This window comes from Rhipicephalus microplus, unplaced genomic scaffold, assembly GCF_043290135.1.
Source record: "Rhipicephalus microplus isolate Deutch F79 unplaced genomic scaffold, USDA_Rmic scaffold_42, whole genome shotgun sequence".
In the NCBI taxonomy this organism is placed as follows: Eukaryota; Metazoa; Arthropoda; class Arachnida; order Ixodida; family Ixodidae; genus Rhipicephalus; species Rhipicephalus microplus.
The window spans coordinates 114,349-184,274 of NW_027464615.1; the positions used below are offsets into that span (position 1 = coordinate 114,349).

The window sequence follows — 69,926 nt, forward strand, 5'->3', positions numbered from 1 at the left end:
TGGGGTCGCGTCCGACCGGGATCACTAGAACACGATACGTCCGTATGGAAATGAACACCTCGTCACCGGTGCCCAACTACCTCAAAGTCACAGGCCACCGTGTTACCTGGGACTACAGAGGAATAAACGGGTGTGCCGTCGATGTGGTGATAGTGGGCACTTCCGTTTGAACTGCACAGCCCCTTCTTGTGGACGGTTCAGGGCTGGTTGTTCAATTTGGGATGCCCACGTTGATTTAGAGAGTCGGCTTCAATTAGCTCGGCTACATAAAAAATATGCAGCTTTAGTTACTTTAGACATCGCTAAAGCATATGATACCGTGGAGCACTGTATTTTGATAGATCGATTAGAATACCTTGCTTTTCCATCATACATAGTAGCGTGGGTTCACAATTTTCTTGCAGACAGGAAATTTTATTGTTTTAAAGATGAGTTTTCATCATCTACTCATACCCAAATGAGGGGAGAACCGCAAGGCTCGGTGCTTTCCCCGGTGCTATTTAATTTACTAATGAGCACCATTCCACGTATACAGGATATAACAACTTATGTTTATGCAGATAATATCGCATTTTTTGCAATGGCAGATAACATTCAGACCTTATATGAACAGCTGCAGACTTACCTTAATATATTGGAGAGCTGGCTCGATGGCAACAGCTTTTTACTTAATCCGAGTAAATGGGCCCTCCTTGTTTTCCCGCTGCAATACCCTGTGAACATCTCTCTGTCTTATCATCATGAGGATATATCACAGGTGGAATCTGTTAAATACCTTAGAGTAATTTATCACACATCGCTTAACTTACGACCTCATATCGAAGATATTGCCGGAAAATGTGTGCAGGCCATTGGCATATTACGTAGGCTAAGCAATTACCGCATAGGTATGAGAAGAGACACATTGGTAATGATATATCGCATGTACGTTCGTCCCATTTTGGAATTTGGTTGTGCACTTTTCTCTGGAGTTCCAGCATACAAGTTGCGGCCTCTAATTCTTCTGGAAAGAGAAGCTTTGCGCCTAAGCCTTGGCCTTCCCAAAACAGTTGCCAACAATGTGTTGTATCTCGAATCGAGGGTCCCTCCGCTTTCTTGTAGAATTAGCCTTCTGACTGTTCAGACATTCTTAAGAATTTATGAATCACCATTACGACATTCAGAAACAGCCTTTATTTCCACCCCGGAATCATTTTTTTCTGCTAGATGGCCGCGATTTCACGCGCCAAAAATTATATTTGTGCAAAATTTACTGGAGCCTCTGAACGTACGTATATGCGACATCATGCCGAGTCGTGATAATTTAGCCCCGGTGGAAATTCAATACGATGACATTTTTCCTAATGATGCCAAATTACTTCCCCATAACACTTTGGATGGTTTACTACAAGGTCACCTGCGCCATATTACAACGAACGTTAATATTGCTACAGACGCATCGCAATACGACGAAAAGTCAGGGGTTGGTATTTTCAGCCCAATTTCAAATTGGATTTGTTCCCTTCGACTACCCGACTTCATGCCCATTTTTGTGGCTGAGTTTCTGGCAGTAGTGCTCGCCTTACGCAAGTTAGATACAGCAATTACATCAGCTGTCATAATAACAGATTCCCTATTTCTCTGTGCGGCACTTTCTGTTGGTGCTGATAATCACGTAAAAAAGGCGTTCCGTGCACTAGTACCTGCCAATTTGAGAAAAGTACGATTAGTTTGGGTGCCTGGATATAAACGATTGTTTCTAAATGAAATAGCCGATTCCTTAGCCAAGTCGTCAATCAGCCAACCAATTCTACCGCGCTGTCCATCATCCGCTAATGTGAGTGCTGCACGGTTCCGCAGATGTACGCTTATGCAAGTCTTTATAGGTTCAGCACTAATAAACTCTACAGAATATCGCCATTTATTATATCCCTGGCGAAGAGACTTTTGCCGCACTCGAAAACAACGGGTAGCTATCACAAGGCTGCGTTGCTGAGTACCAAATCTAAATTTCTATAAACACAGGTCTGCTCAGACACCTTCGCCACTGTGTGCATTCTGTGATGAACTGGAAACAATAGACCACTTCTTTTTGACCTGCAGGCAGTTTAACACATTACGAAAAACCCTATTAGAAATACCTTTACGTGGTATTGGTATGGACTTATCTCTGCCTGTCATTTTGTCTCTTGGAGCGTCCATTTCTGGTTTCTCTAATGCGACAGTATGCGCGGCCGTCCGGGACTATATTGATGAAACAAATAGGTTGACTAATTAACCAGTTTCATTATCCTAACAGGTCCACATAATTATACACGTATAAAATCAGATTATTGCACTATACTAAGAATAAATTTGTTTATGTAAATATTTGTATGCATTACATTAGGCACCACACTTTCCTAGGCTATCGGTAATCTTTCTGTTAAACCTCCATCATTCCAAATCTGAACAGTAAATTTCGAAACCACTCGATTCTTGGCCAATGCCCCACAGTGGGTATGCGCCACTAACAATAGGAGAACAACAACAACAACAACAACAACAACAACAACAACAACAACAACAACAACAACAACAACAACTATGGTCTATGGTAATGACCGGAAGGGATGTTCGCTGCCATGCCACCACTGCGGTGACCCACATGCAACCGTCGCCTGCACCATCCGACAGTCGTACTCTAAGGTGGCATCCAAGGACTTCCCACCACTTCAGCCAGGAACGCTGTCCAAGAACAAGGGCGGGGGTTCGTCATTACTAGCTCCTGTCAACGGCCAAAAAGACCAAGAGGCGGAAATCACAACGCTGCACCAGATGGCTACTGTGTCCTCAGCCAGCCCGGACCCGGTAGTTTCTACAGGCTTGGTGGAGTCCTCCAGTGCCCCGCGTCCAGTGATCATGACCGCTGAACAGGCCGAGCCTTCGCCAGACAAGGCACCTTTTGGGGAATTCACCGCAGAAGGTGATTCGACATCTTTCGCTCATCCTACAGCTGCGGAATCAAGCCGATGTCAACACGTCATCAAGGAGACTTCATCCCATGGTGACGAAGTCTCCATAATCGAGGAGTCGAGCACCATCACGAGTGTGACGCCACTACAGATCAATGAAGACGCCAGCCTCAGAGACGTAAGTCAGGACAGTTCAGATTCCTTTGCTCCGTCCTCACTAAACAGCCCTGGCACGATACGCCACAGAGTATCTAGCAGTGATTCGAAAGGCCCCTGCAGAGACAGAAGTCCCCTGCGGACTTCATCGTAGCCCCGGAAGTTTCATGCCTCTGGTGGGTTGCCTGGTCATAGAAAATTACTGAGCTGCTCGTGGGGCACCCACTCCCGCGTCTGCTAAAGGTACCTCGGTTTTTCAGTGTATTCATATTAGATATAACTTCTCGCCATGGCTCTAACTTTCAGAGTTCTAGCCTTTAACATTTAGGGTTTCCGCAACCCACAGAAACAGGCTGAAGTATTGCATTTCGCGGGTTCAGTGTCGTGTGACTTACTGTTCAAGCAAGAAAATAATTTTTTAAGCTCTCTGATGTACTCGCTTTCAAACGCGCATTTGGTGTGGATTCTTTCTTTTCGTACGCCAGCACGCATTCTACTGTTTTTATATTTAACCGAATTCTTTTGCGGGATCATCATGTTTCTTTCGATGCAGTCGGACGCGTGCTGGCGTTCGACTGCACCTCTTGATTTGTCGGTGTGTACGCCCCAGCGGTGTCTGTGAATTCTCGAACTTTCTAAAAGCCAAGCCTTTCTTAGCGAATTTCGGCGACTTTGAGCGTATCTATCTATCTATCTATCTATCTATCTATCTATCTATCTATCTATCTATCTAGCCGCCTATGACATTTAGCGCTCCTGGCCGTTTAGACAATGGTATCGATACCAAACTTGCATGACTGTAGCATGACTGTACGAAGAACACATTCGACTATTCATAACATCAAAATCATGACATGTATGTCATGAATGTCATGATTTACATTTCGTGGTCCTGCAGCTCTTGCGGTGGGTTCATTCCCATGGCATGTTGGAAAACTGGTATGGTAGGACATGATTGCATGGCGAGCACAAGTGACAGACACTAAGACAAAAATCATGACATGCGTGTCATGTAACAACATGACTACATGCTACGCTCATGATGCGCTCCAGCCATTTCGCCAGCCTCACATATACCAAATTTGGTATTACGGTACCTGAATTGATGACGAAGGTATGTGACTGGTGCAAACATGGTAATCAGGAGATTCCATGTCATGTAACAACATGACTACATGCGACGTTCATGATGCGCTGGCGGCCATTTCGCTAGCTTCACTTATACCGAATTTGGCATTTCGGGACAAGAATCGATGACGAAGGTACGATATTGGTGCAAACATGAGAAACAAGAGTTGCGTGTCACGTAACCACATGACTACATGCTACGCTCATGATGCGCTTGCGGCCGCTTTATAGCTTCACATGTACCAAACTGATTACGTGACGCGATCGGACGACATAGGTAAATGACACATTCAAACATAATAATCACTACATGCGTGTCAAGTAACAACATGACTACATGCCACACTCATGATGCGCTCATCGCTGTTTTGCTAGAGTCACATGTACCAAATTTGGTATTACGTGACGTCAATAGATGACAAAGGTATGTGACTGGTGCAGACATGATAATCATGAGATGCGTGTCATGTGAGAACGTGACTACATGCCACAGTCAAGGCGCATACATTTAGACGTGACGCAGTGTGCGTGCTCAGCGGCATTCATTTTGTTGTGTCACGCCGGCGTTGCCACGCCAGGTGCCTGTATTACCATATACTCGCAGGCGCTTTCCGCGCTGCTTTGCTTTGATGCGTGCGCGTTTCAGCGCGTCCGCCCCCCCCCCCCCCCCCCCGTCACGAAAGAGGGAGACGCAGTGTTGTCTGGGTAACGCATCGGCACGAAATGCAGCATGTCGGATTTCATGCCGGTTGCCGTCGGCCCGCGCCGACAGACGCTTGTCGCACCGGTCGCGCCTGGCGTCAGACTAGAGAGTGCTCGCGTTTTGCTAACGTGTAACGTCGCTGTGCCCAGCTTGCGTGCGCGTCAACGCTACATTAGAGTATAATGGGCCCTTCATGACGCGCTTGCGGAAGTTTTGCTAGCTCCGCATATACCAAATTTGGTGTTACGTGACGTCAATGGATGACGAAATATGTGACTGGTGCAAATATGATAATCCTGACAAGCGTGTCAAGCAAGAACATGACAACATACGACGCTCATAGCGTGCTCGCGGGCGTGTCGCTACCTTCACATAAACTAAATTGGGTATCACGCGATGTGAATGGATGGCGAAGGTAAACGACACATCCAAACATAATAATTATGGCACGGAAGTCATGTACGGCATCATTTACGTTCACCTCGTAACGTTGGGTTGATTTTAAAGTGACATATTGTTACGGGGAAGTTTTTTCACTGAGAGGTGGTCTTGCTAACGGCTTGAAGAGTGCACAGTCATGCAGGCCAACGGGAGAAACTCGAAAGTCCAACCCACAACAATTACGTTGTCGTCTTCTTCATTTGGGCGCCAATTCAGCTGTGTCGGGGCGACAGTTCGATACACGTATCATCACCCCGGTCTGTATGGCACCGTCTCTGTGCCTGTTAAATGAGCGAGTCGGCGTTGTGTGAAGACTCCGCACCTCCACCAAAAGATATTACATGGAAGCTTTATTCACTGAGAGCTGGTCTTGCTAACGGCTTGAAGAGCGCACAGTCATGCAGGCCAACGGGAGAAACTCGAAAGTCCAACCCAGAACAACCACGTTGTCGTCTTCTTCATTTGGGTGCCAATTCAGCTGTGTCGGGGCGACAGTTCGATACACGTATCATCACCCCGGTCTGTATGGCACCGTCTCTGTGCCTGTTAAATGAGCGAGTCGGCGTTGTGTGAAGACTCCGCGCCTCCACCAAAAGATATTACGTGGCAGCTTTATTCACTGAGAGCTGGTCTTGCTAACGGCTTGAAGAGCGCACAGTCATGCAGGCCAACGGGAGAAACTCGAAAGTCCAACCCAGAACAACCACGTTGTCGTCTTCTTCATTTGGGTGCCAATTCAGCTGTGTCGGGGCGACAGTTCGATACACGTATCATCACCCCGGTCTGTATGGCACCGTCTCTGTGCCTGTTAAATGAGCGAGTCGGCGTTGTGTGAAGACTCCGCGCCTCCACCAAAAGATATTACGTGGAAGCTTTATTCACTGAGAGCTGGTCTTGCTAACGGCTTGAAGAGCGCACAGTCATGCAGGCCAACGGGAGAAACTCGAAAGTCCAACCCAGAACAACCACGTTGTCGTCTTCTTCATTTGGGTGCCAATTCAGCTGTGTCGGGGCGACAGTTCGATACACGTATCATCACCCCGGTCTGTATGGCACCGTCTCTGTGCCTGTTAAATGAGCGAGTCGGCGTTGTGTGAAGACTCCGCGCCTCCACCAAAAGATATTACGTGGAAGCTTTATTCACTGAGAGCTGGTCTTGCTAACGGCTTGAAGAGCGCACAGTCATGCAGGCCAACGGGAGAAACTCGAAAGTCCAACCCAGAACAACCACGTTGTCGTCTTCTTCATTTGGGTGCCAATTCAGCTGTGTCGGGGCGACAGTTCGATACACGTATCATCACCCCGGTCTGTATGGCACCGTCTCTGTGCCTGTTAAATGAGCGAGTCGGCGTTGTGTGAAGACTCCGCGCCTCCACCAAAAGATATTACGTGGAAGCTTTATTCACTGAGAGCTGGTCTTGCTAACGGCTTGAAGAGCGCACAGTCATGCAGGCCAACGGGAGAAACTCGAAAGTCCAACCCAGAACAACCACGTTGTCGTCTTCTTCATTTGGGTGCCAATTCAGCTGTGTCGGGGCGACAGTTCGATACACGTATCATCACCCCGGTCTCTATGGCACCGTCTCTGTGCCTGTTAAATGAGCGAGTCGGCGTTGTGTGAAGACTCCGCACCTCCACCAAAAGATATTACGTGGAAGCTTTATTCACTGAGAGCTGGTCTTGCTAACGGCTTGAAGAGCGCACAGTCATGCAGGCCAACGGGAGAAACTCGAAAGTCCAACCCAGAACAACCACGTTGTCGTCTTCTTCATTTGGGTGCCAATTCAGCTGTGTCGGGGCGACAGTTCGATACACGTATCATCACCCCGGTCTGTATGGCACCGTCTCTGTGCCTGTTAAATGAGCGAGTCAGCGTTGTGTGAAGACTCCGCACCTCCACCAAAAGATATTACGTGGAAGCTTTATTCACTGAGAGCTGGTCTTGCTAACGGCTTGAAGAGCGCACAGTCATGCAGGCCAACGGGAGAAACTCGAAAGTCCAACCCAGAACAACCACGTTGTCGTCTTCTTCATTTGGGTGCCAATTCAGCTGTGTCGGGGCGACAGTTCGATACACGTATCATCACCCCGGTCTGTATGGCACCGTCTCTGTGCCTGTTAAATGAGCGAGTCAGCGTTGTGTGAAGACTCCGCACCTCCACCAAAAGATATTACGTGGAAGCTTTATTCACTGAGAGCTGGTCTTGCTAACGGCTTGAAGAGCGCACAGTCATGCAGGCCAACGGGAGAAACTCGAAAGTCCAACCCAGAACAACCACGTTGTCGTCTTCTTCATTTGGGTGCCAATTCAGCTGTGTCGGGGCGACAGTTCGATACACGTATCATCACCCCGGTCTCTATGGCACCGTCTCTGTGCCTGTTAAATGAGCGAGTCGGCGTTGTGTGAAGACTCCGCACCTCCACCAAAAGATATTACGTGGCAGCTTTATTCACTGAGAGCTGGTCTTGCTAACGGCTTGAAGAGCGCACAGTCATGCAGGCCAACGGGAGAAACTCGAAAGTCCAACCCAGAACAACCACGTTGTCGTCTTCTTCATTCGGGTGCCAATTCAGCTGTGTCGGGGCGACAGTTCGATACACGTATCATCACCCCGGTCTGTATGGCACCATCTCTGTGCCTGTTAAATGAGCGAGTCGGCGTTGTGTGAAGACTACGCACCTCCACCAAAAGATATTACGTGGAAGCTTTATTCACTGAGAGCTGGTCTTGCTAACGGCTTGAAGAGCGCACAGTCATGCAGGCCAACGGGAGAAACTCGAAAGTCCAACCCACAACAACCACGTTGTCATCTTCTTCATTTGGGTGCCAATTCAGCTGTGTCGGGGCGACAGTTCGATACACGTATCATCACCCCGGTCTGTATGGCACCGTCTCTGTGCCTGTTAAATGAGCGAGTCGGCGTTGTGTGAAGACTCCGCACCTCCACCAAAAGATATTAGGTGGAAGCTTTATTCACTGAGAGCTGGTCTTGCTAACGGCTTGAAGAGCGCACAGTCATGCAGGCCAACGGGAGAAACTCGAAAGTCCAACCCACAACAACCACGTTGTCCTCTTCTTCATTTGGGTGCAATTCAGCTGTGTCGGGGCGACAGTTCGATACACGTATCATCACCCCGGTCTGTATGGCACCGTCTCTGTGCCTGTTAAAGGAGCGAGTCGGCGTTGTGTGAAGACTCCGCACCTCCACCAAAAGATATTACGTGGAAGCTTTATTCATTGACAGCTGGTCTTGCTAACGGCTTGAAGAGCGCACAGTCATGCAGGCCAACGGGAGAAACTCGAAAGTCCAACCCAGAACAACCACGTTGTCGTCTTCTTCATTTGGGTGCCAATTCAGCTGTGTCGGGGCGACAGCTCGATACACGTATCAATATTAACATTTCTTATTCGTGCTTCACATATCATGGATTCCCACTCTACGTTCGATCTGCCATTTTTTCGCTCTCTTGATGCATTCCTTTTAAATTCACGACGTATGGTACTTATAGGGGACTTCAAGTGCGTCTTAGACTCGTACACAGACATTAGAGGTCCGGGTCGCGGCCGGCCAAACTGGAAAGCCAGAGAACTTGAGCATCTATTGCAGCAATTGGCATTGACAGACATACATGAAAGTGCACATGTTAGCAATAACGCCTACACTTGGCGGCGAGCAGCGTAGAGCAGCAGAGTTGATCGCATACACGCATCCCCTGGTCTCACTGCCTACGTTCATGACACTGGGGTAGTGTAATTGCTACTGACACCAGGGTACATCAGTGACCACAGCCGTGTTACGCTTTCTGTCCGCCTGCCAGTGTGGACGCCGACGATTCACACACCATGGCGTCTCAATTGCGGCATCCTCCAGGACTCTCCGTTTACGGAAAAATTTCCAGAACGTTACGCGCGTCACTGATTGGTGCGGATATAGCTGATTTAGATCGCTTCAAAGAACAATGGCGTCACCATCGCAGTGCGTCGGGCAGGGGACCTCGCGCTGTATGTCCAAAGAGGCTTCATTGTTATTAAAAAAAACGCATAGCCTACCGTGATGCCAATCTTTCCCCCGTCATGCGGGCATGTCAAACGGAGCTCGTTGAACGATACCAACGTACTATGCGCGCTTCTTCGCTCTCCGCTGCAGCTTGGCGCTGTACAAGTGCACCGTGTGCGCACCCTGAGGTGCTGAGGTATGCACGCAGAGCTCTGCTTCGTACACCAGGCTCGCCTGCCCACTCGCTAAACTCAACCGCGCCAGCTACTGCGGGTACGTGTGACTTTCAGGCGTTCACTCAACACTTTCAGACAATGGCTCAGTCTGTTGCTGGTGTCAGTTACGCAAGATCTCTTTCTTCACATCCCGTGTTGAAAAATTTACCACATGATACGAATATGTCATACGGCGTGCTGCTGTCACCACCATCCAATGACAAAATAAAGCGTGCATTGGACGCAATGAAGAAGGGTTCGGCCCCGGGCCTGACGGACTCCCTGCAGAGTTTTATGTACACTTCTGGCTTATCATCGGCCCATTTAAGTCACGGGTCATTCGCAAGTGTTCCGAAATATTACCCTTCAAACCTTTTTCCACAGAGGCAGTATAACTCTAGTCCCCAAGAAAGACCAAATGTCCATGCGACGAGAAGATTGGTTCCCTGTTACCCGGCTTAATGTAAATTACAAGCTCTAGGTCAACATTCTGATGCGCCGAATCAGACCATCTCTTGCACCATTAATCAATCCCCACCAAGTATGTTCCGTTCCACGATGAGAAATACACACACATACGTGGTTAACGCGAGACATCATTCAGTACACCACTAGCCGATGTGCACAAGGACAGTTGCTTTCCTTAGATCAGGAGAAGGCTTTCGATTTCATAGAACATGGCTACTCACTAATTGTTTTACATGCATTCGGATACCCAGATAAGTTCATTGGCCTAATTCACGTGATCTACACTCATTCAGAAAGTACCATTTACATAGATTCCAGGGAGAGTCACCCTTTTCAAGTAGCGCGCGGGGTTCGTCAAGGGTGTCCTCTTTCCCCAGTTCTATTCATCCCGGTATCAGAACCCTTCTTAAGGGCCGTTGAACGTGACCCGCAGATTCAAAGCTTGCCCCTACCTGGTAACACTGAAGTGAAGTCACTCACTACATATGCAGATGATATTACTGTATATGTTCATAATAAACAGTCGCTGCAGCATGATCTTGATACTTTCCATCATTTCGGCATTATTTCCGGTGCAATGTTAAACTTTTCTAAAAGCCAGTATTTCTTTATTAGTAACCCCAACGGTCGTATCAACATCACTTCGCTTTTACAGTGGTCTCCTGGCCCTACAATATTAGGTGTTACTTTGCCTGCATTTTGTGTACAGGACAGCATGTGGTCATCTGATGTGCGAACTCTTCAAAGTGACATAAGAGAACCCAGACACTCGACTTCCCTCCCTCTCATGGAACGCCAATACTTAGCTCAAGCCGTTTACCTCGGAAAATTTTGGTACCTTTTCCATTCTGTAAAACCACTGCTCCACGTGTCCAAGAAAGTGCAAAACTTCATCAGTTCATTTTGTCGGTCTGGTGGCACAGAATTTTTGTCTCGTCCGGCGTTAGCTCAACCACGAGATCGAGGTGGTTTTGCATTCCCCGACGTTTTCGTCATGCCTTCTACCTTGTGTCTCCACACTTTACTGCGAATACTAAGCAACAATGGTACGCCCGCTCAGACACTGGCTCGCTACAACCTTGGGCCATCACTACGCGTCTTCCTGCTGGTTTGCCAAATAAACCAAGGTGTCCAATTAACTGAACTGCCATCTTTGTATCGAGTACGTCCTTCTGGCATTTACGTCCTTCTGGCATTTCACTGATATTTAGAGGCTACGTGCTCAGAGATAGGGGTGGCCAAATCTAAAGTGGTGGACACAATGGCCGCCCTGATGTGGCCCTTGGTGCCCCAGCATCGCCAATCTATAATGAACCACCTCCGGAGACCAATAAATGCAGCAATGTTGCCAGGACATCTCCGGGGCATTATCTGGTTGGGCTGGGGCTTGCTTCCCACTTAAGATCGGTTGCAGCGATGGCAGGTGGTTCGCACTTCCACTTGCCCCAATGGCGTCAAGATCGAGACCAATCGACATGTGACAATTGAATGTGCAGTCTCGAGCCTTTTTTGGCGTGCGGGCCATGCTGCTTTTCGGTTTCAGGGTGTTCGAACATTCGTGTCCAACAGCCGATTCCCTTGCGGGCGCTTTTCGGCACTTTTAATTGTTGCGGGGCTGTTCAGCCTTTGGCGAAACCGATGCGAGGACGTGGCTGCAAGCTGCCACCGGCGTGCTTTGTGGCCGATACTGGGCCAAATCAGACGAGAGATCCTCACGTTTTGCTCTGAGAAGCTTTTCTTCTTCGGGGAGCATGAGTTTCGGTGACATTGGTCGTGCGATTTTGTCAATGTTGAACACGAAAGGGTAAAACTCATTTTTAGACCGACGTGGTGCTAAGTAGCGCCCGTTGGGTCATTATTCATGATTTCGTCTGTAACCAATTGTGTTTGATTGGATCTATTGTATCGTTGTACCATTCATTGTGTCATGATATCCCATGAATTCTTGTGTACACGTATGCATAGATTCTCATGTATATTAGAGCAACGTAGTGATATTTGTCGTGGTACATAGATGTGCCAAAGTGTATGTGCCTTATTACTGGAATGTTATGAAACCTTTGTTTTTGTACATGATGTAAATAATTGTTTTCTAAACACGTAATCTATGTGCTCACCATGAGGTTCTGCGCTTTGCGAAAAGCTCCCTTCTCAACCCGTCGAGTCCACTGGGAACTCAGGCCGCCAGATCCTCTCGTGCGTTGCCACCGGCACGTGATCAATCAGTTTTCATAACTCACTTTGCCGACACTGCTCATACGACCATAACATCGCATCGCGGTACCGCCGAGGCAGCCACATTGCTAAGTAGGCTCCTCCAACTTTCATCACAAGTAGCTGAACAAATTTGCACAAGTCCGTCAGCTGAGGAAGGGAAAGAGGCACTGTCTTCCATGAAGCGTGGCTCGGCCCCCGGGCCGGACTGGTGGGCTGTTAAGTTTTATGTAACGTTTTTGAACGACATTGGCGCTCTTTTTACCTCTATTATTTGCCGCTGTTTTGAGACCTTTGATTTTCTCGACAGCTTTCGCGATGATCGAATTGTTTTAGTACCTAAACATGACCCATCGTCAGTTCGCCCAGAGGAGTGGAGACCAATTACGCCCCTCAACGTTGATTATAAAACTTTCGCAGCAGTTATCACTCGGCGTTTGAGAAGCCTGATGCCTTTCTTAATAGGTCGTCATCAGGTGTGCTCTATTCCTTGAAAAAATCCACAGTGTTTCCTTTGTTACGCGTGATATAATTGCGTACACGTTCGCAACATCAGCTCGGGGACTCTTGGTTTCACTTGTCCAAGAAAAGGCATTCGATCGTCTCGAACATAGACTTATATTCACCTTAATGGCAGCGTCTGGCTTCTCCCAAAACTTCATTGAGTTTTTCAGAAACGCATACCGAAATATACACAGCATGTTGTTTCTTGATGGTTTCGATAGTGCTTCATTTCCTGTTGCCCATGGTGTTCGCCAGGGTTGTCCTCTATTTCCCTGTACTTTTTGTACTCAGCCTTTAACCATTTCTTCGCTCGCTAATTGTTGATTCATACATTTGAGGCCTTCCACTACCAGGTAGTGGTACCGTGAAGGTGACTGCATTTGCTGATTACATCAAATTGTCTTTGAAGAATGAGGACAGTTTATCCCGTAGCCCATATATACAACTTTTTGCTCAATATGGCAGTATTACAGGTGCTACGCTAAATTTTTCAAAATGTTGATATATATTCATTGGTTCGCCAGACGCCTGCCTAAGTCCCTTTTTCGGTCTTCAAAAAAGCTACTCCATTCGCATTCTGGGGCTTGGCTATATTTGCTACGGCATGTCAGCCTCCTTGTAGGTTCCAGTAATCAGAGACGTAAAACGACACATCCGGAAGGCACATGAGTATGATTTACCGACAGTCGGAAGAAGGTATTTAGCACTGACTGTGTTTTGCGGTCGTGCATGGTGCATATCTCATGTCATACAGCCCCCATTACGAATAACTAGGTCGTTGCAATCCCTGATTGCTTCATTTTTCTGGTCAGATGGAACAGAGCTGGTTTGCCGAGCAGCACTTGGGCAATCGCACAACTGCGGTGGATTCACATCACAATCCGTGTCTGTTCGCTGCCGGCTGCTTGCCCAGCGATTCTTACTTCGCTTGTTGCACGGTGATCAGTGTCCCGCTCGTGATCTTGCCTACTATTTCTTAGGCACCAAGATACGCTATTTGCTGCCAGGTGCACGACTTGACTCTGCATCGCAAGCACTTCACGTGCCTGCATTTTACACCACGGCCATACCATTTTATCGACACGCGCGGAAAGTTTGTTCCGATGTTGACATTCTAGAAAGTCGTATTGTAGATACGACGGCGGCTCTTCTGCTTCCTCTGGAGCCTTCAGCTTGTCTAGCACTCTGAGGCATGTCTCGTGGAGCGCGATAACGGCATCGTTTTTGCCTGGTGATCTCCATGACTTCATGTGGCGTCTTGGATGGAGAGTACTCCCAACACCGGACAGACTGAAGATGTGGAGCATGGTTCCTTCTTCCACTTGCCCTAACTGCCCGTTACAGGATTCTGACCATCATTGCTGCAGCAATGTGTCATTGCGAAAGTCTTTTGGAAGGCTGTTAACACTGGTTTCCGTGGCCTAAATGTTAGTCGCTTCGTCACACCTGGTCACTGCTCGCGTTGTCGCTTTGTGCACCTTCCAATAGCTGCGGGAGCTTTTTGTTTGTGGCGTAATAGGTGCGAAGCTGTAGCGGTAGCTCATCGTCGTCGTGCTCCCTTTTCAATTCTGAGACGCTTTAACTCTGAATTTCTATGTTTTTGTCGGAGGAATTGTTCTTCCTCGGAGAGAAAGAATTTCTACGACAATGGTAGTGCCATTTTCTGTCCGTTGTTGATGGACGTGTTTGGTTAGTTTTTCACCTGACCTGGTTCCTATAGCCAAATCGCCTGTCAGTCTGATTAGTGCATGTAATCTGTATGTGTTCACTATTTCTATGTATTTGTGTACGCCCCGTATGCGTGTGGGTTCGTGTATATATGCACTCCATTCTAGCGCTGTAAATTATAAATTACACGCATCTTGATACCTTTTGTAAATAGTTGCCCACATCTTCTGTAAATTCTGTATATAGATAATGACTAAACCATGCACATTGTGATTACCGTGTATATGTAGTGTATGTAGCGATTATTAACATGTGTTAGGTATACCCTACGGACTGGAACACTTTTGTTTTTTTTGTTTGTTTGTTTGTTTGTTTGTTATGAGGCTTTTTGATAAAGACACTGGTTGCAATAGTTAGTAACGTCCCACGATAGAATAATTTTTTTCTAAATACTCGACCTCATGAAGTGTCAGGCCCACGGAATGGATTCTTGCTCTGCCAAAGTACAGTACCAATACTCTAAATATTACCAACTTTTTCAATAAAGCTTAGTCTAATCAGACTAAGCTCCATTTATTGGATAAAAAAGTAAAGCAAAAAGCACCGTTTATGTTATTTCGTCGCCTAGCACATAAGTCTAATACAAGTGTTAGACGGGAGCTTGGAAGTCCATTGAACCAATTCTCAATTGACGCAACTGTCAGGCACGGGCGATACACTGTACAAGCTTCATAGCTTGTAAATCACCGAGTCTTCACTCGTTCTCATGAAGATGGTTGGTAACGTGGTGGCACTCTCTACTCAGCTTTGTTTTTTTTTTGTTTCTCCCCTTTGTTTTATTTTTCGAATTTAACATTTCACACGGGCAATTTCGAAGGCCATTCAGTCAATTTCCTGTCGAGTCAAAGGAGCACCCCACACCTCCGTCGAAACTACGAAAGCGGAAACAGCGGGAACGTGCCAGTGTTGACAAGTGGTGACAACGTGGCCAGTTTGGCGGCTGTACATCTTAAAACCCAAACATTAATTCGTAATTACGAATAAATAATTTCTTGAAATATTTTAACACAAATAATGACGCATGTGTATTGTTAAATCTCTCTACATTATCTTGATTGCGATAACGTCAGAACGAAAATAGATATTTTTAGCACCACACATGTTTTTGCGAGAAATACCTGAATCACTCAACGACCGTTAAAGACTGCCGTGTTGCAGTGTGACCACTATATCCAGAAGATGGTGCTGCAGGCGACCTTTCGACAGCCGTCGACTCGATGGCCTTTGAAGACGGCCCGTGTGACACAGGTGTATAAGACGTCCAAAAATAAAGACGGTAACATAATAAAGAAAAAAAATATCATGCGTGCCTGTGTGTACCTGCGTGTGCTGTGTGCGTGTTCAATACAGGGAATCATCATCATCATCACCATCAGGCTGACTACGGCCACTGCAGGATAAAGGCCTCTCCCATGTTCCGCCACTTTGCTTGCTGCTGCCACTTTATACCCGCAAACTTCCTGGTCTCATCAGCCCACCTAACTTTCTGTCTCCCCCTAGCCCGCTTGCTTTCTCTAGGAATTTAGTCAGTTACCCTTAATCACCAGCGGTTATCCTGCCTACGCGCTACATGCCCGGCCCATGTCCATTTCATCTGCCTGGTTTCAACTATGATATGCTTAATCTCAGTTTGTTCCTGATCCACTCTACTCTTTTCTTATATCTTAAGGTTTCACCTGTCATTTTCCTTTCCATCGCTCGCTGCGTCGTCCTCAATTCAAGCTGAACCCTCTTTGTAAGTCTCCAGGTTTCTGTTCCATAGCTAAGTACCGGCAAGATAAAGCTGTTATATACCTTCCTCTTGAGGGATAGTGGCAATCTACCTGTCATGATTTTAGACTGCTTGCCAAATGAGCTCAATCCCATTCTTATTCTTCTAGTTACTTCAGTATTGTGGTCCGGCTACGCGGTCATTACCTGTCCCAAGTAGACATAGTCTTTCACAACTTCAAGTACACTACTGCCTACCTCGAAGCGCTGTTCTCTTTGAGGTTGTGGTACATTACTTTCGTTTTCTGCAGAATTGTTTTAAAACCTACCTTTTTGCTCTTCTTGATTGATTGATATGTGTGGTTTAACGTCCCAAAACCACGATATGATTATGAGAGACGCCGTAGTGGAGGGCTCCGGAAATTTCGACCACCTGGGGTTCTTTAACGTGCACCCAAATCTGAGCACACGGGCCTACAACATTTCCGCCTCCATCGGAAATGCAGCCGCCGCAGCCGGGATTTGAACCCGCGACCTTCGGGTCAGCAGCCGAGTACCTTAGCCACTAGACCACCGCGGCGGGGCCTTTTTGCTCTTCTTGTCCAACTCTGAAATCATGAGGTGAAATTCGTCCCCTGAGTTAATCTGCAATGCAATGTCATCAGCAAAGCGCAGGTTTAACTAGGTGCTCACCATTAACTCTCATTCCTAACTCTTCCCACTCAAGGCCTCTGAAAACCTCATTCAAGCATGGGATAAATAGCGTTGGCGAGACTGTATCCTCTTGCCTTACACCCTTTTTGATTGCTATTTTCTTGCTTTCTTTGTGGAGAACTATGGTGGCAGTTGAACTCCATACTTGGATAAAAAATTGCGATTGCACCTCTATTGCACGCGTCCTGTGCAAGATGGAAATGACTTGATGTGTCTGCAGCTTTAATGTCAAGTTAGGCAACAATCATCACGAAACTGAATCTAAGAAGAGAAACGGCATACGAGCGGTGTATACATAACGCTTCACACGCAGGGCAACTACACCACTATCAAAGAATGGGTTGTGTTAAAAACAACAGGAGCAAATGTGCGCCAACTCGTTGAAATTCACTTCCGTGTAGTGAATGTGTACGTTGGCGTGAAAGAAGTTGATGTATGTATTTTGTTCGTAAGAGCGCACTTTGCCCCAAGCAAAAACTTCCGTGCAACTGATAGAACATATTTCTTGCGAAATTTCGTACTGCGATTTGTGAGTCTGTGATGACAAATGGGGCATTAGTGTGAGCTATATGCAGAGAGCAATAGCTACCTCCTCCGCTGCTTCGACGTGTCTAGTATTGATAGAAGCATTGGTTATTCATTCGTTCATACTGTCTACAACCGCAAAAGCAAAATGTCGGTGGTCCCGATGGCGCACTGCATAAATAAGGAGCACTTCGTCATTGCGTCCAAATCTCTATACACTATTCTCCACTCATCGATTACCTACTTCGTCGGTGTAAGCATGCATAACCAAACTATGTGGCCCACAACCCAAGCAGCCAAGATGCTCTATTTTGCGGTTCAGCACTGTGTAGGGAACTCTAATCTGGGGTCCTGAGGCCTTTAAAATGCAGAGTTTGGGCGAAACTTTAGGAATGAAGGCCTTTTTCAGGCCCTTTCGGCCAAAGCCAAGCATGTAACTACATTTGAATCACATCGCTAAAATATAAATGTCTGAACATGAAGGGCACACTGATCATTTTTCCGCGGTCCCCGCTTCTAAAATACTCACCGTTAGAACAACTATAGCTGCTCCGGTGGTGAGCATTTAGAGTGGCTTTCAAAACTACCTCGTACTAGAGTGGCTTTAACATCTGCGGATGCTGGATGCAAGTGCACCTATTCGAAGAACCAACGAAAAGAGATACCACTTTAATGTATTTACGCTGTTCGCCCAACAATCGCTTCCCACACTTTTCCCTAACTACGACCGAGAACCATCGCCTTTCATGAAACAAAGACTCAATTCATTCCTTCGTTCATTTCTAAAGAAATTACAAAATTTCTAAAGTTAATGCAGCTGAACTTCAGGTTCATATGGTCACCAGTAAGTGCGCTGCAACCCACCCGTGTGGCTGGGCCTTCGCGACGACACAATGCAGATGTGAGACGCGAACAGTTATAGATACTGCTGAGCAAACATCTTGCGGAGCTTCCACGGCGTTGACTCTTGCGTATGAAACATAGCATGGACACACACAATCAGATGCTACTTCTAAAGTTAACTAAGCACATAATGAATATGATGACAATGAATAGACATTTAGCATTAGTTAGCAACCTTTTGAGTTTACGTTTGAAAAACGCCTGTGAGTTGGCTTTTCCGCAGCAATGTTTTCCAAGTAGAAGCCTTTTTCCCAGACAACTTTTGCTGTTCTGACGACGTAGACTGCTCCACATTCCAGCGAAGGTGGGGAGCAAGGAACCTCAAAGGCTTTTCAACGCACACTGCCGGAATGACATGCCTCTTTGTACGCTACGTGCATACGTGGATGAAGAGAATAGTAGAAACGAAATAAACGAAAGGCAGGAGTCAATGACGAATAGTAGAAACAATTTTCCGTCTTGTCTATGATATAGGTTATTTGGTTGAAAACAAAACTTGCTCGCATGTTTTGCAAACTCTTTGCAAACTATTTTGCAAACTGTTCATTCTGTGATTCTGAAGCTCGCGATGTCGTCAATATCATTAGTTCGATTTATTGGCATCTAATTGCCCCAAACGTTGACAGTCGCAACGTGCTGTCAGGCGTCTATAGCCTCTAGCACTTTGATTAGCGGCGCGATCACGGAGCGTAGGCTCGCGTCCCCCGGTTTGTCGTCGTACTTGATCGCCTCGCACTTCGCCTTGTCCCAGTGGTTCACGCACAAGATGCCCAGCATATTGCCCTCGTAGTGCTTCAGGAGTCTCTTGACGAAGTCGTGCGCCCCCTTATCACAGGTGCCGCGGATGGCGTCGCTCATGCAGACCTCCAGTTTCTTGTACTTACTGCGCAAGAAAAGGCAGACAAGAGGTGTCAACTCTGTCAACGCGAATGAAACTATACCAATGCAGAACCATTGTATCCTTGTAGCCGCACTAATTGTTGAAACAAGAACAAGTGATTGAGCTATCGTTGATTTCATGGTTACCACTACTTCTTTTCACTTAGCTGCTGGGCCATAAGAAGCAAAAAAAGTATTTTGCTCAATGAGCTAAGAAGTTTCATTTTTCACCGAACACACTAGTCTTAGCCCACAGAAGAAATATGCATTCGTGCACACGAGGTTTGTTCCGGTGAGTACTGATCACAAATAGCAGGTTCCTCAGAGAAGCGGTCAAGGACATTTATTGATACGCTACTCTTTTGGGACTTTTGTCTGTCACCATTTGAGGCATGCATATATATATATATATATATATATATATATATATATAGGCAGGCATGGTGGTTGAGTGGCCGTAGCGTTGCATATAGTCTAGTAGATCCTCCGTGAGCGGTCACAACGTGGTTTATTTCGACGTTTCGGCCTAGAGTCTGGCCTTCATCAGGAATAAAGATACAGTTGATGAAGGCCAGACTCTAGGCCGAAACGTCGAAATAAACCACGTTGTGACCGCTCACGGAGGATCTACTAGACTACATATATATATATATATATATATATACAGAACATGACGGCAATGGCCAAAACTCTCCGAATCGATTGTTCTACAACGAAGAGCAAGCTTTTGAGGCAGTGAGTTGCATGAAACCGACGAAGACATTTCGGGGGAAGGGGGGCAGCACGGCAAAGCGACGCGTGCTTGGCAGTCAGAGGGTAAAAAATTGGGCTAAACTCTAACCAAACTATAAAACTGGGACAAAAATATAGAAACTGCCTACAGGTTATGTCCGCACGTATGGCCGAAAGTCATAACCTTATTTGAAGTGAAAACTGACATGTGGGCCTCCATATAAGAGGTCACCATGGAAGGGGCAATGCTTTCACGCCGTGCTGAGGGAGTAACAATACCGCCCCATGGCCGCAATGTTCCGAACCCTGCTCTAAAAACAATGAAGCTGCTTTGTCCTAGTGATGCAAAGCTGGGCTACAGCAGAGCTGGTCAACACGTTCTGGTCCTGGCTTGGCGAGGTGGTGTTCGGTTTTTCCAAGTTTCGCAAGGTAATTTACGTATTGCCTATCAACTTTTTGACTATAAATTGATCTTCAGGACGTATCAGGGATACATTTTCTTTAGTCAGGCCAAGCTCATCCAAGCATCTTGCAGAATTTAGTCATTGATCAGTATTTTTTTATCTTTTGATAGGTTCCCAATTGGCTATGCCTGGGCCTTGTATTGTATAAAAGGCTGTAGTTGAAATATTAGGCATTTACTATCGTATGGCCTTCTATTTGGGCCATCGTCAAGACTTCCAAGCATTGTAATAGGTTTATTGGTTACAATTAAGTTAGAGATTTAGTATTTATTGGCATTGGCGGACTATTATTAGGCTTTAGCCATGTATTTGGACTTAGCGTAACACATACGAACATTTTATGCGCTTTAGCGAAAATTGAAGGATTATATATTAGCTGTTGATTTGTTATCGATGGACTACCACTATACTCGGCGAGAACTTATCTTGACATTACAGCGAAAGGACAACGGCAGCAGGGCTTCTGCACATTCGCCTTCCTCCGCAAGTATAGTCCACACCGTCATGTACGTCATGATTCATTTCAAAAACGGGCCCGCGGAAAGGGTGGCGCTAAAACTGGAAAGAAAAGGTAGCCACTCTTCAAATTGAAAGATTATTGTTTTTCACCTATGACTTCCTGCAACTGTTCGAGTCTCATATGAAAGCAGCAATATTTCCGCAAAGCAAATGATAAAATTTTCCAGTAAACTTATCTATTTTTCGCGTGATAGCAGGTATGCGTTTACGTTCTGTATCTTCCACAGTTCTGTCCAGAAATAATGTCGCCTAGTGTAGATATTCATGGCGATACTCCCGTACCCGCCGGATCCATCTGGCGTACACCTATTTCCGAGACCGCCAGGCTTGCTGAAGAGTGTCGCGAGCTTGCCAAGATTTTTACGACGCATGAGCAAGAGCGACCGAAAAGTATTCATGATGGCTCCACCCCACGTTCTTTCCTGGTTCCCTCGTATAGCTCTCAATCCTAACCTTTGTAACTGGCCTTTCTTCCAAACTACTTCCGAAATACGAAGGCCCCTACCGTGGTCATCGAGCGCACATCTCCGGCCAACTATCTGATCGAACCAATTGAACAGTCTTCGGACATGCGCCGTCGCGGGCGCAACATCGTCAACGTGGAGCGCCTGAAGGCTTATTATGACCCGCTCGTAGTGACAAGCCGTTAGGTCGCCAGGCAGCTCCCTCTTGGACCCAGGGGTAATTGTAGCGAAGCTTCCGAACTCTGAAATGGGTCGAACTCTGGAGTGCCTTCTTGTGGGTCCACCCAGAAAAAACGCCGTTCGCGCTGCGAGTCCGTGCTTGGCCGTGACAGTCGTCATAGGGAATGATCGCTGGTTGTCGGGTGATGAACGCCTTAACGATGGCTAAGCTTAGCTCAACAAGTTTTAACTATGCTTATGTACACTCGACTGCGCTCTGTTAAGCTTGAATATATGAATTACACAAAGCTAGGTCGAGTTTTCACGAGTGCCGCACGCAGATCAAAAAGTTTAAGCTGTTCGGCTGTTGGAAATCAAGGAATAGACAACCTGCGATAGAGACATGGTCAGTTAAGGAAAGGTCATGTGTAATACGAAGGAATTGTCTCCCAGCAGGATTGATTGATTCAGTCATTCATTCATTGGTTCATTGAGTCATCGATTGAAGTGATTTAATATAATTTCACGAAGTCCCCGCAATCAAACCCATTTTCACAGTTTACCAGCATCTCGAGCAGCATGACACCCACCACAACTTTTATTCTTCGCGACAGGAACGATGCTAGCTGAGCACAATGAACTTACATCCACACGTGCTTAGTTAGGTCGCTGGTGTGACCCACTTACCAGCAGCCACCGGTGATTCGCTGTCTCGGCTCCAACCTCGAGGCGACATCCAGGTCCATGATGAAGTTTTTGACGCAGGTGTGGAACTTAGAGCCCACCTTGTTCAGGCATGGAGCGTACTTTGTAAAGTCTGCATGCATAAAAAAAACAAAAAAACGTTCGTCATCTTCAGGGCTTGAATCAAACGACTACGATGTATTTCGGTACAATGACACATTTTCACTCACTAAGAACTTAAACACCACTGCAATGCTTACACTGATGCTCTGTTTCGCCAGCTCAATGGTGTTAGTGCCATTGCCGCGACTCTTTTCACATAATTTGTGGAGCGAGCGTGTGTCCCAGTGGAAAAGAAAGGGGAACCGACCAGGCACGAAATGGGGCGCAAGAAATGCCCGGAAACCGCAACAATGAAGAAGACCATGGTTATCGACAGTAGCACCGACCTCTCCTTATATACGTTTAACAGAAGAAGCGCTGTCCCCGAATTCAGCTAAGGCCGTCTTTACTTGGCTTTCGTTTGACGCTGAAGGTAACGCTTCTCTTTCGTTCAATAAGTGAGAATGATAAAGGGGAAACAACAATTAGTCAGTCCCACACATACTCAAATACGCAACATTTACGCCATATCCTCACCACTCTGCGACGAATTTACTGATGTTCTGATGAAGGCCGGACCCGCGGCCGAAACGTCAATAAAATCAATTCGTACGTGCGTCTTCTTCCCTACGGATAATCTTACCCTGACCCAGCATCACTTTTGTTTTTTTTGTCTTTAGTATATATATATATATATATATATATATATATATATATATATATATATATATATATATATATATATATATATATATATATATACATATATATATATATATATATATATATATTAATGAGATATAACAGACAGTAATGCCAAGGAATGTACAGGGGAAGTTATTAGACCAATGGAATGTAAAAATAAGAAGAAAGAAAAGTGGATGAATAAATTACCAACTGTGAGCTGGTAATTTTTTCATCCACTTTTCTTTCTTCTTATTTTTACATTCTATTGGTTCTAATAACTTCCCCTGTACATTCCTTGGCATTATTGTCTGTTATAACTCATTATTATTGTGTTAAAACACGGAAAAACGAGCCCTTAGGTATACACTTGTTTCCCTTATATATATATATATATATATATATATATATATATATATATATATATATATATATATATATATATTTGTCAGCGTGTTTGTCACGGAAGTGATGTCTTCCTTAGGAAACTGGCGTGACGAAATAGAAATGATGGTGTGGCCCAATAAATTGCGAGAAAAGGCGGGCATTCTTGTAAAGTCATCTATGGCTGTTCTTTACCGACGAATTCCCGCAACAATTTCAGTCTCATAATATATAAAGCACCATTTATTTAAACAAGGCAAATGAGAACTTTTTCAATTAACTTGAATACTACGTTAAGGGGTATTAGTAAGCAGGCACTTTGGTTTTGCAGCTTCCACAGTGCTTTCAAGAAAACTTGTCATCAAGTATAGTTCTTTGCTTTGTTCTGTAGAGCGTAAAAATAGGAATTCATGTCGTTCGTCAAAGAAATTCTATATTGTAATTCCCGCCTGCGTATGCACACCCCTTGTTGAGTACAATGACAATAAACATGGGAGCAAAATAAAAAAAAATAATATAGAATAAAAATGTTCTATAGCCCTAATCTCTTCTTTAAAGTGAAACATTTTATGCCTGCTTGTCAGCACTTCACGAAAGCTACATTTCTGGTACATTCCAGTGTCGGCCTTGGATCCGCGCCACATTATTTGCAAGTCTCGGCTTTCTTTCTGGTGCCATGTGCACTGAAGCGCACGCTTCAAAGTATTGTTATCGAGAAAACTCTAGTGAGCGTCGCTTATGTCATCAGAGCCTTAGCTTCAGGACATGAGCAGATTCTATTTGCCAATAAACCACACACGTACGAGGAAACGTGTACAAAGCGCACCAAGTGAAAAGTGATATGCCGCAGGACTCAGTGGCTGTAAGCTCGTCGGATGGATGAAATTCCATCCCGTTAACAAAGAGCCACCTTGTACTTGCCTCGACGATAGCCGGCGATATATATATATATATATATATATATATATATATATATATATATATATATATGTGTGTGTGTGTGTGTGTGTGTGTAGTTCGTTTTTATACTAATATTTATGTCTTCAAAAAATCAGGAAAAAATAGACCATCTCCCACAGAAGGAAACCGCGATGGATTGCGAAGCAGCGGCGGTGTGCATGGCGCTGACCCGGTGGAGTCGCTGCGTATGTGTCGTGCTCGGGCAGTCGAGCAACAGAAGATACACATCCTCGTCGACGAGGCCACACAAACATGTTGACGATGGTGCACGCTGAATACATCGTAAGAAGTACTTTGCGGAAGCACATGCGAGTCTTGGGCAATGTCTGAGTGAGCCGATACGTCTTAAAAGCTGAGGCTCTAATTTGCACTCAATATTAGGCTCAACCGCGTGCAGGATGGATTCCCTTGTGGTCTCTGAGAGAGAGGTCGGTCAGTGAAATTCACGTTTTGGTTTTTCGTAAATTCAGCGCACTGATATACACAAATGAGGTGGGTAGCTCTGTAACACCTACATAATGTCGGGTCCTGGCACGTAGTTTGATAAGAAACGATTCCTTCAGGAACCCGTTAAGAGCGGCTTGAATCTGACTTTGTGGCTTTGACATTACATCATCATCACCATCATCATCATCATCATCATCAGCCTGACTACGTCCACTGCAGGACAAAGGCCTCTCCCATGTTCCGCCAGTTAACCCGGTCCTGTGCTTGCTGCTGCCAATTTATACGCGCAAACTTCTTAATCTCATCTGCCCACCTAACCTTCTGTCTCCCCTTAACCCGCTTCCCTTCTCTGGGAATCCAGTTAGTTACCCTTAATGACCAGTGGTTATCCCGTCTAAGCGCTACATGCCCGGCCCATGTCCATTTCCTCTTCTTTATTTCAACTATGATACCCTTAACCCCCGTTTGTCTCCTAATCCACTCTGCTCTCTTCTTTTCTCTTAAGGTTACACCTACCATTTTTCTTTCCATTGCTCGCTGCGTCGTCCTCAATTTAAGCTGAACCCTTTTTGTAAGTCTCCAGGTTTCTGCTCCGTAGCTAAGTACCGGCAAGATACAGCTGTTATATGCCTTCTTCTTGAGCGATAGTGGCAATCTACCTGTCATAATTTGAGAGTGCTTGCCGAATGTGCTCCACCCCATTCTTATTCTTCTAGTTTCAATCTCGTGGTTCGGCTCTGCGGTTATTACCTGCCCTAAGTAGACATAGTATTTTATAACTTGAAGTGCACTATTACCTATCTCGAAGCGCTGCTCTTTTCCGAGGTTGTTGTACATAACTTTTGTTTTCAGCAGATTCATTTTAACACCCACCTTTCTGCTCTCCTTGTCTAACTCCGTAATCATGAGTTGCAATTCGTCCCCTGAGTTACTCAGCAATTCAATGTCATCGGCGAAGCGCAGGTTACTAACGTACTCTCCATTAACTCTTATCACTAACTTTTCCCAATCTAGGCTTCTGAAAACTTCCTGTAAGCACGCTGTCAATAGCATTGGGGCGACTGTGTCCCCCTGCCTTACACCCTTCTTGATTGGTATTCTGTTGCTTTCTTTATGAAGCACTATGGTAGCAGTTGATCCCCTGTAGATTTCTTTCAGGATGTTTCTATATACTTCCTGGACGCCCTGGTTCCGCAGTGTCTGCATGATGGCTGATAATTCCACTGAATCAAACGCCTTCTCATAATCTATGAAGGCTATGTATATTGGTTGGTTATATTCTGAGCATTTCTCTATTACCTGATTGATAGTGTGAATGTGGTCGATTGCTGAGTAGTCTGTTCAAAATCCTGCTTGTTCCTTTGGTTGATTGAATTCTAATGTTTCCTTTACTCTGTTAGCAATTCCCTCTGTAAATAGCTTGTATACTACAGAGAGCAAGCTGATCGGCCTGTAATTCAAGTCCTTGTAATCTCCTTTTTTATGTATTAAGATTATGTTAGCGTTCTTTCAAGACTCTACTACTCTTCCCGTCAGGAGACACCTCGTAAACAGGGTAGCTAGTTTTTCTAACACAATCTGTCCTCCATCTTTCAGCAGATCTGATGTTACCTGATCCTCACCAGCAGCTTTACCTCTTTGCATGCTCTCCAAAGCTTTTCTGACTTCTTCTATCATTACTGGTGGGGTGTCATCCAGGTTACTGCTAGTTCTTATAGTATTAAAGTCGTGGTTGTCTCGGCTACTGTACAGATCTCTGTAAAACTCCTCCACTATTTTAACTATCCTATTCATATTGGTAGTTATTTTGCCTTCTTTGTCCCTTAGTGCATACATCCGACTTTTGCCTATCCCAAGTTTTCTCTTCACTGCTTTGACGCTTCCTCTGTTTTTCAGAGCGTGTTCAATTCTCTCCATGTTATGCCTTCTTACATCGCATATCTTACGTCTATTAATCAACTTCGAAAGCTCTGCCAGTTCTATTTTGTCTGTTGTACTTGACACTTTCGTGATTTGACGCTTCTTCATTAGGTTTTTCGTTTCCTGGGAAAGCTTGCCAGTGTCCTGTCTAACTACCCTGCCTCCAACTTCCACTGCACACTCCGTAATGATACTCGTCAGATTATCATTCATTGTATCTACGCTGAGGTTAGTTTCCTCACTAAGAGCCGAGTACCTGTTCTGCAACGACACTCTGAATTCCTGTACTTTCCCTCTCAGTGCTAGCTCATTGATTTGCTTCTTGCGTATCAGTTTCTGTCGTTCCTTCTTCAAGTCTAAGCGAATTCGAGACCGTACCATTCTAGGGTCACTGCATCGTACCTTGCCAACCACTTCCACATCCTGCACGATTCCTGGGTGTGCACTCATTGTAAAGTCTATTTCGTTCTTATTTTTGCCATTAGGGCTCCTCCATGTCCACTTGCGGTTTTCTCGTTTTCGGTAGAAGGTATTCAAAATCCATAAATTATTGCGTTCTGCGAATTCTACTAGTAGCTCTCCTCTGGCGTTTCTAGTACCGATGCCATAATCTCCTACTGCCTGGTCTCCAGCCTGCTTCTTCCCTACCTTTGCATTGAAGTCACCCATTACTATAGTATACTGTGTTTTCACCTTTCTCATTGCCGATTCCACGTCTTCATAGAAGCTTTCAACTGAAGCGTCATCATGGCTGGATGTAGGCGCGTAAGCCTGTACTACCTTCATTTTGTATCTTTTATTCAGTTTAATTACAATGCCTACCACCCTTTCATTATTGCTATAGTATTCCTCTATGTTGCCAGCTATGTTTCTGTGAATAAAGAACCCCATTCCCAGTTCTCTTCTGTCTGCCAATCCCCGATAGCAAAGGACGTGCCCATTCTGTAGCACCGTATAGGCCTCATCTGTCCTCCTAACCTCACTGAGCCCTATTATATCCCATTTTACACCTTCTAGCTCCTCGAATAGTGCAGCTAGACTTCCCTCACTAGATAAGGTTCTAGCGTTAAACGTTGCCAAGTTCAGGTTCCAATGGCAGCCTGTCCGGATCCAGAGAATCTTAGCACCCTCTGCTGAGTTGCAGATCTGACCGTCGCCATGGTCAGTTGTTTCGCAGCTGCTGGGGACTGAGGGCCGTGAGTTATTTGACGTATGCATGTCGGAGGTAGTGGCCAGATACTGCACCAGGGTGGCCAATCCTTCTCTGGTGAGGGAGTGCGTTCCCGGCGGTGGTTACCGGTGAGTCCGCACCCCGGACCTCTTAATGCAGTTCTATCAACACGCTGATTTTTTTAATCCGGTTGGGAACTGCGCGGCACCGAGATTTGAACCACGGACCTCTTGCATGCGAGACGGATGCTCTAACCACTACGCCATCGCCGCACGACTTTGACATTACATCTCTGTGAAATCGCACGATAGGGCAGGACAACGTCGGTGCGCAACTTGAAACAATGATGTTTTCTTAGGTCCATTAGATGCCTTGTGAATGTTGAAAAGTTGACTGACAACGCTCCTCAAAAGTCAACACTAGTGATGATGAAAATCATAAATGAGCATGTCAACAGACGGCGTCATCACGACGTCGCCGTGGCGTCCTATATAGCTGCGCCATGTGATGTTGTCGTCACAAGAAAGCAAATCAAATCGTTGCTTGGTGACAGGTGCACCAATTATCCAGGCAATTATCCAGGGTTCGGTGCTAGAAAATTGGGAAGCCCCTGGGTTTTCGCATTCAAGAGTTAAACACGACAGCAACATCCTCTGCCTAGTGCTCACTTCAACCACTCATAGCTGCTTTTTATTTTATGATGTCCCTCGAGGATGTACTGCGGAACCGTTCAACTTTTTTTGTTTTTTTTTCTTTTTCTTTCTTCCCTCTTTTTCTTACCTTTTGGAAATTTTGCTGTTGTTTTGCTCTCACTTTATTTCTATTGATTTCGTCCCCTCTTCTTATCTCTGTCTTTATTTTTCTTTCTCTTTTTGTTGCCTTTCCAATTCTTTCCTTCCTTTATTGTTCCCTTTATATTTCATGTTTGCTTCCGTTTTGCCTCTATCTTTATTATATGTGGTCTCACCTACGTTACGTCAAGCCATGACAGTATGAAGCAGCCCGGTCCCTAAGGTGTCTCGCACATATCCTCATCGAGGCACTCAAAGAAACAGAGGAAACAAGTTGAGCCGCATCTTCGAAGCAAGTGATGCTGAAGAAGGCTCGTCTAGAGGTTGAATTTGGTAAACCGTGAATCCCCCGTACATGCATCCGCTTCACCATCATACAAAGACGTGTCCTATCCATTTTTTTTTCAAACCTCCTTGCCCTATCAGGGGCAGGCAAGGTTTAAGACATTAAACTCCAACAACAACAAAACAACATTATTATTATTATTATTATTATTATTATTATTATTATTATTATTATTATTATTATTATTATTATTATTATTATTATTATTATTATTATTATTATTATTATTATTATTATTTCTTTTTGCGGCGTCTTCACTCCCCGTATTCCGCGATAATCAGAGGATTCGACCGGAAGTCGCAAGCGCCCCGAGCCTCTGAATGGTGCCAACCATAGAGTTCCATACAATTATTGTACGAAACTCTATGGCGCCAACAATGGGCGCGCCAACGGACGCCCGTCCCGTCGGAGTTCGCGTTCTGAGAGCGTTGCGTCGCTTGCACAGCGTACAGAAACTCCGCGTCCTTGCCCTTCACATGCAAGCTGATCTCAAGGCAACGCACACCATGAAAATATTACAACAGCAAGTTTCCCAAATCACGCATATGATCCACCGCATCACCTAGCGAAGGCATGCACTTCAGGAGCAAGACATTCTACGTACAATTAATGCCTGCATAGTAAGTCGCATCACCTACCACGTCCCTTATGAAACCCTAACGCCTGCGCAAGAGAGAAGACTGGACATTCTCCTCCGCAGAGCCGTCAAGGCGGCGCTTGGACTACCTACGTAGGCATTCACCAACCGTCTCCTAGCCATGTGTGTAAACAACAACCTGAGGGAACTAACCTAAGCACAACTTAATAGTCAGCTGCGAAGACTCCGCAGCACCCAAGTGGGAGAGCGGCTACTCGTCAGGCTAGAGTACCCTCCGAATCGATGTGGATACAGCACATCAGGGAAACAGCTACCCACTGACTTTCGAGCAAGAATTAAAGTCGCGCCACTTCAACGCAATATGCACATTGAGCGCAACGCTCAGTGACGGCGGGCAAGGGTAAAAAACCTCATGTGCCTCATCAATCAGTCTCCTCCAAACACTCTCTTATACCACGACGCCGCTAGACACCACTGCCGCAGTTTTACAGTTGAAGCAGTGGTGACCAATGATCATGACGTAGTAGCCTCAATCAGCGTACCTACAAAGAACATATCTGAAGGCTAAGAGTGTGCCGTCGCTCTGGCGATTTCCCACGCTGCCATAAGCTTTCCTCACACAAATGTTATTCTAAGGCTTACGCATTCAACGGATACCTGCCGTGCCTTCACACGGGGCATTGTCTCACAGCACACACACCGAATTTTGAACACCGCATTCCACACGCCACACAAGTTCAGACGTGTCTGGACCCCTGGGAACGCCTCTCTTCCCGGTCATGCCTGCGCTCATGCAGCTACCCGAGCACTCACTAACCGGGATCCCGAGGAATAGCTGTCCAACCCAGATGAGGACACAAACACGGAACTTCTAGGATTAGTATAGACGAGAAGGCATTCGGTACCCTCCACCACACCACACGCTCACACGAGAAGATGCAACTGCGGTGCGTCAACTGCAGCGAACAAATTTCCACACCTCTATTTCCTCCACATCCTCCATCCCACTTCTTACCCTGACAAATGCCCGGGCTGTGGAGCGGTACTAACGTTATTTCCCATAACGCTGGAATGTGAGCGTGCGCCTGCCAGGCGCTCTGCCCACTCCACTCCTATTCCTACCCTACAAGACTGGGAGGCCATGCTGCGTGATGAAAGCCCGAGTGGCCAGAGGGCGCTGGTGCGGCGGGCGCGAGACGTAGCAGCGGCTGTTGGAGCTCTGAACTGAGAGCCCCACCCAACATTTATCTATGATTGAATTGAAAAGCTTCTCTCTCTCTCTCTCTCTCTGTCTTGCACTGCGTGTCCTCTCATGCAAGAAGAGAGATGCACGCATCCATTCTGAGCCAGTCATTTGCTCCAGAGGGAGCGTGGTTACGATGGCGGGATGGATGAACAAGGCTGGAGCATTAGGAGCAAGCACCTAAAAGACTCCTTTTTGGCTTGAGAACGTGCTCAATATGTTGCAGGTGACCATGCTATTTATGGTTTTGCCTGCGTTAAGCCAAGCTACGATGGTATGGCACAGTCATAGTTCCTAAAAGGCTTCTCACTTAAAACTCGGAGGGTGCTTGAGCTTAGTCTTGATGAGTAAAACGCGATAGCATAATCCATCCCTCTGCGCATTGACTTCAATATAAGCCCAGCTTTGGTTCACGTGCATTTCCGAATCATCCGCATGAAAACGAATGCCTGTGCGCGTAACATTAGCAGTTTCAAGCTATCCTGTAATGCATTTTGCATGTAAAGCTGCGAAGAGTTCATTACGCCATAATTCTACCTTTTGAGAACAAGCGAGCACAGTCATACGCAAGGCAGCCTGAGAGCCCACACAGCTGCTCACGTTGTTGATGCTTTTGCTGATGATGATTAGATATGCCTGCGCGCTCTGTGTGCCTTCGAAACACTTCTTTGCGTTACGCGTTAGTGTATCCGAAACACCCTTCTCCGCGTGATTCACTGCTTCTTATTCACGTAAGCCTTTCTAGATTTTTCGGTCACGGACAACACCCACTTTTCACTAGCAACCAACGACATGGACGCCGCCGCTGACACTACGCTGATAGCTAAACTTCTAAGGAAAGAGCTGCGTGATGCTATCGCGCTAAAAAAAGAAAAGATCGTGCTCGCCTTTGAGTCGTTGCAAGCAAGCGCACAACGAATACAGTGAGTCGTTTAATAAGGCGAAAGCCTTCGATACTTCCCCAAATACGAAAGTCGGCGGTTCACGTCAGCAGCCTTCACACGAGTAATGCGAAATACCGCCATCGTGTGATGACATCATCACGACGTGTCATGTTACGAAAATTTGTGACGTCAGTATGTCATAACGTGACATCACTTGATGACGTCGACACATTAAGTGGTCGCTTGGTGAAACGTATACCTATCACGGAGGCCACGAAAAACAGTGTGAGGCCAGAAGGCCTCCAATTCATCCCATCTTGGAGGCAGCAGGAAACGAGGTTAGGCGCACAAAACTTTCACAAGATGGTGTAGGTGATCACTGAATCGACTCAGAAGCAAAACAAGATTACTTTCGCCTTAAAGTTGTCCCAGACGATTGCTTAAGAGGCTCCGGAAGCTATATTGATTACGAATGGATGATGTATGGATGAAAAACTTTTATTGGGGTCCTGAAGGATTCCACCCCCGTTTTATAGGGGTCGCGGGTTGCTCCATCTTGGGAAGGGGAGGCCTAGCCTCACCGCCGCATCGTGTGCCTTCTTGACAGCCTTGAGTTTTTGTATGAAAACAACAGTCGTGAGCTATACATAAAAGAAATTTTCAGAAAATTCTCAATTTTTTTGTAAAGAGGGGCACCTCCAGAGCATGTGGTTAAAGTGAGTGAGAACAACTTTATTATTGTCTAGTGCAGACGCTGAGTTTGCCACGCGTCACCCGGCTACTCCCACGCGGGGGCCGGCAGGTCTAGCCTGATGGCCCTGTCGCGGGCACACTGGACGGCCAGGATTTGGTCATGAAGTTCTGGGCTGTGCAGAAGCGCATCCCACTCGGGTTTGCTATAAGTCGGTCCAAGCGACCCGCACTCCCAGAGCATGTGTGCTAACGTAGCGGTCTGCCCGTAAGCGGCGCAGGTGGCATCGGGGGAATTTGTGAGGATAAATTGCATTTAGGTATGCTAACGACGGGTACGAATGGGTTTGAAGTAAGCGCAACGAGACGGCCTCTGCTATATTGAGTTTTGAATGTGGCATTGGGAATGCCTGCCTCTCCATGTAGAAATACTTGGTAATCTCGTTGTGTGTAGTAGGTGTGTCTAAAATCACTGCGATTGTGGCAGTCTGGACAACGTTCTGAAATGTCGGAGTAATGGCTATAGGTTACGAGGCTGGGTATGTTACCGTCTGAAGCATGCCAAGAAAGATTGCCTGTGGCCTATACAACTTTTCGTGTGGCAATGGAAAGGACCTACCTCCTAATTTATAGTGCTTTGTGATCTCGTTGAAGGTATTCAAAATGTCCCCAAAATGAAGGTTGAGGCTGATTCCTCTGTCTGAGAAGCACAAGACCCAGCGCGGTAAGTGAAGCATCGTGCCTTGGAGTGGGCTAGCTCGTTGACATCATTTAAAATATTAACTAACAAGTAATATTTATTTATTTAATTAAGTAAAAAAGTAACCTTCTGAAGACACGTTCTAGGTAACGAAATCGTCAGATGGTAGGACAGAGCAGTGAGCAGTAACACATAGGATAGCACCGTAGAAAAGGTTTTCTTCTTCGTAAGGCACACCCCCACTATCCATTGCTGCCGCAGTACAATTTATTTGTTCACCGTATACTTGCAAAGCGCACCTCTCAAGGTGGTGTTCACTCACCGTCACGGTACGAGCTCGACTTGAAGCAGCGTTCCATGATCTCCTTCTTAATGTCGTCCAGAAAGTCGTCGGCAAAGCCCCGGGTCATGCCTTTCGTGCATCTCTGGACGTAATCACGGCTCCAGACCTGCGCCTCAGACTGGGACCTGCGTTGCGCGACCCCGCCACACGATTGAAAAGACGATTGCAGTGTGGTTTTTACGGGCAATCTTGTTTTTTTTTTAAGCGTTTTCGATCACAGAATGTAGTCCACGTGCAGTGCAACTAAGATCCACCAGGAAGCCTGTGGTTGTGCGGTGTGTTTGAAGAGGTACGAAGACTTTCAACGATTGTTTCGACGCGAAAGCGTTAAACAGCTTGTTTCGTATAAATTAGTCGTGGGCATCGTCAGTTTTCAGCGAGAAATTACCATCTTATGCGTGAGTGAAAAATCGAGAACAATGTGAATAAAATCCTGGGTCAGATTGGGGATCTAAGCCGGGTCGTTCTGTTCCGACTGGTGATCGCACCCAGGTCGTTTGCGTGGCAAACAAATATTTGACGACGCAACCACGTATATACTTGTGAATACAGTTAAAATAACTTCCTCTGCTTAGAGATGCAGTGAAAGTAACTTTCTTGCTTTACAAATACACACGTCTTGCATACATGCTTCACAATACAACACAAAATTTTGCAGTAGTAATACATGGACAAGCGCCCATTGCCATTGAAAGAAGAACACAAACAGGAGGTAAAGGAAATGCGGGGATGTTAACCACTCTACAATGACCGGTGTGCTATCCAGCACTGAGGAAAGGAAAGAGCGCACAAACACCAAGTCCGTTGGCTTCAAAACATGTCGTTATTCTAATGCTTTCGTGGTTTAAAGCTGACAACCCATTACAAAAGGCACACACGTACGGCGGCGATTCCCTTAAGGCCATGTAATGGGTACATAGCAATTTTTTTAAGTACGCACTAAGAACATGATATCGCTGTTGCGTTTAACTCTTAAAGGTGAAGTTTTAGAATCCCCTAATTTTGTTTTGCAATCAGGGAAAGCTGTCCTCCTTACAGCAAGCGTACTTGCTATCACACAATAGCTAACGAACAATACAGATCTGTTGACTGCTATTTTTCGTTTTCATCTTTCTTTATATTTTGATTGGCTTACTGTGAAGATAGGTCACTTAATGTGCTAGTCTTGCTTTTTTGTAATAAAATACTACTCGCGAAATGCAACAGATAGACCAAGGAATAAACAAGGCGTTTTTTTATACGTTGCGTAAGCAGATGTTAGGGTTTTTGTATATGGCCTGCTCCTCCTTTTCACAGATATTGAAATTCGTTAAAATCAGAGCAGAGAAAATAATTTTTGACAGAAGATAACCAACAGAAATTTTATTTAATTATTGAAGTCATACAAATCGTCCACTCAAGTAGGAAGATGAAAAAAATAGCGCATCCTTAAGCGTGACCTTTGAAATCTGAACGCGATAGCAAAATCCTCTCCATAGTGCGGACTTCAAGCAGTTGATGCACACTTTTTAGGGGTGAAGCTCCTTAAGCCATAAGTTGTGTGTCAACGATGTATGCAGTAGTAGTAGGAGGATGAGGAGGTAGCCAACTCTGGTTCAGTCCTTGTAATGTCTACTGGATTGCGTTACTTCTATATGACCAATATATGATGAAAATATGCGAGATAGCGGTGCTTGGATTGTTTAGTAGATGAACGGACGGACGCACGGGTGCACGCACGGACAGATGCGTGGATGGATGCTTGGAAGGACGCAGGGAGAGTCGCGCGGACAGACGGATGGACACACGGGTGAACGCATGAATGGACGCACTGACGGACGCACAGTTGGATGGTCGAATGGATGGACGGAAGCAAGAACAAACGGACAGACTGACGAACGCTTCGCCACGCATCATCATGCACTGCGTGGATATGTTGTGATTCTTTATTGCATGAGGCTACTCGAGAAGTTTAAATTGTGGCTTAATGCAATGGACTCGATATAGATTAAAGTGGCTTTTGTCAGAGAAACGTTCGCAAATGGCTGCATTCAGTGTAACAGATAGCATGGTTTGAAGCTCGAGCAATTATACGCGAGAGGTGATTTCGAACTTGCAATGGACGCTAGGGACACAGGGACGCCAGGGACCACTACGTGGTCGCCAGGGAATAGGGCGCCCTAATGCCTGCACCTTTTCTGAAGGGTTGCCGGCTGTAAACCACGAAGTCGTTATGTTAATCCCATGTTTTGATTCTCGATAGTAATGTATGCTTGTACCACACAATATTAATGCAATATTACAACTTGTTTTATGACACCCGTATACAGAATACGTGTGTTTGTAACGGATATGGTTGTTCTTTTTGCTGCATTTCTGAGAAGATGGAGTCAATTTCACACTGTTTTAAAGGAGTCGCGTAGCTGTGTGTTAGAACAACAGCTTACCACGCAAACGGCCTGAGTTAAATCCTCTATCAAACCCGAAACATTTTATTACTTTATTTGCATTTTTCTCAACATCTCGGTTCCGAACAAGGTTCTTTTTCGCTATCAGCCAACGACGCCCACGCTGACACCAACGCCAGAATTCCTGCTAAACGAGCTCTTTAACGCCTTAGCCACCGCGTACTGACCAGAGGTAGCTGCGTCACTCACACTGCTCCGTCTCAAAGTCTACGACATTCGCCATTTGGTGCACGCAGGAAACAGACGCGTGCGCTCATCCCCCGTGTATCCCGGCCACAATCCAATCCAATCCAATGCAGGGCGCGGGGCGCGCACGTAACGTTCCATCTTCGTCAACGCCGTCTCAAAGTTTTTTTTTTTTTTTTATTCGCTAGGCTATGTATTCTGGCACTGTAGTCATACTGGAAAACTAGACTGAACGGTGCCTATTGCGTTAAAACAACACACGCACACACACACAAACTATACTTAGAGTACACTTGAGCTCCTGTTTCAAAAGTGGTACGTGATAGCGTACCCAAGCCCCGTGTCCATCAGCTCGTCTATTGCTGGCCTGTCTTCGCTTTCAGGTCATGCCCATGATGCTCACGATGACGCAAGAAAACGAACTTGTGCTCGACACCTTGCCCGTTTCACACTATTCGGGAATGCCTACTGTAAGGTTCCCACTCCACCATGATTTTTTATTGCGAAGCATTTCTTAGCGAACTTCGGTGATGTTGAGCGTATCTATCTATCTATCTATCTATCTATCTATCTATCTATCTATCTATCTATCTATCTATCTATCTATCCGCCTAAGACTTTTAGCTCTCCTGGCCCTTTCGATAACTGTATCAATACGACACTTGGCGTGGCACAACATGACTGCATGGAGAACATATTTGACTAGTCATAACATGAAAATCATGACATGTATGTCATTAATGTCATGATTTACATTTCAAGGTTCTGCAGCTCATGCGGTGGTTTCGTTGACATGCATGCATGTTGCAAAACTGGCATGGTATCGCATAATCGCATGGCCATCACAATAGACAGACGCAAACATGGAAATCATGACATGCGTGTCATGTAACAACGTGAGTACATGCCACACTCATTATGCGCTCACGGCCGTTTCGCTAGCGTCACATATACCGAATTTCGTGTTACGGTACGTAAATGGGTGACGAAGGTATGTGACTGGTGCAAACATGATAATCATGAGATGCATGTCATGTAACAACATGACTACGTCTCACACTCATGATGCACTCGCGGCTGTTTCGCTACCTTCACATATGCCAAAATTTGGAATTACGTCACGTGAATGAATGACGAAGGCATGTGACTGGTGGAAACATGATAATCTTGAGAAGGGTGTCATGTAAGAACATTAACACACGCCACACTCAAGGCGCCTATGCACTTCGACGTGAGCCGGCGCGCGTACGCGCTGGCGTTCGTTTTATCGCGTCACGCCGGCGATGCCAGGCCAGGTGCCGATATCCCCCTAGTAGAGATCGGTGGATCTGCCCACTGACCTTCATTGTGGATCTGTATGCCGTATACTTGCAGGTACGCGCCACGCTGCGTTGCATTAGAGAGTTTTAGTACTGCGTACGTTGCGTACGTGGCGGCGTTGCGTACGTAAGGACGCCACATTCTGCGTAGTGCGCATGCGCAGACCGCAACGCACACGTATCGCATTACGTACGCAGCCGCTACGTACGCACGCATGAGATGCGTGCGTGCGTACGTATGAGGTGATCGCGACGCTCTCGAACAAGTTCGCGACAGCGCGAGACTTCGTTTTGCAAAATGGTGACATCGAAGGCAAGCACCGACCGTCTCTGTGGCTTAAAATATGGCCATAATCTGGCTATAACACTTGCATTGGCTCACGTTGGCTGTCAACAACACGTGCTTCTATTCTGATATACCAGATGGCGCAACACGCTTCACGCTCGTTACGTACGCGGGTACTACGGCGTACTAAAAGGCGATTAGTGGCAAACGACTCCACGTAACGCAAGGCGCTTGCGTGATGCGTACGTAGCACTTTTCCGCAGTACTAAAACTCTCTATTGACGCATGCGCGTTTGAGCGCACACGACGTCCCTCCGTCACGAAGAGAGGCAGACGCGGTGCTGTCTAAGTAACGTCGTCGGCGTGAAATGTAGCATGTCGCATTTCACGCTGGTTGCCAACGGGCCGCGCTGACAGACGCTGGTCGCGCCGGTCGCGCCTGGCGTCACACTAGAGAGTGCTCGCATTTTGCTAGCGTGGCGTCGCTGCGCCCAACCTGCGCGTGCGTCAACGTTGCGTCGGAGTATATTGGGCCCTTCATGACACACTCGCCGCCGTCGCGCCACACGTACCAAATTTGGTGTCACGGGAAGTGAATAGACTACGAAGGTAAATGACACGTCCAAATATGATCATCATAATATGGATTTCATGTAAAACTTGGCTTCATGCTACGCTCATAGCATGCTCACGGCCGTTACGCTAGCTATACCAAAGTTGGTCATCAGGTGACGTTAATAAACGACGAACGTGAATGAAACGCCCAAACATGATAATCATGCCATGGAAGTTATGTACGGCATAATATACCTCCACCTCTTAACGGTGTGCTGATTTTAAAGAAACCTATCACCCTTCCTCATTTGTGCTTCGCATATCCTCGATTCCCCCTGTACGTGGGAGCTGCTAATTTTTTTTTCTTCGAAGCAGCTTCAAGCAATAGCATAGATGTCTTATTATGACGCAGCGAGCCTGCACTAGGTTCCAACTCGAGTGAAATGCTTTTAAGTTATGCACTGCTCAGCGAACTTCGGCGACTAAGAGCGTACCTATCTATCTATTTATCTAGCCGCCTATGACTTCTAGCTTTCCTGGCCGTTTCGACAATGATAAAGTTACCAAAATTGGTATGCAAAAACATGACGGTAGGGCGAGCATAAGTGACTGGTCATAACATGAAAATTATGACACGTATGTCATGAATGTCGTGGCTTACATTTCATTGTCTTGCTGCTCTTACAGTGGTTTCGTTCCCATGACATGCTGCGAAACTGGTATGGTATGACATGGCTGCATGGCGGAAATTAGTGACAGACCCAAACATGGAAATCATGACATGCCTGTTATACAAGTCACGACTAGACGCCACGCTCATGGCGCTGTCGCGGTCACTTCGCTGGCTTCATATATACCAAATTTGGTATTACGTGACGTAAATTGGTGACAAAGGTAACTGGTGCAAACATGATAATCATGATATGCACGTCATGTATGAACATTACATGCCATGCTCTCGCGACCGTTTCGCTAGCTTCACATATACAAAACTTGGTATTACGTGTCACGTACGGACGAAGAAGGTAAATTGCACGTCCGAACATGATAATCATGGCATGCGTGTCATGTAAAGCATGATTACATGCTACGCTCATAATGCGCTCGCGGTCGTTTCGCGAGCTTCGCATATATCATATTTGGTGTTACGTGTCGTCAATAGATGACGAAGGTATACGACTAGTTAAAACATGATAATCATTACATGTGTGTCATGTAAGTGCATGACAGCATAGCACGCTTATGATGCGCTCATGGCCGTTTCGCTAGCTTCACATGTACGAAATGGGGTATGACTTGACGCGAATGGACGACGTCTAAACACGCTAATCATCACATGTATGTGATTTAAAACATTACTATATGCTATGCTCATAGCGCGCTTGCGGCCGTTTTGCTAGTTCCACATATACCAAACTTGGTATCACGTGCGTGAATAGACGACGAAAGTAACTGGCATGTCTAAACATGATAATCATGTCATGTATGTCAAGTAAGGTACAACGTTCACCTCGTAACGTTGGGCTGATTTCAATGACATAACGACCTTCATTAGTGTTTCGCATGTCATCGATTCCCACTGTACGCAGGATCTGCCATTTTTAAAGACGATAGTCTTTCTTGGGGACCTTCAGCGCAAACGTTTTGGTATGTCTGTCTGAACATTTTTCTGTTTGTCCACTCTTAATGGCACCAGGCACTTGAAACGGCCGATCCCATCCACAGCACCCACCAATGTTGCTCAAGGTTTAGCGTTCATACTTGTGCAATTGTTAATTAAAAAGCAATTATTGCGCATATCTGGGGCAGCATAACAACACGTATATATTCTGCATGTGCGTATTTTACTAGAAAAGCCATACGTAAGTGATTTTAAATACCGTAGCGCTTATCACGCGCCGCTGACCATGCAAAGCTTGCACGGAAAGGCGAGTCTTTCTAACGCTTTGCTAAGACGAGACGGTGGTGGCACCTACCGGTCACCTTGCGTTCTACACCTTATCACCTAGGAGACGGGCGCACACACCCGTCCCAAAGCCACGCGCTTCGCTTTCCGAGAAAACAGCCAGATGGCGCTCATGTCTCACTTGTGACGTGACTTGGTGCGCTCGTTCGCCTCCACTGCACGCTCGAGGCACTCTAACGCAGTGCCTCCAGAATACCATCCACCGATTTTTAGATGCGGAAGCATCTTATACTCGCGCCTTGTAGTGTGCCGTCCACGCCGTCCGCACCGCTTCTCGAACATTCGACAGCTGACGCGCGCGCATGCGCCGTCGCCCACTCTTCCACCATCTGTGCATCCCTTCATCCTCTACACACCGCGCGCGCTTCACTCCTCCACCATCTGTGCACCCTTCCTCCTCTACACACCGCGTTCGACATCTACAATTCTCCTGATTCTCCAGTGGACGCGCATGTGGCGTCGCGCTTCGAGAACATTCAACAGCTGACAGTGCATGCGCCGTCGCGCTGTATATATACTCAAGGTCGGTGCTCGCTCGCTCAGTTGCCGCTCGTCGGTTGGTTTGTACGGCGCGTCGACGTCCAAGGTCGCGGTGAAATGAATTCCAACGAATCCACAAACACAATGATCGACGTCCCTTCGACCAGCGCCGCCCTTTCGCATACGTGTGTACGTGTTCACTCATTTAACACCCCCTCCTACAACCACGTTAACCAATTTAGCCATCGACCCAAGTAAGTCGCAATTTAACACCCCATTTCACAACCACGTTAACCAATTTAGCCATCGACCCAAGTAAGTCGCACTTTAACACCCCGTTAACCAATTATATGGTCCGCATCCTCCTCAGTGTTCCCCCGAGGGAAGCTGCGGGCAATTTTTTTGCGCAGAACATCAAATAAATGTTTTGTTCACTCTCTCCACACGCAAGACTGTCGTACGACATTTGCAGATTTACATGCAGATACGCGGCCAACTTTTAATTTGTATCTTTCTCAAATGTTTTGTTCGCAGACAACGTCAATTCTTAAGATACAATCACCACCACTGATACTGACGCCGATAGCCATAAAATTTTCTCAATTTGAAAGGACTTTATACACTCACCTTTCTACTTAACCATTGTCATTGATTACACTTTTTCCTCCCATCTGCCCTCCCTCGGTGTAGAGTAGCAGGCTAGAGCATGTTATCGCTCCCGCCGACCACTCTGCTTTTCTGTAAATAAGCATCTCGCTCTCTCTATCTGTGTGTGTGCGTGTTCGTGTGCGTGCGTGTGTGTGTGTGTGTGTGTGTGTGTGTGTGTGTGTGTGTGTGTGTGTGTGTGTGTGTGTGTGTGTGTGTGTGTGTGTGCGTGCGTGTGTGTGTGTGTGTGTGTGCGTGTGTGTGTGTGTGTGTCGCAATAACAGGAAAAGCTCTCCCACGAAATTTTTATATGGTAAGATGACACTAGAGGTGACGTCCAGTCCAGTAACAACATTGACATTGGCGAGTCCTCTCAACACGCTTGTTTCTGTAATATCATACTTTCCTTAAATTTTGCTATCACGCACCGGCCCTTCTAGGTGTACATCACGCGTTCTAAATTGTGTATATAGCAAAAGTGTTTGACGATTAAGAGTACTTGTTATTCTACCATAAGAGTGCAAAAAGCCATACCGTAAAATCTTCTTGATCGGTATGCTGTGTTTAGAAAAATGTTCGACGACTTAAAGTACAAGGTAGTCTACTATGGGAGGGCTGAAAGCCGTCCCTCGGGCCCCGCCACGGTGGTCTAGTGACTAAGGTACTCGGCTGCTGACCAGCCGGTCGCGGGATCAAATCCCAGCTGTGGGGGCTGTTTTTCCGGTAGAGGCGGAAATATTGTAGGCCCGTGTACTCAGATTTGGCTGCACCTGAAAGCAACCCGAAGCTGATGAAATCCGCGTGCTTGGGTGTTTTATTCGTCAAAGGCACAAAATTGAGACTATCCAGGGACCAAGTGGGCTGGATGGTTAATTTAATATCCAATGAAAAAAAAAGTTCCGCCTCTCCGAAGGGAATCGTGAGGAAATGCGAAGGAATCGCGTAGCATCCCTAACGGCGTTTCGTGCGTGATAAATGTAGAGTTTCATACAATAGCGCCTAAAGGAGAATCTGGCGGCGCATTCGTGTACCCACATTGTAATTATGGGAAGTACAGGCTTCGAACTGGATCGCATTTACCAGTGAACGTTCTACGGATCTTTTTCTACAGTTTCAGTTTCGTTCTTTGCGTAGAGTGGGCAAGGGGGTGGGTGTAAAGGACTGTAGCTGCACCTTTGTTGTTCAAAGAAGCTGAAAACTGCTAGGCCTCTCAATTTACTGCAATGCTGGAGCTGTATAAGTAGTGTTTGACAGTTTAAGAGATGCGTCACTTACTCACCGCTGCACATAGATGTAGGGTCCCATGCTAGTACAGGATATTACATTGAGTTCACATTGTTGTTAAGGCGTCTTGCCAAAACTCGGTGAAATCAACTGCAAAACGACGCTGACGTGAAGTAGTTGCACCGCCACGCTTTTTTTACTCGACTTTACAACAACACAAGAGGTGCGCTGGGGGCAGACCACTTGAACAGATGCACCTGGCATCGCAGCCGACAAAACGTCAAGCATTTCTCACCTAATACTGTTCTGTTATTTCTATAAATAGATATTGCATACTTTTTAGGGCAAAACAACGATGTTTATTTTGAAATATTGGAAAGAATAATTCATTATACCTTGATGCCAAATCAGAAACGCAATGGCAGAGCAATGCATATTCTGATGGTTACATTTGTCCAGGTTTCACATTTACGGCCTAGACACAAAAACGTTTTGCAATAAACTTTGCATAAAATGAAATGAAACAAGTTTCAATTAAACATACCTTCATATCACTTTGCTTTACACTCACCAAAAGCGTTGTGAATCGCAAAAACGTGATTCATTCGAAGCAGATCCGAAGCCTGTACTTCCCATAATTCCTATAGGGGTACAAGCGCCACTGAAGAATCCCGCGTTGACACTAGTGCCAGATTCCCCTCTATGTATTATTGTATGAAACTATATTGTGAGAACCCAGCGTTAAAAGAACGTTTTTTGTCTGTTACACCGAGCAGTAAATGGCACGGTTCACTGCACGTCGCGTTTCAGGGGCGAAGCTCCTTGAAGGGGTACTGACACAAAAAAATTTGGCCTCGCGTTTTTCTGCTGCAATGCGTTGCTGTAGGGCTGTTAGTCTTGACACGACCCAGTGTTTGCTGCAGCACGCAAAAGATAAATAATTACAGACCCCTCATTATCGACCAGTTTGAGTTTCGGTTTCAGAAAATTGCAAAAACTAGGTGAACTGTCACCACCTAGCGTGGGCAGCTCTTGACCACGTCAGCATAAGGAACTGCGACGCACTTCCGCACGATCCGCAACTAGAATTACTTTCGAATAGTAAACGGTACTGGAATGTCGCCAAACACTAAACTTTCTAAGCGTGTGCCACCAAGAAATATATACTTCGGGAACTAACTCGGCAAAAGAAAAATGGCGACTATGACGTCATCATAATTTGTTTTATTGACCGCAGCATGGTGACGTGAGGGAAGTTGGGGGTCTTTTCGGGGTCACCTCCGAGGGTGTCTATAGCGCTATAGAGTCGGTCGCTCACGCAAACTTCAAAATTAATTTAAAATACCTTTCAATTGCTATATTCGCTGTTGATATCTTGCAGATGGTATGCGAATGTTCACGAGAATTGGCCCCACAGGATTTCTCGGCCCCGAAATTTTGTGTCAGTACCCCTTTAAGCCGTAAGTCGTGCTTTCGCGATGTATATAGTAATCGTCGTCGTTGTAGGTAGCCACCTCTATCGCCGGACTAGGCACGCACGCACTCTGTTGAATTTAGGAGAAAACCCGCGCAAGGTAATCATAAATAAGAAGATTGTTGTTTCTGGTGAAATAACCTACAGAGGTGAGTATCGTTAATTTATACTCTAATAAAGTTTTCCTTCAACTTCATGCCTACTAAAAGAAAAATAGTAAAAGAAGGACCGTGCTTTGAGGACTATTTGACCAGGAAACGGCCAAGTTGAGCTCGCTGGGTGTAAGCTGTAAACACAAGGGCTGGGCCCTTAGAGTAATATCACTGTTTTAAGGTTGACAAATGAAAAGTTGCCTAGACAAACGAGGGGTGGGGGGGGGGGGACCATGGCTTCCCTATTTTCAGTCATGCGTCGGGATAGATTAGACGCCAGCATGTCTATTGAAAATCCTGTTTGATCACAACAAGAATGGGAATATCTGTTGAATTCACGGAACAACGCTTCTATTACATTTTCTCGGAAATGGCTGGTGTCCAAGGGTGATGCGCAGTGCGGCGTGAACCGCATTTGCGCAAATATGATCATGAGAAAATAAACGTTTATTTCTACAGCGAAGCTGCATGTGGCTGGGTTCAGTGTCAACAAAAAGTTGAGGGCAACATAATGAGACGAAAAGCACAACTGCTAGCAGGCTTGTTAAAAACATGTGCGGTAAATACCGGTTAAGACCACGCTCGAAGCGTCAAGAGCAATAGGCAAGATTGGCAAGACATTGCATTTCGCCTGAAGGAGAATTCGTGAAAAAAAAAATTGCCCGCAGCTTCCCTCGGGGGAACACTGAGGAGGATGCGGAAGCATGTAATTGGTTAACGGGTGTTAAATTGCGACTTACTTGGGTCGATGGCTAAATTGGTTAACGTGGTTGTGAAATGGGGTGTTAAATGAGTGAACACGTACGGCACGTATGCGAAAGGGCGGTGTTTTATTTATTGCGACGAACTTTGAGGACGATGGCTTTGTGGTCGGTAAAGTAAAGAGTGAGTACAAACCAACGGACGAGCGGCAACTGAGCGAGCGAGCGCCGACCTTGAGTATATATACAGCGCGACGGCGCATGCGCTGTCAGCTGTCGAATGTTCTCGAAGGAGAAGCGCGCGCGCGGCACAGATGGCGACGGCGCGACAGCACATGCGCTGTCAGCTGTCGAATGTTCTCGAAGGAGAAGCGCGCGCGGCACAGATGGTGGGCGACGGCGCATGCGCGCGCGTCAGCTGTCGAATGTTCGAGAAGCGGTGCGGACGGCGCGGACGGCGCACTACAAGGCGCGAGTATAAGATGCTTCCGCATCTAAAAAAGGAAAGTGCATTGCTGCTGAAATGCCTAACTTTAAAGGTGCGTACGATAAAGTCAGAATGGACATTCTTAGGACTCATTTAAAATTTAGTTCCTAGCTGTGGTCAGCTATGGATTGAAATTTTGTGCCACCCCTGTGCCATATGCTAAGCAGCGTCGCTGGTCATGATTTTCACAGGGTGGAACAGCTCGCACATTTTTTTAACAGCAAACCTGTTCTTGGTCGAGTGCAAGGAGGGTTAAACAAATTGACGGCAAATCCACGAGGTGAATGACGATGAGATTGGGCGAAGCTCCTGGAAGCAATACCATGAAATTTTCGTCTGTTTTCGCCAGGCGATATGCGCGCTTCCTCGCCTCGCCGCTTTCTATTGACGAACGTTTTCAAGATCTGCTTCGCGACGCGTTTGTGTGCCTCGGCCTCTCGTTCCCGTACGAGAGTATCCTGCTGACGCTGACGTGCCGCTGCAGCATCTTGTTCACGTACGGCGGAATCTTGCCGACGCTGCCTTGCTGATGCGGCTTCTTGTTGCCGTACAGCAGAATCTTGGCGGCGACGTCGCGCAGCTTCCCGGCGCGCTTCGGCCTCGCGTGCTCTCACTTCAGGGTCCTGTCTGAGAGCCCACGCCGCCACTGCCCGGCGCGCCCACCTTTCGGCATCCTTATCCATACGAGCACACACCGACGGCAACGAGCATCGACACTTACAAACCTGTATCAATATGCTTTTGATTATAAAACCATTGCTTTAGAAAACCCCTGGCGTCTTTCGTTAAGCAGCTGGCGTCTTCTTTTTAGTTTCGCTTAAGAAACATCTGGCGTCTTTTCGTTGTCCTTTTAGAAAACATCTGACGTCTTCCGTTGGTTTACTTCATCAATCAACGGCGTTTCGAACAAAAAATTTTTATTAGATGCGGAAGCATCTTATACACTCGCCTTGTAGTGCGCCGTCCGCGCCGTCCGCACCGCTTTTCGAACATCCGACAGCTGACGCGCGCGCATGCGCCGTCGCGCCGTCGCCCACCATCTGTGCCGCGCGCGCTTCTCCTTCGAGAACATTCGACAGCTGACAGCGCATGCGCCGTCGCGCCGTCGCCATCTGTGCCGCGCGCGCGCTTCTCCTTCGAGAACATTCAACAGCTGACAGTGCATGCGCCGTAGCGCTGTATATATACTCAAGGTCGGCGCTCGCTCGCTCAGTTGCCGCTCGTCGGTTGGTTTGTACGGCGCGTCGACGTCCAAGGTCGCGGTGACATGAATTCCAACGAATCCACAAACACAATGATCGACGTCCCTTCGACCAGCGCCGTCCTTTCGCATACGTGTGTACGTGTTCACTCATTTAACACCCCCTCCTACAACCACGTTAACCAATTTAGCCATCGACCCAAGTAAGTCGCAATTTAACACCCCATTTCACAACCACGTTAACCAATTTATCCATCGACCCAAGTAAGTCGCACTTTAACACCCCGTTAACCAATTATATGCTCCGCATCCTCCTCAGTGTTCCCCCGAGGGAAGCTGCGGGCAATTTTTTGTTTAATCACGCACAGGAGAAATCTCACCAGGCACTACATTGTAGTTAAACAATGGCTGCTACTGGAAATGAGAGACAGCAGGAGTCAGCTTTTAACACTTCTACTTCTACTATCGTTTCATACTAGAACATGCCAATGGCTGCAAATGGGAAATGAGAGATGGAAGAATTCGGCTTTTAGTTAACGCGCACGCTGCGATTTTTTTATTGTTCAACAACGCACAGAAGATATCTCCCACCGGCACCACCTTGAAGGTCAAAATGTAAGACTGGTTACACACTAGTACTACTACTACGAGGGACGATTGGGTGTCGCTATAAGGAGCTTCGCCCCTAAAAAAATTTAATCTTCTTTCGTCGAGTGTTTTATGTCGGAGATCCATGGTGACACAGGTGTGTGTTACATACATTGAGTCAAACCAAATACTCAGAACTGCTCCATTAAATATGAAGGCAGCAGTGAGCTTAACTAACGGGTATCTGCCACAGAAATCTGTGTGGCCTGTCCGAAAGCTGTCATTATCATAGATGCACATGTGCTACGAAATCATGCGCGAGTCTTCGTCACCTCCACTGAAAAGGAACAACTCAGCCCAACAAATGGCGTGTGCGTTACCACAGTCACACCCCTATCGCGTGATACTTCGTGGTTATGATAAGTGGTGGTTATACTACCACCTCAAAGCTTAACAAAGGATCTTCAATTAGGAGCTAGGCAAGACGCATCTGAAAGGCTCACAAGATATATGAATGCGATAGCCTGTTGAAGAAAAGGATACCAGCTTCGCTGTGTCATCAATATCCGCGTTGCGGCGCTGGTTTAACACTTTTCAAAAGGCTTGGTATATACGTATAAATAGTGCTCCTATCTACGCTGCTTTGAAGTGCATACAGAAGCATTCGCCCCGTACTTGAGGTAACATGATTGGTAGAAATTACACGATGATAAATCCCTCTCTTCAGCGTTTGTCATTACACTCTTTGCAGTACAGAAGACATCTAAATTATGTCGCGTGACGTCCTCTGGTGCTGCGGTACTGTTTGTGATTCTATCTGCGTTACTCTTTATAACATCAGTAAACGTGGCACGAAAATCAGTCATATTTATCGATTCACAGTCCGCTGCAGCGTCGCTTGAAAGTGATGTAAAAACTTCTTTAAAAGCTTCGCTTTTATATGAGACCCTATGATAACAGTCAAAAGTAACAACAATGAACCACGTGATCGAATTTCAATAAATATAAAGCCACTGCAGTATTCCAGGACACACTGCAGCCGACACCACATCAAATAGGGCCCACAATAACGATGAAACAATTGCCCTCAAAATTTCACACATTGAAATCCATCTACTCCTGCGACAGATAGCCTGTAGCGTCAGCAAAGACAACAGGTTCAGTGAAAAGTCGGAAAGTACGGACACATATCTTATTGACCATTGCTTAAAACTTAGGATTCTATCAGAGCTGCGGTAAATTGGAAAATTTGAGATGTTAGTTGACTGCTTACGGCTTGGTACAGCGTTTACGCCACACTTCCTACACAGAATACAGCGTGCGTCTAGTACAAACTGTTCCTGCCACCACCTTGACGAAGGTGTACATCACCTGCTTCTGGAGTGCCCAAAATATGGGACAAAAAAATGTATTACGAGCAAGTTTGCAACCTTTATATAGGGGGTCCTTCCGAGTGAAAAAAAAATACTAGGCCCATGGTCAACTGCACGTCTTGAGAAATAAGCAGCTGTCGCCTTCAAGAAGTTTCTAGAAGATTGAAATATTTTATAGCAACATTCATCTACTGTATGGAATGCCGCCTTTTCCTTCATACCATAGAAAATGTGTAATATTGAGATAGTATGTCTGATTTGTGTAATCATTTGTCTATGTGCGAATTTACCTTGTCTGTGTGGAACTTTGTACATATGAACCTATTAGACGTATCTGAACTGTCATGTGATGTTTCACTGTCTTGTATTTTCACATAGTTTTACTGTCTTGCATTTATGCCCTTATTGTTTTTTCTTACGACATATTTTGTCTGCTAAGTGAGAAGCAGTAGCCGGTGCTACCGTTATGGCACCAACGGTCTTCTATTTGATCATTTCAATAATGAAAAAAAAAAGTTACGTACCTGCAGAAATCTTCCCGGTCAGCGTCCGTTTCCGGTACCTTGTTTCCCGTGGCGAACAAAAACAGGCCAGCGGCGCAGTTGTCCAAAGAACGGATGTAGCACTTGTCACACGAGGGGGGTAATGCCGTGCACTTGGCGACGAGCGCTGCATACGCCCAATCAAAGAACGAAAGTAGCAAAAAATTAATGCAACAAGCTGAGCTATAGTTGCTAATGTATTGTAAAATAGCGCGTAAAAAAACATCTATACGGAACAAGCACCCGACGTGTTGTCTCTTGGTGTGTTCACATGTTTGTTTGTTTTTGTTTTTCGCGCTCTTTTACATTGTAAAGGAAAGTTATGTAAGCCCTGCACTAATGGTGTCAAGTCTTGTGGAAGTGTGGAGATGGGCAGCCTTCTTTTTTTTTTCCATTTGGTTTGCTCTTTCTTTCTTTTACTCTTCTCCAGCTTTCTGTCTTTAGTTCACTATTTCTTTATATTCACTCTTACTTTAATGCCTATTCTTTTCTCTTTATTTCTCTCCTTTTTTATTTCTCGCTTGACTAGTTTTTTTTGCCATTTTTATATGAACTTCTGCCTGCTTTACGCCAAGTGGCGACAGTGCATTACAGTCTGGGCCCACAAAGTGCTTCCTATTTAGCAAAAGAGCATGCAAGGAGACCAACTATATAGGTGTCCCGCGGCTCGCCCGAACTGAGGTTTATGCAATGATATGACCCACTGAATAGTGTCGTCTTCTCGCGGAGACATTTGTGTAGCACTACTTCTTTAATATACGTCTTCGATTGTGACGTGCTAATTTGCCTTATATATCACAGGTTTAGGTTTTCATTTAATTTACTGTTTTTTACAAGAAAGTTTCTGTGATATCTTAAATGATGGCGACATATTTTTTCTTGATATACAAACAACAACCAAGCGCAGGGTGCTATGAAAATTTAGTGGGATTGTCGTCGAACGCCGGGATTGTTGTCGTCGAGCCCCCCAACCAGAACCTTGGCTCCATCAATATTTTTTTATTTAAGAACTCATCTTCCAAACCGCTTCGAGTGGGTCATTTTATGGTACTTGTTAATGCGAACTTGCACGCATACGTATATTTTGCATGCCTTCTATCCTATAGGCAAGGAGTAGGTAGGCACTGCAGGTCATCTCAACGAGGAGAGGAAGAGCACGCCGACTAAGGAATACAATACCGTTCAAACAAACACAGCAACAAATGCCATGGGACATTTACAAACAACTTAAAGCAAAAATCGGTACGCGCAGCCAGATAGTTCGCATAACATATGCATTGGTACGTCACAGCGTACGGAATTTTTCAAAACAAAAATGTACCATCAAAAATCATCTACGATAGGAAAAGGTGGGAAAATATAAGGAAAAAAATGGCAGGGAGGTTAAACAGTCTATAGGTAGCCGGTTTGCTACCCTGCGCATGGGAGGGGAATGGGGAGAAGAAAAAATAGAGAGGAGAGAGAGAAGAGAAATAGACACAGCACATTAAGCAGCACACGCGCGCACACTCAGTCATAGTCCAGTCTTGTCTTTCACGGTGTGTGACATTGCTGTGCTGTTACAGCCGCTTGTTTAAGCCCATGTTGCGTAGGAATTTCAACAGTGCTTTTTTGTCAGTGCACGCAAGAACGGACGCCAGTGACTGTTTCTGGATTTCATAAAACGGACAGATGCACATGATGTGGTGTAGCGTCTGTCCCTAGCAAGTGGATAGTCACCAGCAATTGCAATTGTTGCCTTGTTGACGTACAACTGGGCAGATTAAGGCACACTCTCAGTGCTTGGGCTTGAACTGCCTGTAGAACACGAACATTGGTCTTGCAGGTATTGCTTAGCACGGGCAAGCTATATCTCAGGAAACCGAGAAACAGGGCTCGGTGAAGTTCCATAATTGCGCCTACTGACATCCCCCACGTCTTTCCTGCCGGGAACTTGAACAATCAGGAAATAGTGGTCAGGCGCTTCTTCATAAAGGCCACATGCGGACTCCAACAGAGGTCCCTATCACTAATGATGCCTAGAAACCGGTGGCTTCTGGCGTACGAAATTGGTCGCCCACTGATTGAGATGACGTAAGTGGTCCTTTCTATGCGAGTGAAGGCCTCCAGCATGCTTTTTTCTGGTGATATACGATAGGGATGTGCATTATACATTGCTAGTTTTTTAAAGTAGCACAATTTACGCTGAGGGTAACATTTGAGCAACGCTGATTGTTTTTCAAGTGATTCTGAGGTGTTTTCTTGACAATGCGGAAATAGCCAAGAATCGGCAGATAGGTAAATTGCACCATGGACTTCCCTGTGCCCTGCTACCCTGCCCTTCCCCAGTACAAGGTAGCAAACTGGAACTTATTTTCTTATTAACCTTCCAGCCTTCCTCTCTGTCTCTCTCTCTCTCTCTGTATCCATTGAGTAAAGCATCTTAAAATCTGCAAATATTTCATTTAGGTTTCAAGGAACGCAAACAACAAGGACAATGAACGCAATAGTATGGGGATTATTTTTTTCGGAGAGCTCCAACTTCACCAGCAATATTGTATTGAGTGCACTGCAGCTTCAGCATCATCTAGTGAAATGTTTTTAAACGGTATCGAACAAAACATGTATAATATAATGTAGTGACAACAAAGAAAACAGAAGCTGCTGAAGACCCTTTCTCTAATAATTTTTTTTGAGATTTATTGTCCTAAAACCAAGATATTGTTATGAGAGATGCCGCAACGGAGGGATTTCGTATTTCCGACTACCTGGGTTCTTCCAATAGGCACCTAAATCTGAAAAAAAGGGCCCCAAACATCTTCGCTTCCGCTGAAAGGTCTTGTTTTTTTTTTCAATTTCTTTTAAAGAAGATTTGATTTGACACAATGCAATTAACTAAGTGTAATATACAAACTTACACAAAAACTTATTTTGGTAATCAGGCGTCCGGAATAATAGTGCGATTCATACCGATATTCTGGCGGTTACAGCTTTGTATTAAAAAAAAGTGTGTTCCACGCTCGCCATCTTAGCTGCCAGTGGCGCTGACGAACGCTCCCTCACATATATGCACATCATTAATTGATGAAGTCTACGAGAGGACGACCACTTCTGTAGATGTAGATGCAGCGCCTCATTCGGAAGTTGCAGTTTTGGTCAATGACGGCTGTGAGTTGTAATGTCAAAAACTTTAATCTCTTCACCTTCATATGAGTCCTTTTAAAGTGCCTCATTCGAAGGTTGCAAGTTTGGTATATGACGGCTACAAGTTGTGCTTTCAAAATTTTATTTTATTCGCCTTCATATGAGACCTTGTAAAGTAAAGGAGTATTTTCAATGCATTCATACGGTCTCATATGTAAATGAATAAACTAGTTTTTTTATTTTTTTTAACACAAGCAATAGCCGCCATGCGCCAAACTTGCAGTTTCCGAATGAGGCGCTGCATCTACTGAGCTACAGAGGTAGTCGTCCTCCCGTAGACTTCATCGAGAATATATGGGGCATATAAGTCTGGGAGTGTTAGTCAGCGCCTCTAATAGCTAGGAAGGCGAGCGTGGAACATAGTTTATTTTTATATAAGAGTGGGACACCAAAACGTTGTTGTGAATTGCGCTATTATTCCTGACGCATTATTACGGAAATTGGTTTTTGTGTAAGTTTATAGGTTACATCTCGTTAATTTCATTATGTGCCACAAAATCAGTGATAAAAGGTAGACTATATACCTGCGAAAATATTATCAGCTACTTACACTAATGAAACTCAACCACCTTTAGTTACGCTGTCGGTCAAGGAAAATTCGATAGCATTCTGTGTGGTCTATAAAAACCGTTCTTGGCACCACCATTCGGAAACAAGCAACGATGGAGATGTAGTTTCAAGAAATACGATAAAGCTCTGAATTTCCCGAGCAGACCAGTACTAACTAAAGATTTCTCGTGTCATGTGAGGTCACTCTAGTATTCTGTTATATTAAAGCTTTCGTATTAGACTGACGCTGTTTATGCAAAACGCACAGAGTAAATGGCACTAGCGTGCCTTCTAGCAAGGCGCTTTGGGCCATCTTAGCGAGGTCTTGCTTGATTACACTCTATTCTGACTCCCATCATGGCAGGCATGTGATTCTTTTTTTTTTGTCGCAATGCGGTTCCTGCTAAAAAACTCTCGAACTGTTTTCCAAGCACAACTTCACTGTCTCCACGTCTCCGCTGTGGCACATTGGCTACAATGCTCGTTTGTTCGCTCAGAGGGTGCGTGTTTTATACCGGCCATGTAGGCAGCATTTTCAAGAGAATATTTAGAGACACTTAAAAGAAGGATGCTTACCAATGAGTAGCAAGCTGCGGGTCATAGCTCGACGCTCGGCCATTTTCGGTTCCCACGAGAACGGCAAATGTGATGCTTCGACACGAATTCTTCTCTGAACGATGAACTGGCGTCGACGTATCGTCAGGATCGACTACAGGTGCGTTTATATATATGGTCACCAAAGGCGGACCAATAAAAAGCCAGCCAAGAGAGTCGGTAACGTGGAAGCTCTCACTTTTCCAATGGACGTGTAATGAGCTTCGCCTTACGCCACTCAGTGCGATTCACGGAAAGGCAGATATTATTTCATTTTTATTTATTTCCTGTACCTCAGTTTCGCTTTCTATTTCACGCGGGCGGGCTTTCAACGGTGTAGCACGGGACGCGCTCGCTTGCTGAAAGTGAAAAGCACACGCGCCTTTGTCCTCCTGTTCGTGCAACTTCTGTCATCTCGACTCAAGTTTCGTAGAATGGCATCGCTACGTTGTTTCCAAGAGGAGCTCGAAACGGTATCGCATCTAGAGCCTGCAGAATACAAAATAGAACAAAAAAAGCAATACATATGGCGACGGCGAAAAAACGCTGCTTTCAACGTTTGTATTCTGGAAAAATAGTTAACCATGCCAAGCTGGCTAGGCTGTGAGGAAATCTCGCTTACATGAAGCGCGGGCGAACTAATCCCGAGGCTGCGCTGGGTACAGTTGTTGAGACCAAGTGATTGTTGAGATCAAGTCGTTGAGACCAAGCAGTCGTTGAGACCAAGTGACAGCCTTCAAGTGCTTCGGCAAAACTATCGCTTCCGACGTCGTTTTCAACGCCGTGAGATTGTGTAAACAAAACAGTGGCCGAATGAAAATATTGCTGTTTGTTTTCTTGTTTCCGAAACGAAGGCAGGAGATCGCAATAGAATGGGAGTATTATAACGCTGTGATCACTAGAGCTCTCACCTCATCACAACGAGAACAAAGAGTAGAGGCAACAATAAGAGCCACACATTTAAAAAATATATTAATTCAAGTGGCTCCACAAGTGCGATTAAAAACACTGCGAAAAAATTGTTGTTGAAGAGCAAGAATGGTTCCGCGAACGAGGGTATTAGTGGCGAACATTGCAGGAACACACGCAACGATTGCGAATTGTACCTTCTCGTGTACTAAAATATTTTCAAAAATGATTCTTAAAGGAAATATTATTTGCTAACATTGCTTTGTAACATAAAAAAATAACTTCTTGATTGATATGTAGGGTTTAACGTCCGAAAACCACCATACAATTATGAGAGGCGCTGTAGTGGAGGGCTCCGGAAATTCTGACCACCTTGGGTTTCTTAACGTGCACCTGAATCTGAGCACACGGGCCTACAACATTTCCGCTTCCATCGGATGTGCAGCCGAGGCAGCCGGGATTCGATCCCGCGACCTGCGGGTCAGCAGCCGAGTATCTGACTGATATGTAGGGTTTAACGTCCCAGAACCACCATATGATTATGAGAGACGCCGTTGTGGAGGGCTCCGGAAATTTCGACCACCTGGGGTTCTTTAACGTGCACCCAAATCTGAGCACGCGGGCCTACAACATGCCCCGCCGCGGTGGTCTAGTGGCTAAGGTACTCGGCTGCTGATCCGCAGGTCGCGGGTTCAAATCCCGGCTGTGGCGGCTGCATTTCCGATGGAGGCGGAAATGTTGTAGGCCCGTGTGCTCAGATTTGGGTGCACGTTAAAGAACCCCAGGTGGTCAAAATTTCCGGAGCCCTCCTCTACGGCGTCTCTCATAATCATATGGTGGTTTTGGGACGTTAAACCCCACAAATCTTTTCTAATCGGGCCTACAACATTCCCGCCTCCATCGGAAATGCAGCCGCCACAGCCGGGATTTGATCCGGCGACCTGCGGGTCAGCAGCCGAGTACCTTAGCCACTAGACCACCGTGGCGGGGCTGCAGCCGAGTATCTTAGGCGCTAGACCACCGCGGCGGGGCAAAGAAAAAAAGTTTAACTTGTAAAGTTGAAGTATAATTAGGCCTAGCAAATCGCGTGTTGCGCGAGGTGCTCAGAGCCGTTCACTCTTATCGGCACACCAGCCGCCAAAGTTGATATCTGCTGTTCACCCTTGGATCAAGTGTGAACCATACACTGGCTGACGAGGGCGCAAATTTAAATTGACGATGAGCAGTTCTGTAACCGCTGTGAAACCTGCTCAAGGAATCATGTTTGAAAACGTCGATGCAGGCCGCACAAAGATTACATTGCTAGTTTGTCTTTGTGCCTAATAGTGTCACTATTACACGAGTGCTTTCGGAGCAGTTGCTTGTAAAAATAATTTCCAGACATTCTTGGTGAGCCCCCATCATGAGCGAAAAAAAAAGGGTATAGATGCATGTTTTTTCAAAGTATATTTCGTAACATCACTCGTACTAACCGGTACCTTTTCTTGCCCAATCTTGCTTACGTCTCACCCCGTCCTGATTATGCCTACAAGATCAAGAAGATGAGATGTAGAACGAACACCTTCAGGATGGAGTTTTTTTTTCTTTCAGAACAATTCGTGAGTGGGACAAAATGCCTAGCAACATTATCTCTGTTGCCTTGTCACGGTGGTCTAGTGGCTAAGGCACTCGGCTGCTGACCTGCAGGTGGCAGGATTGAATCCCAGCTTTGGAGGCTGCATTTCCGATGGAGGCGGAAATGTTGTAGGCCCGTGTGCTCAGGTTTGGGTGCACGTTAAAGAACCCCAGGTGGTCGAAATTCCCGGAGCCCTACACTTCGGCGTCTCTCTTATCCATATGGGGGTTTCGAGACGTTAAATCCCACAACTCAATCAATAAACATTGTCTCTGTTATCTCCCCTGAAGTGTCTGCTTCACCTTTGCAGAACTTGCATTGTGAATAGTCCTCGTGATTTTCTATGCGATGTTTGCTCGTGAGCTTTAGCGCTCAATATGTTGTGCTGTTTCGCGTTTTCTTTGTGCATTTGGCTACTTACTGCTGTACAGTATTTGAACAACTTGCTTTTGATTGGACTTGTGAGTGTTGTACCCCCCTCCCCTTTTCCATGCAATGCCAAAAAGCGCTCTGGGCATTGTAATAAAAACTTGCAAAGCAGAATTATTGGCAGGCTTTATCACGGATGCCGCTTCTGACCAATGAAACCCGAATGTTTGTTTGTAGCCGAAAAAAAAGTTGAAATTCAAAGGGGGCTCATTTTATTTGTTAGACATGATAAAAATGATAACTAACAGACAATGATTCCAAGAAAAGTATAGATCTTAATAGTAGTAATTGTAATATAAACATGACAATTACTGCTTATAGCATCCCCTATACTTTCCCTAGCATCATTGTCTGTTAGTTGTCATTTCTCGCAGGAACTAATTTTCATAACTCCTCCATATTTTGCCGATTATTTTTACCCCATACATTCCTACATTTGGACCACTTTTCTGAAGACATCGCAACTACTAACAATCAACAAATTTGTAATCAGATTAACATTGTGTTATTGAAGCTTGCACGTTATGTTACAATTGCTTATCACTTACATTTTGATCATACTTGTACTTACGAAATAAAAAGTCATAATGTTGGAAATAAGGAAACGTTCCCGTTGTTGTTTCATTGTTGCAATCGCTACCTTTACGGACGCCCAACGACAAACACTATTGCACGTTAGTAAAAAAAGCACATAATGGTTGAGAAGGTCTCATATTCACGCGATTTTCGCTGCTGACAGCTGAGACTCATCAACGTATTTTCAGTGTGACAGAATCGTCGCAAGTTTTAAGGGTAAAAAACTATCTCTCGCAGACTTGTTGGCACACGCATTCTAACGCATGTGTCATACATGCAGTATTTTCTAAAAGAATGGAACAACACTGATAAACCTCTCACCCATTTCTTGCGCGTGCTGTGTCCAAGAACGTGGGTTTTTCCTGGTGCGTTTTCGGCTTTTTCGTCAGCCTCAGAAACGATCATCCTGAAGCCGAGCCTCAGGCCTTACAAATGGCGTACGAAGGGCGTAAACACATTGCTTTCATACGGCTGGCAGTGGCCAAAGTCTAGCCGTGCAGTTGACAGCACGTGTTGTACTTGAGAAACATATATTACCTTGCCTGGGAGACTTATTTTCAAGGAACCCGTATGCCTTCCTAAACAGAGAGTCACTATGATGGCGCTTACCTAGTTGATGGACACCTTCTCTACAGCTACGTAGAGCTTGGCACGCTTTTGATTCCAGCGTTTGAAAGGCGTGTTTCTGCGTTAGTCTAAGGTCACAGGCAGCATGCCATCTTCACACGTCCAAAGAGTGGGGTTACTTTAAACTTCCCCAATAGTTTCAACATTCTGACCAAAAATATATACGATTAAACTATGGGTAACAATTTGTGGGAGCGCGTGAACGAATGACATTTGGCTCACTGGTGGTGTAGTTGCTCTCATCTAGTTTGACCTTTGTTATATCTATGTCTACAGTGGTCTTAATCAGGGTTGCCATTAGTGGCCACCCTTCAACAAATTGGATTTTTAAGACTTTGTCTGTCGGAAAAGAAATTAGAAAACAAATACCGCAGGCCTCAATTGGCTGCTCTTTCTTCAGTGCCCTTTGCAGAACATCCCAGTAAAACACTGCGCTCTAGCAGCCAATAAAAACACGGTGGCGCTGGAAACTTATTTTGCAAAGGGACCCTATACAGGCACCACGAATGGCAAGGAACAGCGTTAGCCTGTGTAACATAACGGGGCATAAATTAGCAATCCCAAGCAGTCATCACACAATGCCAATAGCACAACCTGAGTGTGGCCTCCTACTTACTCAGAAGTGCGCAGACGTACTTCATTGTCATTGCCTACAAGTACCATCTAAAGTGGACATAATACTTTACAAACGTGTAGTGGGTACCTAGCGCATTTCTGGAAAGGCAGATAATGGCGTATTGGTTGCAGTCCTACTTCACGAAAAAATAATATTCACGGCTTCGTACTCGGTGCCTTTGGGAAACTCAAAACTTCTGGCCTTGCCATAACACGAAGTTGCACGGACATTTAGCATCAGGCGAAATCGTAAGCGTCCACGATTGTTTTCGTAGATAACACACACAGAATTCGCGCTTTTCTGTCTTGTCAGACGCGTGTGTCCGAGCTCCCACCGCCAGTAGGTTCGTGCTTACGCAACAAGGCAGTCGCAGCGCGGGAAGTGCTTGCAAATACGGAGTGGCAAAGTTCCGTGCGTGTTGGTGAACACATGGCTAGCACACCATTTATGGTGATGTTACGCAAATGTTTCTAATAATGGTATGCAGTGCGTGTTCTCGTGTGCACCTGTCAAAAAAAAAGAGATTCGCTATAGAATGAAGCTGGACTGTGCACCTTGAGTCAGGCCAGACTATGTGCAGCTGTACTGAATTATATCAACTGCACTACTAAAATGTGGTCGGTTGCTTAAAGGGCAATCTGCTTTCACTGTTCATATTTCAGGTTTATTGACTGGTTTGTACCAAAAATACTCCATTTGACAAGCTCTCTATCAATACTTATAAGCTATATATGGGAACACTAAATTTATAATAAATTATTTTTTTCAACTCACGTGTGGCTTGAAGATCCAAGCATTGATTGACTGATATGTGGGGTTTAACGTTCCAAAACCAATACATGATTAAGAGAGACGCCGTATTGGAGGGCTCCGGAAATTTCAACCACCTAGGGTTTTTTAAGGCGCACCCAAATCTGAGTACACGGGCCTACAACATTTCCATTTCTATCGGAAATGCAGCCGCCACAGCCGGGATTTGATCCCGTGACCTGCTGGAAGATCCAAGCAAGAGAAGAAATATTGCGTTCATTGCTATGTTCTTCTTTATTCAAAATGCTACTATGTTTGTTTTTTCAATACCAAAAAGTTTACTGATGCCACATGTGTTTTAGTTTCACAACAAAACAAATCTGCATTGCTACAGTCTAATTGACCTTGAGTTCTGGCTCCATTAAAAGTCTACTCAATGGCAGCCCAGGTGTATACCTACGCAATTTTTTTTTCTCTCGCTGTAGTAAATATGACTGCTCTGTGTATCTGTATTCCTATGGCATTGCATCTATCGGTTTCACTGCTATTGTGAGTGAGAAGGACATCATTGTGCGCCATACATCTAAGTTATGAAAAGATATTGGACGCAAAATGCAAAGAGAGATGGCGAGGGTCACTCCTGTTGTTAAATGGGAAAGAATAGTCGGTACGTGCGGATAAGGCTTACGTTGTCTAGCGTATTTTTACGGAGGCTATAGACAGAGCTTATCGTTGACTCTGTCAATAGCATTGTAGCAAGCTTCGAACTGCTCAGTCAGTTAAAGAACTTTATTGAAGTCTTCAGTGGCAAATTCTCCTTAAAGAGTAAGTTCATCTGAGGGCCGCCCTTACGGGGGTAGGGGCAGGGTGAGCCCCACCGCCAGCTCCTGGGTCCTCTGGACCACCCGAAGTAGTACGTTGTATTCCGTGCTGGTGAGGGCCGATTTCCAGGTTTCAGAAGAGTTGATTGAGCCTTCGTGCAGTGCTCAACTTTGTCAAAGCATGTGGTGCATCTAACCATCGTTGCATGCAGTTAGCTCAGATTTGCTTTATTTTGTCCTTAACATTACTGAATATCTGTGCAGATGGGTACGATTTCGTTTGGAGAATTGCGAGGTTGATAATAATTATTTGCCAGTATGATTACCACTTGAGTATAAGAACAAGTCAGCCTTAGGAGGTCTCTATGTACTGTGTTACAAGAACGGGTCCAGCGCAAGCATTTTAACAGACTTCTTAAAAGAAGGGGGAGACGCAGGGGGTGCCGACCAGTGCGGACGCGAGAAGATCGGCTCCCGTTTCTGTTAATGTTTTCGTTAAGATTTTTGTGGTGCCTGTGCTCGAGCTGCGTTTCATTCGACGCAGTTTCTTCTGAGGATCACGTCGATACCAGACTTTTTTCGGTGAGTGGTCCTTTTGCCGAATTATTTGAACTTTTCTTGTGGAACGCGCCGCGGCTCGGCTAACCCTACCGGGCTCAGCCTAGCGTCGACGGCGAGGGGCGGGAGAAAAGGGGCAACATGCCCGAAGTAGAGATGGTGGAAGGAGAGGAAATCTCTCACGAACAAGCCAATCGCCCGGGTTGGACGACAGCGCTGGGCAGGAACAAGAAAGCTCGTGTAGAAACGCCAGTTTCCGCGGGCAACGCATCACATGTGGGCTCGAAGGGAGGCCGCCGCACGGCAGCCCCGCAAGGTGCAATGAAGCGCCTCGCAGCTGCATCGAGGCTCCCCCGGCTGCCGAGGGACCACATACGAATTATCGTCAGGCCGAGGGACGGACTTGACGTCAGAAAAGTAAGCCAAATTAGGCTCGCACAGGCTATTGCCATGGCGGCTGCTCTTGCCCCGGCAGAGACGGAAGGGGACATCGTTTGCCCAAACATCGCCCAGAACATTGTCGTAGTTTCCACACCGGAGAAGAAGAACGCAAACGCCTACGCCGCGATCCAACAGATTCGGATAAGCGAAGGAATGTACCATGTGGCGGCATATGTCGCGGCCCCCAATAACACCTGTAAAGGAGTCATACGTGGAGTGGACACTGACATCAGCGAGGCCCAGCTCCAAACGATGATCGTCAACCAGCGAAATCCGAAGGCCCTAGAAGCCAAAAGGATCAAGAACACCACCACTGTGGTAGTGCTTTTCGACGGCATGAAGGTACCAAACTATGTCATATGCGGCGTCAGCATGCTGCGCTGCACGCTCTACAAGCGCCAAACTGACGTGTGCTACGCGTGTGGAGGACTTCGTCACAGGGCCGATGTTTGCCCCAACCCCAACAAGAGGGTGTGCAGGGGCTGTGGGCTTGTGTCTCCACCCGACGATCACCAGTGCTCGCCGAAATGTGCCCTTTGCGGAGGCCCACATCCGACGGCGGACAGAACGTGCAAAGAACGCTTTCAAGTTCCTTACGTCGTGCGACGGAGAAGACGACGGCGCCGAAAGCGCGTCAAAAAGTCTCAGCAACAGCTGGCCGAAGAGGACCGGTCAAGGGATTCCAGCGTGGCAAGTGCTCCCAGGCAGGGGCGTTCCGTCACGCCGGCTGGCCGCCGGCGCGACCGCTCCAGGGGCCGCGCTCGCACCAAAGGGCGCTCTTGCTCCCGGGTACGAATCCAGGAAGTACCTACCTGGGCGGATCGAGCCAAGCCGAAGCCAGCGGCGCCGCCACCAGAGGTAACGCAGGTACCATTGCCAGAGCATAGGGAAGACCCCAGGGTAGCTAAGTTGATCCAAGAGAATGCTTGCCTTAAGGCAGAGATTCAACAGCTGAGGGCTGACCTTGAGTCGTTCCGCAAACATTACTCCTCGCAGGGTGAGAGACAACAGATTCCCCCACCAGGGGACGTGCAGGCGCGCTCGGGAAAACGTAGGGCCTCACCCCCCCAAGGGGAGTGGGATGCTATGGAGACAGAATCCAACAGCAAGGCTCTGGAAAGCATGCAGCAGTCGATTAAACAATTGGCTGATAGCATGACTACCCTACTGAAAAGGGTGTCGTCTCTTGAAGGTACACAGGCAGCGCTAGCTACGGGTAGCTCGCGTCCGAAAGGCCCGAACAGGGCACAGTCGCCTGCAGGCGCGGTAACAGCCAACCCGACAGGAGATTGGCTGTCTCAGAACAGTAATTCTAGCGGTCAACACTAATGAACTGGTCGTGTGGCAGTGGAACTGTGCCAGTTTCAAAAGGCGCAGGGCTCCACTGCTGCACTTTATTGCTTCTCAGGCGGTCAAACCGCACGTAATTATGTTACAGGAAACTCTCGGTGATGCGCTAACTTTCCCGGGCTATCGAGTCGTCTCGGTGCGCGAGCAAGGGAAGCGCGGTTTGGCAACCTTGGTCGCAAAAAAGTGCTCCTTTCGTGAACACAAACTACAGCTTGGCAACAGCAAGGCTGAAGTCATTATCCTCGAAATAATCCCCAACAGCTGGCTCAAGAACAGCGTATTCCTCCTGAATGTGTACAGCTCGCCGTCGGACAAGCGGCAGGGTACGCTTCGATCATGGCAAAAGCGGTGGCTCTGGCCAGGGGGGCCCCCATCGTGGTTGCGGGAGACTTTAATGCTCCACACGACGCTTGGGGATACGCCAGGCAGTCCCCCAAAGGCAACAACCTCCTAAAGGCCATATCTAGCTGTTCTCTTGAATTGATTACGGACCCGCAGTACCCGACAAGAATTGGCACATCGGTGGTCCGAGACACAACTCCAGACTTGGCGTTCGTCAAGAACGTCGCCGGAACAAAGTGGCAAAATTTGCAAGAGAATCTAGGTAGCGACCACTTCATAGTGGCTATTACCCTAGCAGTCAATGCAGCTCCCCCCAGGGAATTTAAAGTAACGGACTGGGATGCCTTTCGTAAATTGTGGAAGGAGGACCAGGATGAATACGACAGCTTAGACAGCCTCTTTGCAAGGCTCAAGGAGGATGCTAATGCTGCGACCAAGGTTGTCAAAATGAACCTGAGGGTGGATCGGATGGATGCACGCCTCGCGCATCTTTTAGAGGCTAATAATTCCATCCTGTCCCGGTGGAGGACGCAAAGGCTCAATCGCAGACTTCGAACGAAAATTGCGCAACTCAATCGCGAGATTGAAGCCTACTCTATTGAACTCTCCAAACAGCAGTGAAATGAAGTATGTTCTTCGGTCGACGGACAGATGAGAGTGGGGGCCAAATGGAACCTCCTCAAACAATTACTTGATGAGTCACAGTCGAAGGGAAATCAGCGATTGGCTATTGACAGAATCGTTCACAACCAAAAAGCGAAGGGAGTGTCCGAAAAGGCCCTCCTGAAGAGGTTAGCGGACAGCTATCTTCCGCTGGGTCCTTCCGGCGATGCGGACTATCCGCATTACAGGGGTGGAATGGTGGCGGAGCTGGACGCACCTTTCACTGAACGAGAAATCTGGAAGGTCCTCCACGAGCTCAACAGGCGCTCTGCACCGGGCCCGGATGGAATCTCAAACAAGCTCTTACGTAACTTGGATGGCAAATCCATCGAGAAGCTTACCGAGGAAGTCAACAAAATCTGGGAGACGGGGCACGTCCCCGAATCCTGGAAGACAGCTTCGGTAGCGCTTATCCCAAAGCCAGGCAAACCTCTGGCTTTGGAGAACATACGACCCATCTCGCTTACGTCTTGCGTAGGCAAGGTGGCCGAACATGCGATTCACCATCGGGTATCCGAGTACATAGAAAGCAGAGAGCTATTTCCACACAATATGGTAGGATTCAGACCTGCACTATCCACACAGGACGTGATGCTCCTTACTAAAAGACAAATCATTGACAACAACACCAGGGATACTAGAGGCATCCTAGCTCTAGACCTAGCCAAAGCTTTTGATAATATCTCGCACAAGTTTGTGCTTGAGGCAATTTCGGTTATGGGTCTAGGACAACGGTTCCACGCATACGTTAGGTCTTTTCTCAGGGACCGCAGGGCTACCATTAGGATTGGTCAAATCCAATCCACAGAATTTACCTTGGGAGCGAGAGGCACCCCACAGGGGGCAGTTATCTCTCCTCTACTCTTCAATATTGCCATGAAGGGTCTCTCGGAGCGACTCGCTACGGTGCGCGGGGTTAACCATGCTCTCTACGCGGACGATATCACCGTGTGGTGCATGGGAAGGTCCGACGCCGAAGTAGAGCAGGCGCTTCAAGAGGCATTAGACATCACGGAGAACTTTTTAGTCGGTTCGGGCCTGAGCCTGTCATCGGCAAAGTCTGAGTTACTACTATACAGACCCACCCGACAAGGACTGAGGAACCTCACTCCTTTAGAACAGATTCCCATAGCTTTATACACACGGGATGGGCAGAAAATACCCAGGGTGGACTCCATCAGGGTCCTCGGACTCCTGCTAGAGTCCAAGGGGGGCAACTCACGAACTATAGCCCGCATCACCTCCAAGACGGAAAACATGCTTAGGCTCATACTCAGGGTCTCGAACCGCAGGGGTGGGCTGAGCGAGAGCAATCTCCTTCGGCTCTATCGCGCATTTCTCATGAGCCACATTAATTATGTCGCTTCGGCGTTGCGCTGGTCCAAAAGAGAAGAGGCAAGAATTGATACACTAATGCGCAAAAGCATAAAGCGAGTTCTAGGCTTGCCTATCCACACTAGCACCGAGAAGCTCCTACAATTGGGCATGCATAACTCCCTCTCGGAGGTGATCGAGGCCCAGCAGATGGCTCAGGTCGTGCGACTATCGTCCTCGAGGGCTGGTAGGCGCATCCTGGAATCCATAGGCTGCGGTCCTACGGAGACTAACCAGCGTAATGTAACACTACCACCCTCGATCAGAGGCACGTTTTCGGTAGCTCCACTTCCAAGAAATGTCCACCCACAATACAATGTGGGGCGCCGCATAGCTCGGGCCCGTTCCTTAGTAAAATCAGTTGCAAACAGACCACATCTCGCGACCTTTGTCGATGCAGCCCAGTACGGGCGTTCGGATCGCTTCGCAGTGGTTTCGGTCGATCATAGTGGCACACTCCTATGCTCTGCCTCGGTTAGAAAGGTTTCGGCAATGGTGGCTGAGCAAATCGCCATCGCCATAGCAATGAAGGACCCATCGCGTCCTAATGTCTTTACAGATTCGCGTTCCGCAGCTAGGGCTTTCGCCTCGGGCTCGATCTCGCGTGAGGCAGCGGCCATCCTCGGCTGTGAGGGGGCTGCCGGGTTTCACACCATAACATGGTTCCCGGCCCACATGGAGGCCAACGTACATCCTGATGTCCCCAACGCCAATGAGTTTGCCCATGACCGTGCGCGAGGTATCGCTCACCGCGGCGGTCCCGGCGGATTCGCAGGCGGGGACGCCGGAAGATACAGGGACTCGCTACTCACTTTCCACGAGATCATGACTCATTATCATCTATCTCGGAGGGCTTTTCCACTTCCTCATCCTAAACGTACGTGACCGCAATCATCGGCCTACAGGATGCTCCAAACGGGGTCTTTTCCTTCGCGAGGCAGGTTCAGTCATTTTTCGCCCAACATCGAGCCGCATTGTCCGGACTGCGGAGAGGCGTATTGCTCATTACCTCATATGCTCTGGCAATGTCCTGCGTTACGTGACGCAGAGTTCAACAAAGAAGAGGACTGGGAGGAAGCCCTTAACAGCGGCGACCTCTTCGTTCAACTTCGGGCTGTCCAGAGGGCCTGCGAGAGGGCGGAGGGCCACGGTCTTCCGGTCCCTACGTGGGAGCGGCCCGCGACTGCTACGGATTCCCCCTAAACGGGGCCGTTACAACGCAGTTCCTCAGGACCTGAATAAAGTTCTTCGTCTGTCTGTCTGTCTTAAAAGAACCGTGGCACGAGAAAAAGACGAGGCAGAAATACTTTTGTGGCAATCACCTCTAACTTGACTATGACGAATTAACGAAAGCGCAAATGTAGTCAACGGCGACTTTGAAATCCTAGTGGGCAACAGCTTTCCTATAAGCAGTTCAGGCGAACTTTCAAGATCCGAACAAGCAGCGTTGCCTAGTGGAGACAACCTTGATGATTCCGCTTACGATTCGTACGTGCGGGCAGTAATGCGGCTCTGCAGGGCTTCGGTTACATCGGAGATGCTATGGCAGCTTGCGCGCATGACAATGATGAATGAGGCACCGAAAGGTCATTCAATCTCCTCTCTAATTATTACTACATTATTCTTTGCGCGATAACGTCACGTAAACCGGCTGAGAACTGTCTGTTTTTGGAGGCTTTATTTTTTGTTCACTGAAACACACAGGCTGCCTAAAGGAAATCCAGGAAAAGAAAAAGCACTGCGAAAGCTCACGTGTCACGTGCTTTAGCGTACCGAAAGCAATGGTCACGTACGTCCGTTACCCGGCCTCTGATGCACGGTCTACGGCGACCGACTATTACCGCGAAAAGGCGAGACGCTTCCGTATTGCGTAACCATTGTGCCGTGTCAATTTTCAGCTAACACCAATTACAGGAGCCGGGCGCCTCGCAGAGACGCGGCTTTCATCCACAGTTCTGACAATCGGTGTGGATTGCGAGAAGAGAACCTTCGAGAGGGTATCGATTGCTCATCGCAATCGCAAGGCAACGCTTATTGCTGTTCACGTTGTACTTGTAGAATCCTGTGTCACAATAGGCCCTCTACTCTCATTTCGTGCGGACAATATGCAGAGATTGTGTGGTAAAAAAAAAGGCACGATGTATGAAATCTTACAATGCGTGACAATAAAAAAAAGCGGCGTGTGACACCGTACCTCAGTAAAGCCTGCTTCATTCTATTATTTCATAAAAGCGTAGCACAGACTGGGGGCATGTGCCGCGTAGAATGCAAACAGTCCCAATAAAAACTTATTCATGTCATGGCATGGGATACACGAGTGGCTACAATAACGCGGGAAAGCGCGAGAACAGCTAGAGAGAAAGGAAAGCCACAATACGGAAAATTAAGCTTTTTCTTTATTTTTTAGCTCGCCCATAAATATATTTGTCACCCCTGCGTATTCTCTGGACCACAACAAAGCTCTCATCATCATCATTTTATGTTCCTGCAATGATAAGGAATGATAGACACAGTCGTTCTAGGTGTTCTCCGCAGGTGAGGTCGACGAGTTCATCCCGGAGTTTCAAGGGACGCGTGCAAACCACGGCATTGCCTCCTGATAACCACGGCAACGTCAATTTCGCCCTACATTTCGTTCAGCGAACGTGCGTGCCGAAACGAAACGAGACCTATGGCATGATTCCAAAAAAATGGCCCCGTATCTGCATGTAGTCAGCAAATGACGTCGAAAAACGATAATCCTGCGTGTGGAGAGAGTGAACAGTTAATTTATTGTTGTGCGCAAGAAAATCAGTGAATGGTACTTTGGAGGCACTGAGTTAGAGTGCCTCGAGCGTGCAGCAGAGGCGAACGAGCACGTCAAGTCACGGGACACGTGAGACATGCGCGCCACCTGGTAGTCTTCTTGCAAAACGAAGCGCGTGGCTCTGAGACGGGTGTGCGCGCCCGTCTCAGAGCTGAGGTCAGGAACGCAAGGCGACGGGTAGGTGCCACCACCATCGAGTCCTAGCAAAGCGTTGGAAACGCTCACCTTTTCGTGCAAGCGTTGCATGGTCAGCGCAGTTTGATAAGCGCTATGGTCCTTAGAATTACTTATGTATGCCTTTTCTAGTAAAAGATGCACATGCAGAATATATACGTGTTGTTATGGTACCCCAAACTAGCGCAATGATAGCTTATTAATTGACAATTGCACAAGTATGAACGCTAAATTTTGAGCAACATAGGTGGGCGCTGCGGATGGGGTCGGCCGTTTCAAGTACCCGGTGCCGTTAATGTGGACAAACAGACAAATGTACAGACAGACAGACAGACAGACAGACAGACAGACAGACAGACAGACAGACAGACAGACAGACAGACAGACAGACAGACAGACAGACAGACAGACAGACAGACAGACAGGCAGGCAGGCAGGCAGGCAGGCAGACCAAAATTTTTGCGTCAAAGGTCCCAAAGAAAGACTATCGTCTTCAAAAAAAAAAAAGAAAACAGTTAGTGACACAAGGGGTGCGCTGGTTACCCGTGGAAAAAAGCGCCCCTGGCTGTGCGATTTTCTCCGCGGAGTTATTACACATGCACAGCGGTTGCATTGGCCGTAAAATTGAGAATGTCCTCAATACTTCGGGTGGCTTTTCGCCACTTACAATGATCACCGAGATCACGCAAGCCATGATCGCTTACCGCACCAGGCAACTGATACCCGTCGTTCCCTGCCAATAAGCGTGCGATGCTTGAACCAGCTCGGGTACCCTGTAATGTCGTGCTATAGAGGTGGCTGTCCCCCTTACTTGTTGGTCGTCGCGTCTTGCGGAGAATTTTTTTTTATTTTAAAACTGCCTATTATGATACACGTAATAACAGGACACTCTCCACTACTTTAATCAATCTGGCGATGTTCAACGTTCACCTAAATGTAAGCTCGCGGGTGTCCTGGCCCTTCATTTGCATCGAAATGCGGTCGCCATGGCCGGCATCCGAAACGTCGCTCCCGAGTTTAGCACGACAACCCTTCCTGCTAAGGAAAAGCAGCACCTACTTCATGAAACATAAAAGACACCATGGCAATTTTTAATGATCACAGCGATCCCGCGAGAAAGGATCGTTTACTGTCGCCGTAGAAATAATACTCGGAGTTCCGTGCGAAAAGCGTGCAATCATCACTTAAGCCACTATAGTGCGTTGTAAATGTATCCTGCTAAAGGTCACCGCACCTCTTACGAGATTATTGTTACGTCTTTGAAGGCCATATTATTATAATTTTTGTTGTCCAAATTTCAGGAGTAACATTACAGCTTCGACTTAAGGACGGACGTGACAGCTTTAAATTGAAGCAAAAACAGAAAGGTTAACTATAGTGGGTACTGGGTCATACTGTCTACAACCGCAAAAGCAAAATGTCGGGGGTCCCGATGGCGCACTGCATAAATAAGGAGCACTTCGTCATTGCGTCCAAATCTCTATACACTATTCCCCACTCATCGATTACCTACTTCGTTGGTGTAACCATGCCTAACCAAACTATGTGGCCCACAACCCAAGCAGCCAAGATGCTCTATTTTGCGGTTCAGCACTGTGTAGGGAACTCGAGTCTGGGGTCATGAGGCCTTTAAAATGCAGAGTTTGGGCGAACCTTTAGGAATGAAGGCCTTTTTCAGGCCCTTTCGGCCAAAGCCAAACATGTAACTACATTTGAATCACATCGCTAAAATATAAATGTCTGAACATGAAGAGCACACTGATCATTTTTCCGCGGTCCCCGCTTCTAAAATACTCACCGTTAGAACAACTATAGCTGCTCCGGTGGTGAGCATTTAGAGTGGCTTTCAAAACTACCTCGTACTAGAGTGGCTTTAACATCTGCGGATGCTGGATGCAAGTGCACCTATTCGAAGAACCAACGAAAAGAGATACCACTTTAATATATTTACGCTGTTCGCCCAACAATCGCTTCCCCAACTTTTCCCTAACTACGACCGAGAACCATCGCCTTTCATGAAACAAAGACTCAATTCATTCCTTCGTTCATTTCTAAAGAAATTACAAAATTTCTAAAGTTAATGCAGCTGCACTTCAGGTTCATATGGTCACCAGTAAGTGCGCTGCAACCCACCCGTGTGGCTGGGCCTTCGCGACGACACAATGCAGATGTGAGACGCGTACAGTTATAGATACTGCTGAGCAAACATCTTGCGGAGCTTCCACGGCGTTGACTCTTGCGTATGAAACATAGCATGGACACACACAATCAGATGCTACTTCTAAAGTTAACTAAGCACATAATGAATATGATGACAATGAATAGACATTTAGCATTAGTTAGCAACCTTTTGAGTTTACGTTTGAAAAACGCCTGTGAGTTGGCTTTTCCGCAGCAATGTTTTCCAAGTAGAAGCCTT

The 69,926-nt window shown here is 46.4% G+C and overlaps 1 protein-coding gene across 1 annotated transcript; it reads right to left on the minus strand.

Annotated features, from left to right (window-relative positions):
- Nucleotides 1-18,909: 18,909 nt before the first annotated feature.
- Nucleotides 18,910-53,537, minus strand: LOC119185816 (uncharacterized). Its single transcript, XM_075884661.1, has 5 exons — nucleotides 53,439-53,537; nucleotides 49,113-49,257; nucleotides 33,484-33,629; nucleotides 22,245-22,374; nucleotides 18,910-19,223 (listed from the first exon to the last, which is right to left on the minus strand). The coding sequence occupies exons 1-5, from the start codon at nucleotides 53,479-53,481 to the stop codon at nucleotides 18,980-18,982; spliced, it is 708 nt and encodes a 235-aa protein (XP_075740776.1). The 5' UTR covers nucleotides 53,482-53,537; the 3' UTR covers nucleotides 18,910-18,979.
- Between the last annotated feature and the right edge of the window lie 16,389 nt (nucleotides 53,538-69,926).

What these genes read in the sequence shown, in the direction of transcription:
- LOC119185816 (XM_075884661.1), bottom strand. Translation starts at nt 53,481, where the DNA reads ATGGCCGAGCGTCGAGCTATGACCCGCAGCTTGCTACTCATTG. An exon ending in CCGCAGCTTGCTACTCATTG is followed by an intron (nt 49,258 to 53,438) that starts GTAAGCATCCTT and finishes GGGCGTATGCAG; the next exon opens with CGCTCGTCGCCAAGTGCACG. An exon ending in GACCGGGAAGATTTCTGCAG is followed by an intron (nt 33,630 to 49,112) that starts GTACGTAACTTT and finishes CGCGCAACGCAG; the next exon opens with GTCCCAGTCTGAGGCGCAGG.